The 72,089-nt window shown below is 35.8% G+C and overlaps 3 protein-coding genes and 3 long non-coding RNA genes across 6 annotated transcripts in view; 2 read left to right on the top strand and 4 right to left on the bottom strand.

The window, feature by feature from the left end:
- Positions 1–859, top strand: part of LOC144565053 (uncharacterized) — a 1,445-nt gene extending 586 nt beyond the window's left edge. Inside the window, exon 2 of the long non-coding RNA XR_013514827.1 lies at positions 727–859. This is a non-coding gene — a long non-coding RNA (uncharacterized LOC144565053). The remainder of the gene's footprint in view (positions 1–726) is intronic.
- The window catches only part of LOC144565054 (uncharacterized), a 1,632-nt gene extending 654 nt beyond the window's left edge, over positions 1–978 (bottom strand). Inside the window, exon 1 of the long non-coding RNA XR_013514828.1 lies at positions 744–978. This is a non-coding gene — a long non-coding RNA (uncharacterized LOC144565054). The remainder of the gene's footprint in view (positions 1–743) is intronic.
- A 13,832-nt stretch (positions 979–14,810) lies between these two features.
- LOC144565476 (uncharacterized) lies at positions 14,811–19,568 on the bottom strand. The gene is made up of 4 exons (XM_078315243.1): positions 19,437–19,568; positions 16,515–19,202; positions 15,932–16,070; positions 14,811–15,799 (listed from the first exon to the last, which is right to left on the bottom strand). Exons 1-4 carry the CDS (start codon positions 19,566–19,568, stop codon positions 14,811–14,813), a joined length of 3,948 nt encoding a protein of 1,315 aa, XP_078171369.1.
- A 17,903-nt stretch (positions 19,569–37,471) lies between these two features.
- LOC144565052 (uncharacterized) lies at positions 37,472–37,913 on the bottom strand. The gene is made up of 2 exons (XR_013514826.1): positions 37,786–37,913; positions 37,472–37,707 (listed from the first exon to the last, which is right to left on the bottom strand). It is a non-coding gene; the product is annotated as an uncharacterized LOC144565052 (long non-coding RNA).
- Positions 37,914–37,955: 42 nt separating this feature from the next.
- On the bottom strand, positions 37,956–53,316 carry LOC144565051 (ferredoxin-dependent glutamate synthase, chloroplastic). The gene is made up of 33 exons (XM_078314680.1): positions 52,688–53,316; positions 51,845–52,157; positions 51,009–51,451; positions 50,412–50,543; positions 49,855–49,953; positions 49,636–49,706; positions 49,228–49,324; positions 48,669–48,761; positions 48,075–48,220; positions 47,566–47,725; positions 47,081–47,191; positions 46,639–46,854; positions 46,017–46,174; positions 45,272–45,401; positions 45,104–45,162; positions 44,888–44,993; positions 44,642–44,738; positions 44,185–44,300; positions 43,853–44,050; positions 43,228–43,338; positions 42,598–42,837; positions 42,269–42,367; positions 42,029–42,124; positions 41,601–41,798; positions 41,434–41,508; positions 40,989–41,117; positions 40,786–40,884; positions 40,337–40,479; positions 39,852–39,945; positions 39,360–39,598; positions 39,058–39,136; positions 38,573–38,656; positions 37,956–38,485 (listed from the first exon to the last, which is right to left on the bottom strand). The coding sequence occupies exons 1-33, from the start codon at positions 52,940–52,942 to the stop codon at positions 38,330–38,332; spliced, it is 4,842 nt and encodes a 1,613-aa protein (XP_078170806.1). The 5' UTR covers positions 52,943–53,316; the 3' UTR covers positions 37,956–38,329.
- Positions 53,317–65,594: 12,278 nt separating this feature from the next.
- LOC144565665 (Phospholipase A2 family protein) lies at positions 65,595–67,496 on the top strand. Its single transcript, XM_078315480.1, has 2 exons — positions 65,595–66,253; positions 67,050–67,496. Exons 1-2 carry the CDS (start codon positions 65,641–65,643, stop codon positions 67,193–67,195), a joined length of 759 nt encoding a protein of 252 aa, XP_078171606.1. The 5' UTR covers positions 65,595–65,640; the 3' UTR covers positions 67,196–67,496.
- The last annotated feature ends 4,593 nt before the right edge of the window (positions 67,497–72,089 follow it).

Genomic DNA, 72,089 nt, shown 5'->3' with positions numbered 1-72,089 from the left:
GTTGCTACTCATAACAGAATTAGATAAAGTATCGGCTTAAAACAATAAACCAAAATCCACTCTATTCTTTGTCCTTTCATTCTCTCTCTGTATAATAAGCCATTCTAAGCAACTCGATCTTTTCTTAATTTCAACATAAATTTGGTACAAAGTTAGTAACAGTGCAAGTGATAATGCAACTGGTACAAAAATTTGAGAAACAAAGCAACTCAGACAACATCAATATTACATTTCTAAATCTGCTGCAGAGGCTAATTTAAAATTACCTCTGTGAAGTAAAAATTCATCTGCCGCAGAGGCTAAGCAATTCGCCTCAACCAACCAGTGCAGTAAAATTCATTTCCAGTTTGCATCCGTGAATATGTGAAAATAATTTCAGTATTAAAATTAATTGGTACAAAATTGTTGGTATGAAATTGCATATCCAATTTGTACCATTTTAATGTATTTGGTAAAGTTTGGAAAGAAACGAGAGAGGATTTTTGTTATGATTATTTCCAGTTACAAAAAAGTTTGGTGGGGTTCGTGGTGGGGGTACTACGAGTACGAGTCAACCTTATTTACTTGCACAGATTAGACTTCTTTTAAGTTGGGCCTATACATAGGCGGCAGATCAAATTTTTTCTTTTATACCATATACAACTAAAATTTTTTTGGGCCCTTTTGGATTTTGAGGCCTGGGGCCATCGCCCTGGCTACCCTGGGCCAGGGCCGGGCCTGCAAGAGGTTGGGACTAAACTCACATGCTTGAGATATATCAAATAGCTAGCTGGCGAACATGCAAGCCAACAAGATCAGCAGATCCCTCCCTTTCAGGCTTTAGATGTGTTATTTTCTATGACAGACTCTTCAAGCAAAGGCCCAATTGTGCAAAATTGAATTCGCTCGAATGGACTCAGGCATACTGTAGTTGCTTGCTCTTTACTCTCTCAAACTTGGCACAAGCCTCTGGTGTATCTTCTTCGCTTCGTGGCATGCCTCCCACTCTTGCAAGATTGCAGCACCCTTCTGATTTCCAGTTTTTCCTTCAAGAAGAAACAGATAAGAATTATATATATAACAGAATTGAGATATATAATCCATGAATGAATGAGGACCTATATTATGCTTACAACATAAGACTACAGTGAGTTGCCAAGTAAAACGCGCTGCTACTTCACACCGTATTTTTATTTTGAAAGTCCAAACGACCGATCCGAACCGTTAGATGTTTAATCCATATTAAAATGTGCTTGGAGACCAAATTTTATATTTTTTGGAATTTTTTTACTATTTATTAAGCATTTTTTAAACTTGCTGTGAACAGTAAAAACAGTAAAATTTTCTGGACCATCAGATCAGCGACTTTCAAAATTGCTTAATAAATAGTAAAAAAATTCCAAAAAATGTAAAATTTGGTCTCCAATCAAATTTCAATATGGAGAACAAGATGAACGGTTCGGATCGACGTTTTGAACTTTAAAATCGCAAAATATGAGCATGAAGTAAAATAGTCGCTTTACTTCGCAACTCACCGTAGCCCATCTCTCTCTCTCTCTCTCTCTCTCTCTCTATATATATATATATAGAGTTAGGCTGGGGTGCTATGGATAGCATAGTGGCCTCCCGTGCTACGGCTCAATATTCAAGTTTTCAAAATCCAAACGGTCAATCCGAACCGTTCATCTTATTCTCCATATTAATATCTGCTTGGAGACCAAATTTTATAATTTTCTGAATTTTTTTACTATTTATTAAGCCACTTTGAAAATCGCTAATCCAACGGTTTTACTGTTTTGTGCAGCCACCGTTGGATCAACAATTTTGTAAAATACTTAATAAATAGTAAAAAAATTCAGAAAAATATAAAATTTGGTCTCCAAGCAGATATTAATATGGAGAATAAGATGAACGGTTCGGATCGACCGTTTGGATTTTGAAAACTTGAATATTGAGCCGTAGCACGGGAGGTCACTATGCTATCCATAGCACCCCAGTCTAACTCTATATATATATATATATATATATATATATATATATATATATATATATACGTGAATTTTTATTTTAAAACCCGCATATGCGTTCGCATACTGCATATGTAGTATGCAGTGGCCTTCCACATGCATAAACAAAATCGCATTTTAAAACACTGTATTCAACATTGCACCTTGTTGTTTTTCTTTTTAACTCCATGACCATATATATTGCAAGATAGATACATAAAAAACAAGGCCAGTCCAAAATAATCCAAGGCACTCTACTTCACAAATCTATTTTTTTTAAAATTACTCATTCATTGTATGTATTCCAATAATATCATATATGTAAGCTGGCTCATTCAAGTCACAAGCAAGCTAACTTTAGATGTTCAAGTTGAAATTTCATCTTGAAATTGTTACGAGCTAGCTCCTTGGGTCCGGTTAGACCTTGTTATAAGAAGAAAATAAATTTTACAAAGTTTTTGGACTGAGCTGGACTAACCGAACTGGACAGTATAAAATGCACACAAATTCATAAATTGATGCCTAACTGAACTAGCTCTCGAACTGGCGAGCGAGCTAGACCCCAGCTTGAACTCGTTAATTCTGAACCAAGCTAGTGGCAAACGAGCTAGGCCCCAACTCGGTCTAGTAACGAGCAAATCAATTGCGAGTCACGATTGAACTACGAACCCTATTCAGAACTCACACAAAACACACAAAAAAAATACGAATTGATTTATAACTTAGTGGACTCTCTATATAGAATCAAAGTCGTAGCATTGAAATTCAGATGGTAATTATTTATTTAATATTATTAATATCAGGGTTCTAAATAGCTAGCTATAGCTACACAATAGTTTTGCACTATAGTTTTTTCGGACCTTAAAAGCTATAACGCTATTAATCGTTTTTCTTTTATAATGATTCTAAATAGCTAGTCATAATTGGACTATAGCTTTTTCAGACTTTAAAAACTATAGTGCTATAATCGCTATATAGAACCTTAATTAATATTAAATAGATACATATATCACCGACACAACAACAACACCAAAAAAAAAAACGGTACTATTAAATAAATACATATTCCAAAATAGCCTAAGCAAACCAAAAACGCATAAATGCATGCCCTCGTTAGATTCCAAGGCTGGCATCAAAACAGTACAAAAATGAGGTAATTCAAACTAAAATAAACAGAATTAAGATAACATCAGCAGACGTAGTTCTAATTTGTTAGTCATTAATCGTTACTACTTTTAGACTCGGTTTTGGTGAGAGAGTTGCACCAATTATGGATATACATGAAAAGTCGTAATAAAATAAAGCATGAGGACTTTGAGACTTTCCCTACCAGAACAAAAGATAGTATAATTTAATTAAAGAACTTCAAGTGGGATTCATAGGTGCAATGAATCTTAATTAGACAGACAGTCTCCATGGCGTGTTGCTGGATCTTTGATTCATTAAACTTATGGAAAAGGTTCGTCCCTCCCATCATGTGTACCCATTTTAATATACGCTCCAATGTCAGAATTATGTACATTATATGGTAGATTCAATTAGGGTGAAAACGGATTGGATATTATATGATCCGGATCCGTATTTAAAAATTAGATACAAATATCTGATATATGAATATTTGTGCAGATAGTGGTATGGATATTATTTTAAATTTTAATTATCTATATCCGAATAGTTATATATATCATATAGTTTAATATATATATATATATATTATAAAAATATTTATGTATATATCTACAGATATCCAATATATTATCCGTATCCATTTAATATCTAATCCGTATCCAATCCGTTTTCACCCCTAGTAACAATAACATGTTTTTTCATATATGATATTTCGCAATTAAAATTGTTTGCTTTTCGTTTGGATCATAATATAGCCTGTCGGACTAAATTTTGAGAAGTGCGATTGTGAAATATTTATTTTTAATTTAATTTGTCAAAAATCAAAATGCCGTCAATTTCATAATATTTGAGATTTATTGTTGATATATATCACATAGTCAAAATCAAGAAATATGTTTTTTTTTAAACTTATTGTCCGTCTCATTTTACTGAAATCAGATAATTATAAAAGTCAGTTCGCCAAAGTTATCACCTCTGGACTGAGCAGTTACTAGTACTGTTGTCATCATCAACAAAAAGATATTAGTGAGAACAAATTAAGAACTTAAGTTCTAGTCACATCTAAACTCCAAAAGTAATCTAAGTTTTTTAATACTAAGCTACATAACAAAGAATGAGGATTACTACAAAAAACAAAAACAAAAAAAGTTGCTTATGCTGATGTGTCAATTGTTTTTGTAATTGCTGGGTTGTATGGCTATTGCTTATTTAGCAATTGTTGGAAATAATTGCTTAATAAGAAATCATTTTCTAAAGATGAGTTGGCCAAATGTTTAATTCTTATTGGTCAAATGTTTAATTCTCAATTGTTTGATTGATTGCACCAATGTAAGAGTAGATTGCTTAATTTTTAAAAAATTTATAATTGCTGGATTGGAGATGCTCTAAGGTATCACAGGTGACTGGTACACCACCATCTCCTAATTAAGTGACAGGCATGTACTGTTTAAATGAAATTGCATCTTCTATAATTGAAAGCCACCCCTCAGCTGCAATCTTGGCCTTATTATTGCTCATGTTACCTGACCATTAGAGTATAAAATTTTGATTAGCATTACAAACTATTATAACTGTTTTAATTTATAGTACAATTATTAAAACATATTTCATTTCTATGTTTTCAGACAATCCAACAAATAGCATTGAAAACTCTCAAGAGCCCAGTTTGTTCATGATGTGGTAATTGTGTAGCATATGCGACTGTCTTCACATTATTTTTATAAGTGTATAATTTGTTTACTTTTTTCCAAGCTTCTAAATAGCGTTTATAGCGGTGTAGCGGGGAGACCAAAAAAAAAAACTTTAGCGAATAGCGGAGCTATAGCGAAAGCTATTATAAATAGCGTTTTTTTATTTCAAAAATTATATTTTATATTTCTACTAATAGTAAAAAGAGTGATGCTTCTATGGACATAAGGGCCTATTTGTAAAATGAATATATTTTTATTTTCAAAGTTCAAACAGCCGATCCGAACCGTTCATCTTGTTCTCCATATTAATATATCTTTGGAGACCAAATTTTACATTTTTCTGAATTTATTTACTATTTATTAAGATGGGTATAAAAATTATCAAATTCAGACCATTGAATTTTGTACCCATCTTAATAAATAGTAAAAAAAATCAGAAAAATGTAAAATTTGGTCTCCAAGCACATATTAATATGGAGAACAAGATGAACGGTTCGGATCGACTGTTTGAACTTTAAAAATAAAAATATGTTCATTTTACAAATAGGTCCTTATGTCCATAGAAGGCTTTGCCTAGTAAAAATGTCTCATCAAGAAAAAAAATATCAAATTAATTAAGAAGTTCTAATATTATTCATATTAAACCAATACAAAGTTCAAATTGTCATTCGAAATATCCATAATTCAAAAACTATCGATATATTTTATATTCAAAATATACCACTACCATATATTAATGCATGATACAAAATTTAATTGATATAGCGGTATAGCCCGCACATGTTCCATTGTATTGATATAGCTTACTAAAGTAAAAAAAAAAACCAATCTAGATATTAAGGCCCATTAAAATTGCAAAATCATAACCCATGTAGCATAGCGGACCGCTATTACCGCTATTGCCGCTACGCGCTATAGCGGACCGCTATTACCGCTATAGCGGTCGTAGCTTGATTAGCGCAGTTTTAGCCCGTAGCTTAGCTTTCTGGGTCCAAAACCGCTATAGCGGCGCTATAGCTAGCTATTTAGAACCTTGCTTTTTTCTAAATTAAACCAAATATGTTAGGTAAGTGAGTGTTTAAGAAAGAGGTGATAAATTGTTTCATGTTCAGTACAAAATGGACATGTTTGGTCTCGACCTCTAGCATAAAATCAAGAAATATAATTTAACCTAAAAATATAATCTTAATTTATACTTGTATTTAGAGACTATATTGGTGTCAAATTATTATTAATTTAACAAATAATGTAATTATAATAATATATTTGATCTTTATAATTTGAAAATCTAACTGTGTGTATCTATATTCAAACTAGCACCATGTCAATCACTGGGAATCTCCGGACGATTGTTAGCAACCCACATATTTTTTTTCAAGGATTTTCATTTTGTAATTTTTTTATCAGTAGATTAGTAAGTATCATTCACTTAACATACTTACCAACTTCAACCTATAAATATATTATCTTGCATAAATAACAAAATAAGATGATCAGATAAAAATAAACTTTATTCTCTTTTATTGTCACATCTATCAAATTAAAGATCAAGTTGGTACCGAGTTCAGGGATCAGAGATGTACTCTGATGATTGCAGCCAAGTTGGACCCGATTTTTTTATTAATATAAAAGAAATATATCAAATTTCAAAATCTACATCTTATTATGAGAAATTTGAAAATATGTCCAAACTGTAGTATATTTTTTTACAGAAATTCAGTCTAAAATTGCAAAATAATTTTAGGATTTGAAGTTTTGAAATTTCAAAACTGCTAAGGTTTTATATTATTTTTTGTAATTAAACAGAAATGTTATAATTTATTTATATTAGAAATATTGTATTTTTTTTCTAAATAGATGGAATACTATATGATTCGATTTATTAGAAAGACTGTAACAAATAATTTGGATCAACATTTTTCAGGCTGAATTTTTTGCATCTGTAAGAAAAATTAAAATATTTCTTTGTGTGTTATTAAAAAAAATGTTTTGAATCTAAGTTATTGATCCCGGTTCAAAAGTCATTTTTATGTAAATATAGAAAATATTGTGATCCTTCTATTTCCGAAAAACAAAAAGAAATTCTGACAATTCTATGATAAAAAAATCTCTTAAAAACTTTTTTTGACAATTTTTTTTTGTTTTTTCGAAATAGAATAATTCAAATATTTTATGTATTTACATATAAGTGATTTTTGAACCGGGATCAATAACTCAGATTTAAAACATTTTTATTTTTTTCAATAGCACACAAAGAAATATTTTAATTTTTCTTACATCCGCAAAAAATCCGACCTGAAAAATGTTGATTTAGGTTATTTATGGCAGTCTTTCTAATAAATCATATTATATAGTATTCCATCTATTTTCAAATAAATATATACAATATTTTTATTTTTTTAATACAAAAATAAATAAATTATAATATTTTCTATTTAATTAAAAAAAATCAAAAAAAAAAAATCGCAAATTAAATTTATGTTTTTAGCCTAAAACAACAAATTTAATTTGCGGCTTTATGAAACCATAGATTTAATTTGCGAAAAGTTGGCCCGAAACCGTGGATTTAATACAGGATTCAAATGCCTCTATTTTTTGTGCCTCTATCATGCCTCCATTTTTAAGAACTTCAATAACTCAAAATTTAAAACTTAAAACTTAAAATAAAACCGTTGAATATGATCTACATCATTTTATCTATACATGTGTTAAAAATAAAATCGTTGAATATGATCTACATCATTTTATCTATACGTGTTAAAAATTATGATAGTTCAATTTTGTTTTAGTTGTCATCAAGAGCTTGTAAAAACGTACTCAGATAGATAATATCTAGACATTGATTTTTCAACTTATTGATTCACATAAAATCAAAATGTAATATATTTTTTAGAAACACATATATAAAATTACATATATCACATCTAACGGTTTTATTTTAACTTTTATAATTTTAATTTTAATTTATTAATACTTTTAAAAATGAAGACAGAAAGAAAAAAACATAGAAAGAAAAAAAAATTAGAAATTTTTATTTTTTATATTAATAAAAGCCTCGGAAGTTGGAGAGTCCGTGCAGCACTTTTTTCCGAGGTGCATTGAATCTTCTTAATTAGACAGTCTCCCGTTAGCGGAAAGTTGGAGATGTACACTGAGGATTGCAGTCAAGTTGGACAGTACGTAAAGCACTTTTTGTCATTTGTTTCTTTGCCTTTGCAGAATCGGAACAATGCACGGGATGCGCTTTTGGAAAAATGCCAACTTTCTTTAAAGGGGGAATTTCATGTATATCCCTCAAAAGTTTCAATATTACGTATTTATCCCTCTAAAATCTATAATTACATATTTATCCTTAAAAATTATACAAACTCACATATTTGTCCAATCTAACTCTATTATATATCAAATATCTCCAAATATAATTAAATAATATTTTTTAATCATTAAAATCTATTTTACAATATTAATTAATATTGTAATGACCATTGTACCCTTCTTCCTCTCTCTCTTTAATCTGTTGAGTTTTGGCAGAGCCAAAACCTCCCGCCTCCTGTCCAAACACGCTATAATCTCCCGCCTGTTCTCTTGGATTTCTCTTCCCGAAGACATTGTAATGACTGGTACTGGTACGGTATGGTTCAGTACTGATACGAGGAAAGCACAAGAGAATCGGTACAACAAACTGGTACCAGAAACCAGTTGCTCTCAGAATGAAGGAGGGGTTTACAGGTGCGCACTGTGAAGATGAAGGAGAGTATAACATCCAATTTTTCCTTTTTCTATCAATTTAAATTTTCTTCCTTTGTATTTACTTTTCTTATTCACAACTCAACACCCATGAGCTGGTCTTAGAAGGGTAAAATGGGAATACATAGAAAATTAATGTTAAATATAATGGATTGGATAAATATGTTAGTTTGTATAATTTTTAAGGATAAATATGTAATTATATATTTTAGAGGGATAAATACGTAATATTGAAACTTTTGAGGGATATACATGAAATTCCCCCTTCTTTAAATTAAATCTTTACACTTTATTTCGGTCTATTGCACTCATCAGCGACCAGCGTACTGTACATTTAATATGATATACTTTTGGAGTTGTGCTCACCAAACTCTCTTGATGAGCACATCACACCCTAGCTTTACTCTATATATATATATATATATATATATATATATATATATATATATATATAAAGAGAGAGAGAGTAGAACTAAGGTGTTCTGAAGCTCACCAAAATGTTTGATGAGCTTAACTTCAAAACCTATCAAATCGGTTTCAAATGATGAATCTGAACCGTTGAAATCCGACTACCTTATGAGTGATGCGTCTACATGTGAAAATTTTAAACATTCGAATTAATTTAGTATAAAGTCAAGCGGTCAAAAAACGTTCAAAAAATGAATGCACTAAATTTAATTTATTAACCTTCTAATTTTGACCGATTGACTTTATGCTAAATTAATTCGAATGTTTAAAATTTTCACATGTAGATGCATCACTCGTAAGGTAGACGGGTTCCAACGATTCAGATTCATCATTTGAAACTAATTTGATGTATTTTGGAGTTAAGCTCACCAAACACTTTAGTGAGCTTAAGAACACCCTAGTTCTACTCATGTATATATATATATATATATATATATATATATAGGCTAATGTGCTTTCGGTAGCATATGGGCCGAAATACACACGGTTCAAATTTGAAATTTCAAAATTCAAAAAGTAGATCTGAACCGTTCATCTTATTCTCCATATTAATATGTGCTTGGAGACCAAATTTTACATTTTTTTTGAATTTTTTTACTATTTATTAAGCCTTTTTGAAAATCGCTAATCCAACAGTTTTACTGTTTTGTTAAGCCACCGTTGGATCAGCAATTTTCCAAGTTGCTTAATAAATAGTAAAAAATTCAGAAAAATGTAAAATTTGGTCTCCAAGTACATATTAATATGGAGAACTAGATGAACGGTTCATATCAACTTTTTGAATTTTGAAATTTCAAATTTGGACCGTGTGTATTTCGGCCCATATACTACCGAAAGCAAATTAGCCTATCTCTCTCTCTCTCTCTCTCTCTATATATATATATATATATATATATATATATATATATATATATATATATATAGGACTTGGCTACGGTGCTATGGGTAGTGTTCGCTTACAAAGGTATGCTACAAAGTCTCAGGTACAACAAGTTGTACCAGTTTAAACCTTGAATCTACTCTCGTCTAAGGTTGCAAGTGCACAACCCTATCCGTATAGCATAATAAGGTATCGATCCTCAGGGACGGTTTAATTCGATTCTAAATTTCTACAAATCCGAGTTAAGTACTAGAAGTGTGAAAGGTTTGGTTTGAATTTGTTTCAATTTCTCAATTCAATAACAAAAGATTGCAAAAAAAAGTAAATGTTTGTTTCAGTCAAGTTTAAAAGGATGCTTCCAGGGTTTCAGATTTCATCCTCAGCTTTGCCTCTCTGGACCTTCACTCGACTCGCATCATCTCTGATGCGACCCTAGTGATGCGACCCGCATGGTCTCCCATGCGACTCGCATGGCCATCGAGTGAATGCAGCATTTCACCTGTTTCTGAGTTATTCGATTGTGCAAGGTTCTACTGACCCTACCCACGATTCCTGAGCCTCAACTCTCGTTTATTAGCACCAGTAACCTAGTAGGGAATTGCAATTTCACCTTCTTAGATCTACAACTTTCAACTCTCGTTTATTTGTATTCAATCTAAGTCAATTGATCGGTTTGCTAAAGGTATCCACTATCTCTCAATAAATGGAAATCTCACCTTTCGGTTCAATTGATCTATCTTTTCAGATTTCTAATCTACCTTAAGTGCTTGATTAAATTGCAAGAAAGATCTAGATCAAGATATTAGAAGAGATGAAAGATTCATTCAACAATAGTCAACAAAATGCAATCACACAATCTCAATCAAGCTTTAAAAGAAATATACACAATCAATTGATCACAAGAACAACTCAAATTCAAGTGAAATACACACAATCAAAACTTTAGACTACATCAACCCTAGAAACAAAGAAGGATCTACTCAAACAACATCATAAAAGAAGAGAGAAGAGATAGGATCATGATAGAACCAATTGAAGCAATCTTGCAAGGATCTTCCCTCCTTTCTCTCTTTCTTGATCAACACTCCAATTCTTGAGGCTTTGAATCTTCAAATTTTGGAACTCCCTCTCTGGTGACCGAGGCGGGCTATTTATAGACTTTTCAAAACATTTGCTTCAATTCTGGGCCCTTATTGGGCCTTTGCTGTCTGCTCTGGAAGCTCGCGATGCGACCCGCATCACCACTGAAGCGACCCGCATCAGAGTGTGATGAATGCGCCTCGCATGCAGTGGTGCTGCGACCTGCTGGTGCGGCTCTGAGTGGTTGATGCGTCTCGCGTCAATCCTGATGAGGGTCGCATCAAGGTCTCTTAACTTCAGTAATTTGCTTGATTTCACCAATTTTCCTGCAAGATAAGAATGAAAGCACAGCAGTACCAATTCTACGCATAATCATTATAATAGATGTTATTTAATGGCTCAAGATTCATGTTTTGGTACCGAAATTGGTCAAAATAATAGGTCGGATATAGCAATATCAAATTCCCCCAAGCTGACCTTTTGCTTGTCCTCAAGCAAGGAGCATTCTTTGGTACCAGATTGGTTCTAAATGCAAGAATCGACATAAGTTGTTATTATCAGGAATTTCGTGAGTCATTTTGATAACAAGTTAGGCTTTCCTCGAACTACTTTGATTCACTCCACAAATCGTCCACTTAACTTCTTTTTCCAAGATGTTTTGTTAATTAGAAAGACTTAGAACTCAGATTTATCAATATTCATTCTTAAACTGAAGTTATACCCTAGTTTGTGGTGTACGGATCAAGTTCCCCCAAGCTTGGAGCAAGCTAGAGTCAGAAAGTTGCGGACGAAGTGTGTTGATATATGCAAAAGTATATTATTTCTATCGAGCTCAAAGGCATCCGAATGGATTGTGTCAGTACTCTTTTTTTTATGTTTAAATTGGGAGACGAGCTCAAAGGCGCCCCGAAGGACTTATTGCCAGTACTCTTATATTCTCCATCTTTTTTTCTTTTTTTTTTCTTTTTTTCTTTTTTTATATTGCATATACCATGAATACACACAAACACTGGTATTCATTCATACCAATGAGTATCCCAATCTTTCTTTATTATTTTTAAATCCCGTTTTCTTGTTTTAAAAGGCATAATTCAGATTTCAAACGTTTCTCGATAAAATTTAAGATCTCATCTTTTCAATTTCACAAAACTATCTCATTCAAGTCGGTTAAGTGGTCAACCATGGGGTTAGACATAAGCAATTCAAGATCAGACTAGTTATTACCACAATAGTTCACAAAATTCCCGAATCAAACAAGTCATGCAAGAAAAGTAAACATGATCTAAAAGGGTAAACATGGTCTAAAAACGAAAAAGATAAAGGTGTAGTGTACCCCCCCCCCCCCAAGCTTAGTCTGAGCATTGTCCTCAATGCTTCAAGACTGAAAGATAAAGTAAAGAGGGGAGTAAAGAAAGCGAACCTGATCAATGGTGAGGAGGAGGATGATCTGGCCAATATCCATGGTCCTCATAAAAACGCCAGTCCTCCATGTGAATCTCAAGCCTCTCGAGTCGTGTATCATGAGCTGATAAATTCATCTGGATGCTGCTAAGAGTGTCACCCTGGTCAATCAGAGTGGACTGGATCTCCTGCTGAGTGGTACGGATAGAGATCTGAGTAGCCTGCATGTCCATGATAATGCGATACAGGTCTCCGATGGTAGGGTCAGATGGGTGAGATGGAACAGCTGTAGAAGTAGAGGCGTGAGCCTGGTGAGAGGGGACAGCTGTAGGAGTAGAGGTGGGGGGCTGGTGAGACGAGCTGGGGACATCAGTCATGACAACATCCTCGGAGGGATAAGAAGAAGGAAATGAAGCTATAGGGGATGAAGAAGGATGAAATGGAGCAATAGGAGAAGAAGGATGAAATGGAGCAATAGGAGAAGAAGCTCGCTCGAGTGGAGATGATGTATGGAATGAGGTATGAGGAGGTGGAGATGGGACTCTCTCAGGCTGAGGTCCAGTGAAAAGCCAGGTACTCTCATCCTCAAAAGAGATCGGTGCTCGAAGAGGCAGCTGAAACTGAGCACCATGCTGCAGGCGCCAAAAGTAATGGTCACTGTGACCGGCTGGCCCGCGCACGATCTTGATAAAGGTCGCTGACTGGTAGGCTACGGCATCCATGTCAATCCGACCTCTAGACTGGGTAAAACCCGCGGTCGAGACACCTAACCTGTCAGCGATGAGAGTGACGTAGGCTCCAATGTGGATGGAACCTCCTACCTTCTTGTTCTGCTGGATATCGACCCAGTGTCGAACCATGAAGAGCATCAGATCGGGCCGCTCTAACTCCACATCGCGTCGTAGCATGTGGTCCAGCAACTGGAGATCCTCCTCATTGGCCCTAGCCACCGTCTCGCCTCGTGCGAAGATGGTGTTGGCTAGGGCACGCTGAATACAGCGAAGAACAGGGTGTGGGATGGCGAGTCCTCTGTACTGGTTGCTCGTGGCTGTCTGCATACCAGTAATCAGGCGCCAGAAGTGATCTTTGTCAAAGCCCACGCGAAAGTCGAGAGAGTCAGTGGTGGGGTTCGGGGCAAACCCAAACCACTCGCGGAGCCTGGAGACACGCACGCGCCGAACCTCACTGCGCATCTGAAATTTGATGTAGGGCTGGTCAGAGTTATCATACCTGAGCTTGAGCGAGGAGAGGAACTCAAGTGTAAGCTCGTCGAAGCATGGTCGCTCAATCTCCCAGAATGCCGGCAGGAACCCTACTCGCTCAGTAAGGCGGCGGAAATCGTCAGAAACTCCGAAAGCGCGGAGTGCGTCAAAATCGGGACGGCGCGTGTTCGCGAACTTGCGCTGCTGCAAGAGCTCGAACCGCTCAAACATACCCCGACCCGTGAAAGAGAAGGGAGGGTCAGGGTAGTGCTCAGCACGAGGAGTGGTCTGAGCAGAGATGGCATCAGAATCCTCGGAGACATAGTCAACAGGTGTCCCTGCTGCATAATGAGAAGAGGGAGAAGGGTGATAGGAAGAATGAGGAGAAGAAGAGTGAGAAGGGTTACCCGTATTACCAGACGAACCCGAGCCTTGCTGAGACCAGTCAACCGACTCCGAAGATTCAGAAGGAGAAGGAGTGGGGTCTGGTATCCCCTGCTGGAGTCGAAGGTCCCTCTGACGGCGGAGCTCTGCTTGATGCCGCTCGTGGTTTCGCTTGGATCGGAGCTCTCTGCACATAGCTTGTTCTGGATCATCCATGATGCGGGTCGCTTAAGGGTTGAAGCGGGTCGCGTTGGGTGGAAGCGGGTCGCGTTGGGTGGAAGCGGGTCGCTTCGACCTGGATGCGGGTCGCACTGGGGGAACTCGGGGCGCAGCAATGGCGGAAGGGCGAGCACCTCTTCTCTCTCTCTCGTTCTCTCTTTCTCTCCCGACCTCTCTCTCTGTCCCGATCTCTCTCTCGATCTCTTTCTCTCCCTCTCGCTGCTCTTTCTCTCGTTCTCTCTCTCGATCGCTCTCTCTTTCGCTCGGTCTCTTTCTCTTTCGCTCGGTCTCTTGCTCTCTCTCGGTACAGTGAAGGAAGAAAGAAGAGGGGGAAAGGTAAGAAGGAGAAGTCGCGATGGTTGGGGTACGACCCTCATTAATTCTGTCGGTGGTTCGATGCGAGTCGCATCATGAGTCATGCGGGTCGCAGCATGGTGGATGCGGGTCGCACTGACACCTATGCGGGTCGCAGGACTCATGAAAACTAAACAACATAAGCAGCCTAAATGCAGAATAACTAAAAACAAACATGCAAAAGAAATAAAAGTTATGAAAACAGTAAAAAGAATGTTTGGGCTGCCTCCCAAGAGCGCTTGTTTTAGGTCTCGAGCCTGACCGTCGTCCGCTAGGTTTCGGTTGAGATAGGATCAGAGAGATCATGAACAAATCGTCCCGGACGAGGGTGACTCGCAACGTAGTGCTTGAGACGTTGTCCATTGACTTTGAAGGTTCCACACGCGTCATTTCCGATCTCAACTGCACCAAATTGGTACACCTTTTTAACCTCAAACGGACCAGACCATCTAGACTTCAATTTCCCTGGAAAGAGTCGCAAACGAGAGTTAAAAAGAAGAACAAGATCGCCTTCCTGGAATTTGCGAGGAGTGATATGCTTGTCATGGAGAAGCTTCGTCTTTTCCTTATAGATCCTCGCATTCTCGTAAGAGTGTAAGCGTATCTCATCTAACTCATGTAAGTCAAGAATGCGCTTCTCTCCAGCCTCCAGCATGTCCATGTTGATGGCCTTTGTAGCCCAGAACGCTTTGTGTTCAATTTCCACAGGAAGATGACATGGCTTGCCGTACACCAACTTGAAAGGGCTCATCCCAATCGGTGTTTTGAAAGCAGTTCGGTATGCCCACAATGCATCGCTCAGCTTCAGAGACCAATCTTTCCGTGTCCTTGCTACGGTCTTCTCCAGAATAGACTTGATTTCCCTGTTGGAGATTTCAGCTTGACCGTTGGACTGGGGGTGATATGAGGTGGTGACCTTGTGTGTCACCCCGTGTCGACTCAGGAGTTTGTCGAATTGGCGGTTGACGAAATGCTTGCCACCATCACTGATCACAGCGCGTGGAACTCCAAAGCGTGGAAAAATGATGTCGGTGAACATGCGTTTCACTGCATTTGAGTCAGCATGTCGACATGGAATTGCTTCGATCCACTTGGACACGTAATCCACTGCAACCAAAATGTACTCATAACCGTGAGATGGTGGAAACGGTCCCATGAAATCAATCCCCCATACGTCGAAGAGCTCTACCTCTAGGATGGAATTGAGAGGCATCTCGTTGCGTTTGGAAATGTTCCCTGTCCTTTGGCACTTGTCACAAGCTGCAACTAAAGTCCGCGCGTCTCTGAAAAGAGTAGGCCAATAGAAACCAGATTGCAGGACCTTGGCAGCTGTCTTGGAGAATGAAGCATGACCTCCGTATGCTGACGAGTGGCAGTGCTCAAGGATAGAACGCGTCTCTTCATTTGGTACGCAACGCCTGAGTATACCATCAATTCCTACCTTAAAAAGAAAAGGCTCATCCCAAAAGTAGTGCCTTGAATCTGATTTGAGCTTCTTTCGTTGCTGGTACGTCATGGTGGCAGGGGTGATCTCAGAAGCTAAGAAGTTGGCAATGTCTGCATACCAAGGGTCTGATTGAAGGCTTGTGCGGGTCGCATGACCCTGGATGCTGGTCGCATTGATGGTGTTCAGTGCAGAGATGGACAAAAGTTGTTCGTCGGGGAAAGAATCGCTGATTGGTAGATGAGCAGAGCTTCCTCCATCCAAACGAAGTCTAGAGAGATGGTCTGCCACCGTGTTTTCGATGCCCTTCTTATCCCTGATTTCAAGATCAAATTCCTGCAGAAGAAGAATCCACCTGATCAAGCGCGGTTTAGCATCCTGTTTGCTCAACAAATACCTGAGTGCGGCATGATCTGTGTAGACGATGATTTTGGATCCCACCAAATACGACCGAAACTTGTCGAGAGCGAAGACAATCGCCAGGAGTTCTTTCTCGGTGGTCGTGTAATTCATCTGAGCTGGGTCTAGCACTTTGCTGGCATAGTAAATCGCACATGGCTTCTTGTCTTTCCTCTGCCCTAGAACTGCTCCGACAGCGTAATCACTAGCATCACACATGATCTCGAAGGGGAGAGACCAGTCAGGTGGTTGCAAAATGGGCGCAGAGATAAGGGCTTCTTTCAATCTGCTGAAAGATTTGACACAATCGTCCGTGAAAACAAAGTCAGAATCCTTAACGAGTAGATTGGTCAAAGGTTTCGCGATTTTGGAAAAGTCCTTGATGAAGCGACGGTAGAATCCTGCGTGCCCGAGAAAGCTCCGTATGCCCTTGACATTTGTTGGAATCTCCAGTTTCTCGATCACCTCTATCTTCGCCTTATCCACCTCGATTCCCCTGGAGGTCACTACATGTCCCAGAACAACTCCAGTTTGGACCATGAAGTGGCATTTCTCCCAGTTTAAAATCAAATGGACCTCCTCGCATCTCTGGAGAATCTTGCAAAGGTTCGTCAAACAAGACTCAAAACTTGAACCGTACACGGAGAAGTCGTCCATGAAAATCTCCACCTCGTGCTCAATGAAATCAGAAAAGATGGCCATCATTGCTCTCTGGAAGGTTGCAGGCGCATTGCACAGACCGAAAGGCATCCTACGGTACGCGTACGTACCATAGGGACAAGTGAAAGTGGTCTTTTCTTGGTCCTGTGGGTGAATGGGTATCTGGAAGAACCCGGAGTATCCGTCCAGATAACAAAAATATGAATGATTTGCAAGCCTTTCCAAGAGTTGATCAACAAATGGCAAAGGAAAGTGATCCTTGCGGGTGGCAGCATTGAGTTTTCTGTAATCAATACACATGCGATAACCGTTCACCACACGTGTTTGGATTAACTCATTCTTCTCGTTCCTCACCACTGTTGTACCACCTTTCTTCGGCACCACATGGACAGGACTCACCCATTGGCTGTCGGAAATTGGGTAAATGATACCTGCGTCGAGAAGCTTGAAAATCTCTTTCTTCACCACCTCTCGAAGGTTTGGGTTGAGCCGTCTCTGGTGTTCAATTGAGGGTTTGTGATCGTCTTCGAGGAAAATTCTGTGCGAGCAAATGGATGGACTGATTCCCTTCAGATCATTGATGGAATACCCGATTGCCCCTTTGTGAAGCTTCAGTTTCTCCAAGAGTTTGGAGGTCTGATCAGGGTTCAACTCTGCGTTCACAATGACTGGAAAGGATCGATCTGAGCCTAAGAATTCATATATGAGATTGGCTGGAAGAGGCTTAAGCTCAGGGACCTTTTCTTCTGTCTGCGTGTTGATGCGGGTCGCATCATCTCCCTGCGGCTCGCGTTGAGGTCCTTGCGGGTCGCATCCTGCTTCTTTCAGTTCAGCTGTTTTCACATCTGCTTCAAACATCTCTCCCAATCGAGCAGTTTCAACTTGTATCTCAGACAAGAAATCAGCGTGTGCTTGCATTCCCTCCTGAATTTGTTCAATGAAGTATCCTTCTGCCAAGTCCGTTAGACATTCTTCGGTCGCATCGATGCGGAAACAGGACTCGGCGGTGGACGGGTACTTCATTGCTCGGTCAATCTGGAATCGCACCTTCTCTCCTCCAAAGTTCAAGGTCAGTGTTCCTTGGAACACGTCAATGATTGCACCTGCGGTTCGAAGGAAAGGTCGTCCAAGAATGATCGGGACTTCCTTATCCTCTTCCATTTCCATGACTACAAAGTCAACAGGCACGTAGTACTTGCCGACCTGAACTGGCACATCTTCAATTATGCCAAGTGGAAGTCTTACTGAGGAGTCAGCCAGCTGAAGTGACATCCGAGTTGGTTTAAGCTCCCCCACTCCCAATTTCTCAAAGATCGTGCGAGGCATGAGGCTCACACTCGCTCCCAAATCACAAAGAGCTCTCTTGATTGTCGCTTTCCCTATAATGCAAGGAATAGAGAACTTACCTGGGTCATCCAGTTTGGGAGGAAGCTCGCTGTTCAAAATGGCACTGCACTGCTCCGTCAGTTTCACCGTTTCGGCCCCCCCCAAGCTTCGTTTGTTGGATAGAATATCCTTCAAAAACTTGGCGTAAGTGGGCATCTGGGTTAGGGCTTCGGTGAATGGAATTGTGATGTGCAATCCTTTGATAACCTCAACGAAGTTAGCGAACTGTGCATTCAATTTGGTCTCAGCCAATCTTCGAGGGAAGGGTACAGGTGGTCTGTACGGAGGTGGCTTCTCGGCTTTTCCTTTGTTCTGAGCCTCAGGCTTGTCTGATGCGGGTCGCGCGTCTGGGATGCGGGTCGCATCCAAAGTCTCTTCACTTGGCATTGCGGGTCGACTAGCTCCTTCATGAACAGGAGGGTCTTCAGAGCTGGATGCGGGTCGCACGACTGGGATGCGGGTCGCATCAGATGAAGTTTGCTCTGTTGGGTTGACTGGTTCCTTGTACTGGGTTCCACTTCGCAAAGTAATTGCCTTCGCCTCTCCTCTGGGGTTTGGTTCTGGTTGTGCAGGTAGCTTCCCAGGTTGGGGTTGGCTCAAGGCGACTATGTGACTCAACTGCTCAAGCAATTTGTTCTGAGTGGCTATTTGAGTCGACATGGACTGCATTTGTTCCCACATAATTTGGTTCATTTTTCCTTGCTCGTGTGTGAAGTTGGTCGCATAGGGAGGCACATAAGGTTTGGAAGGACCAGCTTGAGATGCTCGGCTGTTCTGATTGGGGAATGAAACGTTTTGGTAGAAGTTTCTGTTGTTGCTCCCTCCAGAAGAATTGTTCCAGTTGTTGCTAGATGAAGGGTTGTTGAAGGGTGGTCTGGGAGGATTGTGGAATGGTGCAGGATTGTTTTGATTCCTATTCCAATTTTGTTGTTCCATTGGATCCTTGGAATAGGATCGGTTGAAGGGAGGTTTTGGGAAGAAGGAAGGTTCGTTGTTGATGGAGTTGACCTGCTCGATCTCCTCACCAGCCTGCACCAATGGACATTGCTCGTAAGCGTGTCTCTCATCACCGCACATGACACATGCTTGCGGCTGCTGTTCGACTGCCTTCACGCTCAGCTTGTCCATCGCTCTCTGCATGGCGTCCATCTTGGCGGTGAGAGCCGTGATGTGATCCACCTCGTACTTGCCACCTCCTTGGCTACCACCTTGGCCTCCTCTTCGTCGTGAGTTGTCACGGCCGGACCACTGCTGGTTCTGCGCCATGCTGTCTATCAAGTTCATAGCCTCTAAAGGCTCCCTTGACATCAGCGCGCCTCCCGCAACAGCGTCGACGTAAGCACGAGTGCTCTCGTTCAAGCCATCATAAAACGTTTGGATCAAGAGCCAGTCCGGTATACCATGGTGTGGACAAGAGTACTGCAGTTCTCTAAACCTTTCCCATGCCTCATTCAGGGGTTCATCAAAAATTTGACTAAAGCTGGTCAGGTCATGTCTTACCTTGGCAGTTCGTTTATGAGGGAAAAATCTGGTCAGAAACAGTTTGGATAATTCCCTCCAAGTCAGAACTGAGTCCCTAGGTAAAGATCCTAACCATTTCTTTGCCTTGTCCCTGAGAGTGAAAGGAAATAGAGCAAGCTTGGTGTAATCAGCATTCTCACCGTTAGTTTTGATGGTCGTGATGCACTCGAGGAATGTTTGGAGATGGGAGTGCGGGTCTTCGTGGTCGAGTCCATGGAAGGTGTTCTGTTGCACCATGTTGACTACCCCCGGATTGAAGTTCGGTTGTTGACCGGGAATCCTTGGTAGTCTGATCGCGCCTCGGACATCTCCGGCTCTTGGTACGTTGAACTCACGCAAGGTCCTTGGCATGAAGACATCCATGTCGTCGTCAGACTGATCGGTCAGATCTTCTCTTTCTCTGTTTCTGGCTTCTGCATCCCTTTCCTCCCTGCTCGGATGTTCTGACATTGTTTCTGTGACGCGAGTCGCTTCAGAAGTGATGCGGGTCGCGTCGGATGTGACTCGGGTCGCGTCAACTTCGATGCTGGTCGCGTCAGCTGATAACTGAGCAGGAACAGTGTCGTCAGGAGGAGTGTCGTCAAAAAGCGGTCCTCTGCTCCTCAGTTGGTAAGTCAACTTGTATTTACCTGCAGGAGGGGGAATGAAAGCCAGTTTTTAGTGATAAGGAAGTAAAGAAAAAGAAAAGATACAAATTAAAATCTAGATTAACTAAGAAAAGCAAAAATCTAGAAAGGAATTGATAGCCGTCCCCGGCAACGGCGCCAAAAACTTGTTCGCTTACAAAGGTATGCTACAAAGTCTCAGGTACAACAAGTTGTACCAGTTTAAACCTTGAATCTACTCTCGTCTAAGGTTGCAAGTGCACAACCCTATCCGTATAGCATAATAAGGTATCGATCCTCAGGGACGGTTTAATTCGATTCTAAATTTCTACAAATCCGAGTTAAGTACTAGAAGTGTGAAAGGTTTGGTTTGAATTCGTTTCAATTTCTCAATTCAATAACAAAAGATTGCAAAAGAAAGTAAATGTTTGTTTCAGTCAAGTTTAAAAGGATGCTTCCAGGATTTCAGATTTCATCCTCAGCTTTGCCTCTCTGGACCTTCACTCGACTCGCATCATCTCTGATGCGACCCTAGTGATGCGACCCGCATGGTCTCCCATGCGACTTGCATGGCCATCGAGTGAATGCAGCATTTCACCTATTTCTGAGTTATTCGATTGTGCAAGGTTCTACTGACCCTACCCACGATTCCTGAGCCTCAACTCTCGTTTATTAGCACCAGTAACCTAGTAGGGAATTGCAATTTCACCTTCTTAGATCTACAACTTTCAACTCTCGTTTATTTGTATTCAATCTAAGTCAATTGATCGGTTTGCTAAAGGTATCCACTATCTCTCAATAAATGGAAATCTCACCTTTCGGTTCAATTGATCTATCTTTTCAGATTTCTAATCTACCTCAAGTGCTTGATTAAATTGCAAGAAAGATCTAGATCAAGATATTAGAAGAGATGAAAGATTCATTCAACAATAGTCAACAAAATGCAATCACACAATCTCAATCAAGCTTTAAAAGAAATATACACAATCAATTGATCACAAGAACAACTCAAATTCAAGTGAAATACACACAATCAAAACTTTAGACTACATCAACCCTAGAAACAAAGAAGGATCTACTCAAACAACATCATAAAAGAAGAGAGAAGAGATAGGATCATGATAGAACCAATTGAAGCAATCTTGCAAGGATCTTCCCTCCTTTCTCTCTTTCTTGATCAACACTCCAATTCTTGAGGCTTTGAATCTTCAAATTTCGGAACTCCCTCTCTGGTGACCGAGGCGGGCTATTTATAGACTTTTCAAAACATTTGCTTCAATTCTGGGCCCTTATTGGGCCTTTGCTGTCTGCTCTGGAAGCTCGCGATGCGACCCGCATCACCACTGAAGCGACCCGCATCAGAGTGTGATGAATGCGCCTCGCATGCAGTGGTGCTGCGACCTGCTGGTGCGGCTCTGAGTGGTTGATGCGCCTCGCGTCAATCCTGATGAGGGTCGCATCAAGGTCTCTTAACTTCAGTAATTTGCTTGATTTCACCAATTTTCCTGCAAGATAAGAATGAAAGCACAGCAGTACCAATTCTACGCATAATCATTATAATAGATGTTATTTAATGGCTCAAGATTCATGTTTTGGTACCGAAATTGGTCAAAACAATAGGTCGGATATAGCAATATCAGGTAGCTAAGAGGCCTCCCGTGCTACGGCTCAATATTCGACTTTTCGAAATCCTAACGGTCGATCCAAACCGTTCATCTTGTTCTCCATATCAATATGTGCTTGGAGACCAAATTTTATATTTTTTGGAAATTTTTTACTATTTTTTTAGATTTATTGAAAATCGCTATTTTTCAGACAAATCTGGACCATAAAAAACAGCGATATTCAATAAATCTAAAAAAATAGTAAAAAATTTCCAAAAAATGTAAAATTTAGTCTCCAAACACATATTAATACGGAGAACAAGATGAACGGTTCGGATCAACCGTTAAGATTTCGAAAAGTCAAATATTGAGCTGTAGCACGGGAGGCCTCTTAGCTACCCATAGCATATTAGCCAAATCCTATATATATATATATATATATATATATATATAGTGACTAATGTGCATTCAAATGTATATGGGCCGAAATACATACGGTCCAAATTCAATTTTTCAAAATCTAAACGGTCGATCCGAACCGTTCATCTTGTTCTCCATATTAATATGTGCTTGGAGACCAAATTTTACATTTTTTTTTGAATTTTTTTTACTATTTATTAAGTATTTTACAAAATTGTTGATCCAACAGTAGCTTAACAAAACAGTAAAATCAGCAGCCACTATTGGATCAACAATTTTGTAAAATACTTAATAAATAGTAAAAAAAATTCAGAAAAATGTAAAATTTGGTCTCCAAGCACATATTAATATGGAGAACAAGATGAATGGTTTGGATCGATCGTTTGGATTTTAAAAAGTCAAATTTGGACCGTATGTATTTCAACCTATATACATTCGGATGCACATTAGTCTATATATGCACATCTTAATATATAGATCGCATCTAACGGTTCGGATTGACTATTCGGACTTTGAAAATGAAGAAAAAAAATTTGAAAGATAGAGTGCATTTGGGTGCATATATATATATATATAGAGAGAGAGAGAGAGAGATGGGCTATGGTGCATTGCAATGCATGGAGGGGTTTGTGCATTGGATCATAAATCTAAAATTCAAAATCTAAATGGCCGATCCAAACCGTTCATCTTGTTCTCCATATTAATATGTGCTTGGAGACCAAATTTTACATTTTTCTGAATTTTTTTACTATTTATTAAGTATTTTACAAAATTGTTGATCCAACGGTGGCTGCTGATTTTACTGTTTTGTTAAGCCACCGTTGGATCAACAATTTTGTAAAATACTTAATAAATAGTAAAAAAAATTCAGAAAAATGAAAAATTTGGTCTCCAAGCACATATTAATATGGAGAACAAGATGAACGGTTTGGATCGGTCATTTGAATTTTAGATTTATGGTGTAATACACAAACCCCTCCATGCATTGCAATGCACCATAGCCCATCTCTCTCTCTCTCTCTCTATATATATATATATATATATATATACACTAGAAACCAATAAATTGTCTTATTAGTAAATGAGTTTGTGAAATGAATATTATACAATATGCGTGTCGACATAGAATTAGCAAAACAATGTTCAAATAGTACTAATATTATTTACTCGATGAGAGCAGATAACCTGTCCTCCGGGGTGCAGGAAAATCCTGCCTCCTCTATCTCTGTAATTGGGACCTATCACTCTTAAAGGGGGCCGATCACTGTTCATTTTTGAATTTGGGGTCCACTAACAGTGACTCTGGAAAAGGAATTTTCTGTTCCCAGAGGGACAGAGCATTCGATCTCTTACTCGATATCCATTCATAACAGCTCATCAAAATGTAGCTTAGCGGTATATATATGACGAAGTCAATTGTCAGTTCTGAATACAAATCTAGCAGGGTTGCACGTTAGTCAAGAACAAATACATTAAAATTAATAACAATGAAATTCAAAAGATATTTAAACCTCAGGTATAGGACAGTATCAAAAGTAGCCAACGATAGATTCGACGAATTTAAAAGACAATCCAATAGCCCCAATATTCTACTCTTCTCTTTCTTTGAAGATGCAATCATGCAAAGATATTTATATATGGTGGTGTTATTCTTTTTTTTTATTATTAAAAACCCGTAGGCAATGGTGGTGTTATTCAGCTCCTAGGTTGCTAGCATATTGTGTGATGCATAAAGTAGAGCAAAGTTAGAGTGTGTACTCATCAAGAGAGTTTGATAAATACAATATTAAATTAGCTTCAAACGATGAATTTAAACTGTTGAAATTCATGTATTTCATGAGTGATGCATGTACATGCAAAATTTTAAAAGTTTCGAATTCATTTGCTACGTATAAGATCAAGCGGTCAAAGAAACGATGAGAAAATGAATATATAAAATAACTTATAAAATATTAATTTATTTGACCGCTTGACCTTATAGTAAATGAATTCGAAACTTTCAAAATTTTGCATGTACATGCATCACTCATGAAGTACATGGATTTCAACATTTTAGATTCGTCGTTTGAAGTCGATTTAATATACTTTTGGAATTATGCTCACCAAACTCTCTTGGTGAGCACATCACACCCTAGATTTGCTCAAATTAATATGATCAAGACATATCAAATTGGAGGTGGTCTAAATATTTTGCTAGAATTCACAGTTTTCAATAAATATTAGTAAGCAAGTCCATGAGAAAAAGCTTGTTTTTTTCTTTGTTTATGTGCTGTGTATATATGTATATAGTTATTTTACTACAAGGTTAAGCGATCAAAGAAATTAATTTTTTATAAATTATTTTATATATTCATTTTTTCATCGTTTCTTTGACTGCTTGACTTTGTAGCAAATAAATTCGAAACTTTCAAAATTTTGCATGTACATGTATCACTCATGAAGTACATGGATTTCAACGGTTTGGATTCATCGTTTGAAGCCGATTTAATATACTTTTTGAGTTGTGCTCACCAAACTCTCTTGGTGAGCACATCGCACCCTAGCTTTGCTCTATTAATTCTTTTCTGAAATTATAGATTGAGAATCAAACCACTTAACATATTTTCAAACTCTTGTATATTACACAGAATTTTCCTACTTAGTGAGTTTCGAACTCATAACCTCCCACATGAAAGTTGTGTGTCTTTGTCACTAAATCAAAGATAAATTCTTCATCATGTTAAATTTAATTAGGACATTTTGTTTTCTCTTTTTCGATGTACCATTGCTCCGTGTATTCAAATCCGAATCACTAATTTTTATCACGTAATTTACACTTATTATGTTAGAATTCACACTAAATTAGACGATCCTAGTATAAGACCGTCTGATTTAATATAATACGTCCGCTCTAAATCAGACGGTACGTCCAAGTATATAACTATGAAAAAGTTTCAAACTATTATGGGTAAAAATATTAACAGAACTAATTTGATTTCACGCAACATAAAATCATATATAAACAATAATATTATGAACAACTATATGACTGAATAGGGGTGTTAACGGATACGATACATATCGGGTAGAGGCATTTTCATATTCATATTTGTTATGATAATGAAAAAAAATATTTATTCTTATATGTCTTTTTAAATACGGTAGATAAACGGAACTGAATGTCCTGCATCTCTAGGAGCAGGAAATTTCCAACTCTAGAGTCACTGCGGGTGGATCCGAGGTGGGTCCAAAATAAAATATTTAAATATTAAAAATGATTTCAGTTTCTGTCTTTAGAGTCACTGTAGGTGGGTCTGAAATAGACCCGAGATCAAATATTTAAATATTAAATGTGATCCAACTCCGCTCAGCAGTGGCTCTGAGAGCTGAAATTTTCATGCACGGGTGATCCGAGCGCTGGATAAACGGATAAAAAGATGCAACTGACACCGCTATGACTGATGCATGAAGTACAGAAGGCTCCGTCTTTGATTACCACGGCCCATTAATGCTCAGAAAAACCATGGAATACAAAAACAACGGCACCGGGGGCCTCTGGCTATGGCTACTTGGTCGACATCAAGCATACTAGACGCCACAACCCACTTGAGCACCTCAATGTCTCTAATACATTGCACCTTCTACCTACTCACCTCTGGTTTTCAGTAAAATATTTGACGAATATTCCAACCTGGACCCCTTTTTGCTTTATCCGGTCTAGGAAATCTAAAATTTCCTTCTTTGCTAAACAAGACCAAATGTTGTCCCCAATGATCCACAAACTAATTTTTTTTCTTTTTGAAATGAAAGATAAATATCTAGTCTATTCAGTTTTCTTCAAACTCTCTCTATATTACAGATGATTTTTTCACTTTTTGAATTTCTTTTTTTGCAAGTTAAAACACCCACAAGCTTTCTTTCATTCAAAACATCAAAATCTTTTTTGAATTTTGAACTCATGATCTCTCACATAGGAGTCATGTGTTTTTTCTACTATAGACCAAATGTTGGTTCTTGATCAACAAACTAATTTTATTTACACAATTTATATTTTTCTAGTTTGATCTACAAAACTAACTTTCAGATATTATATTTCATTTTTGCCAAATCATATTTATAATTTTGCTTCGACTGAGAAGATACAATTAAATTTGTTTATTATTACCGGTGTAGCCGGTTTACAATTAAATTTGCTTATAATTACTTTCAGGTATTATATTTTTTTCTTCTCATTGACCTCTCTTTTCTTATATACAACTGTGCGTACCACATTGTTTATAAAAATTATATTTAGTTTATGAAATATAATAGGTTTTTGCGTGTGTTTTAGAGAAGTTGATTATATATATAAAGTTTCTGAAATTTCATGCATGCTTTGGTCCTTGCCTAGCTATTGCCATTCAATTAAAAAAACAAAATGTCACTGTCTGCCCAGACGTATGTTACTGGACCAATTTTTTTATATATATCCAAAAAAAATATAAATTTAAAAAATTAACCAAACCTCTTGTCAATTTCAAAAATTACCCAAACCGGAAAAAAAATTTCCGGTAAATGGATATTAAAACCGGAATAATTTTTTCCGGTTTTAGAATTTTTTTTTTAAAAACCGGAATAATTTTTTCTGGTTTTAGGATTTTTTTTAGGAAATTTTTTTTTTCGGATTCTTTTTTTTTTCATTTTTCAGTTTTTATAATTTATTTATTTCTTGTATTGAAGTATTACAAATATTTAATATATTTTTTTTAAATAGATGGAATACTATATAATTTGATTTATTCGAAAGACTACTACAAAAAATCCGGATCAACATTTTTCATGCCGGATTTGAAAATAATTTGAAAATACCGATCGTTGAATGCCTACCGTTGAACGAAAACTTAAACTGAATTTTTGAGTTACTAAACGATTTTTTTTTAAATTCTGATGCCTCATTTTTTTCATACCTCATCATACCTCATATTTTATATTTTCGTTTTCAAAGTTCAAATTATCGATCCGAACCGTTCAACAAAATATTTATACTAAAATATGCATGGAGATGAAATTTTATATTTTTTAAAATTTTTTTGCTATTTTTTAAGATAGGTACAAAACCACTGTTTTTGAACCGTTCAAAAAACAGTGATTTTCTACCCATCTTAAAAAATAGTAAAAAAATTTCAAAAATTATAAAATTTCATCCCTAACCATATTTTAGTATGGATATCATGTTGAACGGTTCGGATCGACAATTTAGACTTTGAATATGAAGAAAATGAAGATATAAAATATGAGGTATGATGAGGTATAAAAAAAAATGAGGCATTGGAACCCTCGTTTAGTGCCTCAAAAATTCAGTTTAAGTTTTCGTTCAACGGTAGGCATTCAACGATCGGTATTTTTAAAGTTTTCAAAGTCCAAACAGTCGATCCAAACCGTTCAACATGATGGATATTTTAAAATGTGCTTGCAGATCAAATTTTACATTTTTCTAAATTTTTTACTATTTATTAAGATGGATACAAAAATTCAATGGTCTGAATATAGCGATTTTCTTAAATACTTAATAAATAAATAGTAAAATAATTCAAAAAAATATAAAATTTGATATGCAAGCACATTTTAACATATATATTATATTATATATACATATACATATATTATATTGTATTGTATTACATATACATATCTTATATTATATTAATTTTCTTACGACCGTAAAAAATCCGGCATAAAAAATGTTGATCCGGATTATTTGTAGCAGTTTTTCGAATAAATTAAATTATATAGTATTTCATCTATTTTTAAAAAAATATATTAAATATTTGTAATACTTCAATACAAAAAATAAATAAATTATAAAAACTGAAAAATGAAAAAAAAAATCCGAAAAAAAAAATTCCAGAAAATTTTTTTTCCTAAAACAAAAAAAAATCCTAAAATCGGAAAAAATTATTCCGGTTTAAAAAAAAATTCTAAAACCTGAAAAAATTATTCCGGTTTTAATATCCATTTGCCGGAAAAAAAAATTCGGAAATTGGTGTTGAAACCGGAAAAAAAATTTCTAGTTTGGGTAGTTTTCGAAATTGATGAGAGGTTTGATTAGTTTTTTAAATTTATATATATTTTTTTATATAAATAAAAAAATCGGTTACTGGATTTATGCCCACTTTTTGATACAAAATGAACCAAAATGGCATAAAATATAGAATGTCAAAAGATTATAGCAATATTTTGAAATGTAAGGACGCATATCAAAATGGTTCCGAAAGTATAAGTTACTATTGTTTTAACAGTCCGATGTTTCTCTCTTTCATTCCTTGAAAAATGAAAAGAGTTCCTCCCTTTTCAGCTTTTCTGGCTTTTCTATAACAACCGCTATTTGTCAACTTGTCAAACTTTTTTTTTTTTTTAGGAAAAGCCCTTAAGCAAACTGATATAACTTCTCCTGAGTCTCATCCGAAATTTTTATTAATAACATAAAAAAAAATTAACCAAAACACTATCGTTTGATTAGAATTTGAGAATTACCTCGGTTGCAGAGCCAATTCGCAGACTTATTTAATGGGGTCTGCACAGCCGATCCGCGGCTCCACACTTTTTTTTTGGTTTACAAAAACATTTATTATTAATAACACGGGCTCAAACTTTGAGATATACAACGCAAATTCTAAGTAAAAAAACTGGGGCCGCAGAATTGCAAACTTTGAGATATTTTGACACGAATTCCAAGTGAAAAAAGAGAAAAAGGTAAAACTGGGCTGTAGATTATCTGTGCGGACCCCATTAATTGAGGTCGCAAACTGGCTCTGTGATCTGGGTATTCGTGGAATTCTTCCAAATTCAGGGTGTTTCGGTTTTTTTTTTTTATGCTATTAATTAATAAAAACTTCGGGAGTCTCGTATCTTACATATACTGTAATTTGGATCAATATTTCAAAAAAGTATAACATATTACAAAACAAGGAGAATATCCTACATTAAATGTTTATAGAGAGTATGGCTAATATAACATCAGTGTCATTTCAGTCTATATAACACCAACTCCAAAACCTATCAAATTGAGTTCAAATGATGAATCCAAACTGTTCAAACCAATTTACTTTATGAGTGATACGTTTACATGCAAACTTTTTATATTTTCGAGTTATTTTAGTATCAAGTCAAGCGGCAAAAAAAATGAAAAATGAATGTATTAAAATTAACTGAAAAACTCACACATTTGACCGCTTGACTTGATACCAAATAAACTCAAAAACTTATAAATTTTACATGTAAACACACAACTAATGAAGTAGATCAGTTTGAACGGTTTGGATTCACCATTTGAACTCGATTTGATAGGTTTTGGAGGACGATATATGTATCATAAAGCATATATAAATTTGAGAAAAAAAATGCATATATTACAAATTTCAGTGGTTACAATAAAACCTTTGTAAGTTGTGTTTGTATAACCTTTGTAAATTGTATTCTAATTTATCACAAATTTACTAACTAGATATATATATAATTAAAATCTTTTAATAGAGTAATTAATGATTGATTAGTTCATTATAATTTAAAACAAAACTAATTTGCTTAATTACATATTTTAGAAATTTATGCATACATATTGTTACTTCTCAAGATACTTCAAATATTATAGTGCTAAAATCACATTTAACATAATTAGTCTCTAATTATTTATTAAAAAATTAACAATCCTATTTTTGAGATAAAAATTAAATTAATTACATACTTTAAAGTCATTGACTAATGATATGAAACCTCAAATCTCAACCTCCACACATAATGTTGTATTACTCACTACATAATATGCATCACAGAGGCGTGCCACAGAGGTACCAGATCCTCCTCCGTGTGCACGCCACGTGAGTACTGTATAAGTGACTTCCTATGTTAATACTAAATAAACTTGACAAATTAATATGAACTCTCTGAAACACCGGTTGCATTTGCATGGACCATCAATTGCCAGAGCTCTCTAAATGGGATCATACACAGCTTCATAAACAAAGAGAGGAGGAAGAAGGTAGCAACAACGAGCCATCGATCGATCCGTGCATGGCTTATCTCGGCCCCAGGGCTGTTCTAGCGCTTCTTGTGTTTGCAGCTCTTCTACTGATTCTCCCTTTGCTTTTGCCTCCTTTGCCACCACCTCCAGCGGTGCTGCTTCTGGTTCCGGTCGTGTTAATGCTCTTGCTCTTCTTCCTTGCCTTCACCCCTTCTAACGAATTCCCGGACAGCTTCAATAAAATTTGTTGATTCTTTTTCGTCCTTGAAAAAAAAAAAGGTGAGATAGATTGTCTGCATGTGTAGGAATTCAGGATGATGAAAGACTGAATGAAGTTAGTATCTGAGACTAAGATAGAGAAAATGAGTTCCCTTTAATTTTTTCCTTGTTCTTGTTTACCAGAAATTCAGAATATATATCATGGAAATTTTGTTATGTTTTAATTGTCCTCTATATATCGTTGTAGGAACTGTGTTGGAATTGTGATGCTCAACTACAATAGTATATAAGTACGTATGAGAGAACAAAACTAAGGAAAAGGGGAAAAAAAATGTGGAATAGGATGATGATACTCTCTAGGTTTCTGAATATATCATTTCTGGTAAATATTTGAAGAGGCATCAAAGGAGAACTCTAAGTTTCCTCGTATATTCTGAACAGATGCATGGAGCAGTCTAACAAGAGTCTAATTAATATAGTCTATAAGGTAATAAATAGATGGACAGGAGAGATTGCTCTGAACTTCCATTTGATTGCAAATTTGCAATTAGGAGCTGGCATTCTGATGCATTACTACTTTGCAGACTAATTAAGTTGGATTTTAATATAGGCGATAACATGACGATATTTGATATACATTTTATCTTCCTGTGTGATAGCATGCATGGTAGTTAGCAACCTGGAATAGTACGGCGAATGGAACCTACTCGTGCTCCTCGGCATACAAATTCATCCATAACGGAGGTGTATACTCAGCATACAACCCAACCATATGGAAAATGAGAATTCCAATGAAAATCAGAATATTCATGTGGCTCCTGTTTCAAAATAAAATCCTAACGCAAGAAGTGCTGACAAAAAGGGGATGTATAGTAGATGGTGGTGGTTGTTTTTGCAACAACAGTCAGATAGAAACCGGGGAACATCTATTTTGGGAATATAGTTATGCCAACCATTTTTGGACGGGTCTAAAGGCGGAATTGAACCTACACCGTTCTCAGGGATCACTCTGATCAACATATGGAATACGGAACGCAATAGCCTTACCAAGCAAGAGAGATTGAGCTGGGACACAGCATGGACGGCAGGCAAATGGGCTCTTTAGAAAGAGAGGAACAGACGGGTCTTCTCTCAGGAAAGAAAACCAGTGGGAATCACCATTAATGCGGCCGCGATGGATGTGCATATATAATTGGATGCTCATTTGCTGACTATGACAGCTGGAGGGCTTCAATTTTGCTTTGTACACAGCTGTACATCTCCTCAATCCCGCCTAAATCCAGTATATTAGTATACTCCTTTTTCTAGCTTTTGCTTTTGGCAAACTTAGGTTTTTTATACTTTTTGCAAAATTGATGAGGTGTATATAATCCTAGAACTTGTGATCAATTTTTTTATCAATACAAACGTTAACGGTAAAACCGTTAACCTTCAAAAAAATAATTTTGTTTTATCAATTCTTCATGCTTCCTGAAAGAAGATTCTAAAGATATAGATATATAGAGATGAGCTATGATACATTGCAATACATAGATATTTTTGTGCATTGAATCATAAATTACTGATTCAAAGTTCAAATGACCGATCCGAACTGTTTATCTTGTTCTCCATATTAATATGTGTTAGGAGATCAAATTTTACATTTTTTTTGAGTGTTTTTACTATTTATTAAGCAACTTTGAAAATCGCCGATTAGGTGGTCCAGAAATTTTTACTGTTTTTATTATTCACCCAGATTTTCAGATTTTCAAAGTGACTTAATAAATAGTAAAAAAATTCCAAAAAATGTAAAATTCGGTTTCCAAGCACATATTAATATGGAGAACAAGATGAACGGTTTGGATCAGTCATTTCGACTTTGAATCCGGTGATTTATGATTCAATGCACAAAAATGCCTATGCATTGCAATGTACTATAGCCTATCTCTAGATATATATATATAGAGAGAGAGAGAGAGATTGACTAATATGCTTTCGGTAGCATATGGGCCGAAGTGCTACCGGTCCAAATTTGAAATTTCAAAATACAAAAAGTCGATCTGAACCGTTCATCTTGTTCTCCATATTAATATGTGCTTGGAAACCAAATTTTATATTTTTCTGAATTTTTTTACTATTTATTAAGCCACTTTGAAAATCGCTGATCCAACGGTAGCACTTTTTGTTAAGCCACCGTTGGATCAGCAATTTCAAAGTGACTTAATATATAGTAAAAAAATTCAGAAAAATATAAAATTTGGTCTCCAAGCACATATTAATATGGAGAACAAGATGAACGGTTCATATCGACTTTTTGAATTTTGAAATTTCAAATTTGGACCGGTAGCACTTCGGCCGAAGTGCTACCGAAAGCATATTAGTCAATCTCTCTCTCTCTCTCTCTAAATATATATATATATATATATATATATATATATATATATAGAGTACGGCTAACACGCTTCCTCTAGCATATGGGCCGAAATGCTTCCGGTGGAAATTTGAAATTTCAAAATCCAAAAAGTCGATCTGAACCGTTCATCTTCTTCTCCATATTAATATCTGCTTGGAGACCAAATTTTACATTTTTCTGAAATTTTTTACTATTTATTAAGCCACTTTGAAAATCGCTGATCCAATGGTTTTACTGTTTTGTTAAGCCACCGTTGGATCAGCGATTTTCAAAGTGGCTTAATAAATAGTAAAAAAATTCAGAAAAATGTAAAATTTGGTCTCCAAGCAGATATTAATATGGAGAAGGAGATGAACGGTTCAGATCGACTTTTTGGATTTTGAAATTTCAAATTTCCACCGGAAGCATTTCGGCCCATATGCTAGAGGAAGCGCGTTAGCCGTACTCTATATATATATATATATATATATATATATATATATATAGTTGAGATGGGCTATGGTGCATTGCAATGCATAGGCCATGGTATGCATTGGACCATAAATCACCGATTCAAAGTCCAAATGATCGATCCAAACCGTTCATCTTGTTCTCCATATTAATATGTGCTTGGAGATCAAATTTTACATTTTTTGGAATTTTTTTACTATTTATTAAGCCACTTTGAAAATCGCTGATCCAACGGTGGCTTCTGATTTTACTGTTCCAAACAGTCACCGTTGGATCAGCGATTTTCAAAGTGGCTTAATAAATAGTAAAAAAATTCCAAAAAATGTAAAATTTGGTCTCCAAGCACATATTAATATGGAGAACAAGATGAACGGTTTGGATCGATCATTTGGACTTTGAATCGGTGATTTATGGTCCAATGCACACCATGGCCTATGCATTGCAATGCACCATAGCCCATCTCTATATAGTTAAGCCACCGTTGGATCAACAATTTTGTAAAATACTTAATAAATAGTAAACAAATTCAGAAAAATGTAAAATTTGGTCTCCAAGCACATATTAATATGGAGAACAAGATGAACGGTTCGGATCGACCATTTGGATTTTAAAAAGTCAAATTTGGACTGTATGTATTTCGGTCCATATACATTCGAATGCACATTAGTCACTCTATATATATATATATATAGATGGGCTGTGGTGCATTGCAATGCATGGGCACCCTTGTGCATTGGACTATAAATCACCGATTCAAAGTCCAAATGATCGATCCAAACTGTCAATCTTCTTCTCCATATTAATATGTGCTTGGAGACCAAATTTTACATTTTTTTTGGAATTTGTTTACTATTTATTAAGCCACTTTGAAAATCTGAAAATCTGGGTGAACAGTCAAAACAGTAAAATTTTCTGGACCACCGGATCGGCGATTTTCAAAGTGGCTTAATAAATAGTAAAAAAATTCCAAAAAATGTAAAATTTGGTCTCCAAGCACATCTTAATATATAGATCGCATCTAACGATTTGGATTGACTATTCGAACTTTAAAAATGGAGAAAAAATATTATGGTGCATTTGGGTGCACAAAAATTTGGGTGCATTTGAACCCCTCCTCTTTCTTTAAACAATCTCTCTCATCACATACTCATCTTTTACACTTTTTTTAAGGTGAATTTTTTTCTTTGTTCAATGTCACTCATATTTCCGACGATTTGTGAAAATTTTTGCGAATCTAAAATCACAATTGTTTTCTACGCAATTTTTTTTTTCAAATGAGATCCATGATGAAGTACTTTTGAGTTATCTGTTGTGCAAGTATTCATACCTCGTAATGCAAGTATTCATATGTCGTCGTGCAAGTATTAATAACTCATCACGATCCCAATCCAGACCGCATCACCTCCAACTTTCTATCCACTGGCTCCTACCGATCCGCCGACAACAAGGCTTTTCAGGTTGTCACGTGCGATTTATGAATACTTGCATGATGTGTTATGAATACTTGCTCGGTGTGAGATGAATACTTGCTCGACGAGGTATGAAACTTGAATGACGAGATATGAATAATTGCGTGACGGACAACTCGAAAGTATGTCATCATGGATCTCATTTGAAAGAGAAAATTACGTAAAAGACGTTCGTGGTTTTAGATTCACAAATTTTCTCACAGATCGTCAAAAATATTGGCGGAATTGAACAGAGAAAAAAATCCACCTTTAAAAACGTGTAAAAGATGGGTGTGTGATGTATCCATTTTTTTAAATACTTAATATCTAAGAAGGTATAAATATTTGATATATTATATATTAACACTTGCGTGCATATGTATTCATATTTGCGCGCGTTAGTTGTAAAATCTATCAAATATTAGGATGTCCCTTAAGTAGTTAGTGGTCCACCCAGTAAATGAGTGGTCCTCCACTTAATAACCGACAATGCCGTATTTTGTTTTGTCTTTTAGTGTTGAAAGTTGTGGTCTCTCTTAATTAGCGGTCAATAAAGATAGTTATTAACCAGAAAATAAATTGAGGAAATGAAGTGGGGGATAATTAGTCGATCCCTATAATTATATAGTGCAGTGAAAGAGTGTTCCACGTCATATTACAGGAAGAAAGAAAAGATAATAACTAAGGTTACAACAAATCTATATAAAAAAAAAATTATAAATTATATACAAAAAAAAACTGTCTTTTTTTTTAAAGAAGTCATGATGCAAAAAAACCAAAGGTTTAAATAGCGTTTATCGCGTCATAGTGGACCGATTAAAAAAACAGCGCTATGCCCAAATAGAGCCGCTATAGCGCAGAATAGCGCTGATAGCTTTTATAGTCTGAAAACGCTATAGTGTCGCTATAGCGCGCTATTTAGAACCTTGATAAAAACATTAAAAAAGAAAAGAAAAAAGACTAAGGAGCCTTCAGGTGTAAGCGTAACCAATCTGCCTCCATTAATTAAGCCTAAATCAAGAGTTAATTAAGGTCTCGCACTGGCTTTGTGAAATCCATCCTAGGTAGGAGTGCAAACGGGTTGGATATTATCTGGTCTTATCTGAAAATTAAATATGAATATTTGATATCCGATATTCGAATATCTGTGCAGATATAAATACAGATATGATTTTAAATTTTAATTATCAGTATTTAAATAGTAGATATATATCATATAGTTTAATATATATTATGAAAAAATTATATTTTTTTAGAGAAGTAGCATTGCTACCAATTTTCATTAAAATGAAAACCAAAATATTATATTATCGGTGCCACTAAGTTAATACCAGCTACACACGTACCACAAAATACCTAGGAACTACCATCCAACAATCACATAAAGACCAACAACATAAAAAAAAAACAACCTACAGCTAGCTAACAATCCAGAAAAACACAATAAATATTAGCAGCAGCTATAATAGTAAAAATTTATATAATTCATTATTATAAAAAAGGCTATCCGTATCCGATTCATATTTATATCAGTCTAATATCCAATCCATATCGTATCCGTATCCGAAAAATAGAAACGAATACGGATATTGTTTTACCACTATCCCGTTTGCACCCCTTTCTGGGCCTCACTTTATATAATTGCTAATTATTTTATATGTTTAAATTTTTACATAATATAACTCTTCCAACATGTACCTACAGAGATGGAGGCAAAAATTCCTTTTGTGAGGATTGCTGGTCTTCATATTAAACGTCACAATTACATTATTTATAAAAATACGAGGTTCAAATAGTAACAATTGTTTAATATTTTGTGGTCAATAATATTATATACACCTACTAATTTGTCTAAATAAAAATAAAGAAAACCACTAATTTTTTTTTTTGTGCATGTAGAAATTTGTCTTGAAAAATATGATCAATGGAAAATCAGACAGCGATGTTTTTATTGAGACAATAGCGAAAAGCCCTCTTGGGAGCAGGAGGTGTTCTTTAGTAAAATGGCAAAGGTGAAGATCTCTTCGATCTCGTTCGACTCTGATCCATTTCTCGCCATGGAAGAGTCTCTTTTGGTTTTCAAATTATTTTCTATAGAGCAATTCTGGGTTTCAAATGAGAAGCCTGAAGTCATGCTGGGTACAATACAATCGTACCAGCTGGTTTGGAATGAAAACATTTGGTGCTTGAACACATGCAATGCACGCATTCACCATTTTGATACACTGAAACGCACGAGGGAACCATCTAGGTTTCATATGTTGTTATCCCACGCGTCTAGTCGCATGCTTCTATCTGATTAAAGCTTACGAACATACCGGAAACAAGTGTAAAACTGTCAAATATTAAAAAATCCGGAATAGGCAAAAAGAGTTCGTTCTCACGCAATTAGCTAGAACAGTGCAATTACGAAAGAGCTCAACTGATTTATTTGATGGCACTTATCTTAAGGTTCTAATGCTCAAAATGAAAAAAAAAAACAACAAAACATTTGAACGTCAATACATGATTGAGCATAGTACAACTTCATTAGAATGGAGCCTAGAACCGTAAGCCATCCAGTACTATAATGAATTAAGAAGAAAACACACACCTAAAAAGTAATGCATACAACAGGTTAGCAAAGTCTTGAAATAGTGGATCTTAAATCTAAACTCAATAATGAACGATCAATTTAAGTTAACAGAATCAATTTAAATTGCTAGAAAAAAAAAATACACCCTGGAATTATGAAGTTACCATAGTGAACAAATTTATAAATAATATAAAAATGTACTACCCATAGGATAAATCTATGTCACCTCTCATCTTTTTCTGAAAAGGAGGGTTGTTATCTTTATGATTAGAACAGGAATTCCTAATAAGCAAGTTCTTGACAAGTACACAAGTCTTGCTAAATTTATCAGATTAAAATTTAACATAATTTTATACAACACATTTGATGTGAAAGAATTTTTCACGCAGTCCTCTTATAAATCAAGCTACTTTATTTATAGCTGAATAAAATAAGAATATTGAGATTTGCAGTTCATGCAGAAAAAGAGAGCTATACATGAAACCGTATTTACGGCAAGTATCAAGTGAAACAAATACACAAGAGGTTGGGACTAAACTCACTTGCTTGAGATATATCAGATAGCTGACGAACATGCAAGCCAACAAGATCAGCAGATCCCTCCCTTTCAGGCTTTAGATGTGTTATTTCCTATGACAGACTCTTCAAGCAAAGTCCAATTGTACAAAATTGAATTCACTCGAATGGACTCAGGCAGACTGTAGCTGCTTGCTCTTTACTCTCTCAAACTCAGAACAAGCCTCTGGTGTATCTTCTTCGCTTGGTGGCACTAACTGCCAGAATAGCGGGAGATATGCCTCCCACTCTTGCAAGATTGCAGCACCCTTCTGACTTCCAGTTTTTTCCTTCAAGAAGAAACAGATAAGAATTACATATATAATAGAATTGAGATATAGAATCCATGAATGAATGAGGAGCTATATTATGCTTACAACATAAGACTCTATCAAACCCTTTAGTTGCATCTGTCCAGCAGGAGCATTCACTCTCTGGATCTTCACTATCTCCTTGTTGACCTGCTTACAATAATTAGTTAGGACAAAAAAAATGATGCCTTCCACAAACATGCATCATTAGACCCCATGCAATCATGTAAAGTTGTACTTGTGACGGAAAGCAGTCCTTGCATATTTTAAGTTGGTCTGGGCATACTTGGGCATGTTCTTATCTGAGAAAATTTTTGTATTGCATAAAACCTAGTAGGAATTGCATGTACTCCTACTTTTTCTAGATTGTTAAATCCCAAGATTCCATTCTAACTCAGTATATGTATGATTTGCATTCCAATTACACAACCAAGAAAATAACCTCTGTCATGTTATTACGGGATCACTGGACCAAAAAGATTATAATTAACTTATTCCAGCCACATATTTAGCAAGACAATAGGAACAGCAAACAAATTCATAGTACATACCTTAGGAATGAGTGAGTCATCTTCATCAAGAATATAAGCTAGGCCACCTGTCATGCCGGCAGCAACATTTCTTCCAACCCTGTTTAAAAAAAATGTTATTTGATAATAGAAAAGTAAGTAGTTAGGTCCTAGAATGCAGGCTTCAATTTTTCTTAGACCAGGAGTGTACTTGTTCTATCTATAAATGTATGTCTTCCTAAAGTTAAATTTGTTTCGAAATTTCCAAAGAATTTCAAACATCCATCTATTACTACTACTGTTAACAGTGATAGACATTTAAATTCAGAAAGAAATAAACATACTTTCCAAGTACTACAACACAACCACCGGTCATATACTCACAGCAGTGGTCTCCAGTGCCCTCCACCACTGCATATGCAAGAGAGTTTCTCACAGCAAATCGCTCCCCTGCCTTCCCTCTTACAAACACTTGCCCCCCAGTAGCACCATACAAACATGTGTTACCGACAATTGTGGCATCCTCTGGGCAGAACCCAGTAGTCTCAACTGGGACCACCACTAACTCCCCACCAGCCATGCCCTACAAATGATAATATTTGTTAATATAAAAAAAGGGAGAAATAGGAGTTTGAATTATGAAGAAACTAAGTAGCTCAAACAGGCATGACTGCATGAAAATGATTTATTGGGAAGAAACTCAATTACAAAATGTAATCAATTTAATACAAACCAGTGAACAGAAAAATCAGAAACAAAGTAACAAAAACTTGAATTGTGGAAAGCATAGAACAATTAGTAAATAAAATCACAATAAGCAAGTTAACACAAGTCACCTTTCCAACATAGTCATTAGCCTCTCCAACCAGACGAATGTTCATTCCAGGAGTAAGGAAGCAAGCAAAGGACTGTCCCGCACTCCCAAGAAAGCTACATGTTACAGATAATATTACTAATATAAATAATCTTATTATACCACAGATGCACTGGAAGCAGGACATGCTACCAAATTTTGGGTTTTACATTACATTCTGTTTACCCCATTACTTAATTTGTTTTACATTTGTGTTCACTTTATTACATATTTGTTCATTTATTTTTCATGTGACCCTGGGGAGGAGGACAGGGTTGCCTAGACTATACATTTTAGTATCAATTAAACAACAAAGCAAGCATGGAAGAATATTAAAAGCTGAAGAAAAAGGAAAGAAAAAGGGAAAAATTAAAACCAGGCTTGAGTTACAAATATCACTGCTGACAGGTGCTGCTAATCCTTAGAGAAGAGTAAAATAGAAATGTTTAAAAGAACTCAAAAACATACGTCAGATTAAGCTGACCGGCAAAACCAGTATCTCCATACTTCTTTGCAATAACACCAGCAACTCGCCCACAAACAGCACGATCAACATTGTAAATTTCTATGGTCTTGGAAACCTCCTTTTCATGCTCAATGGCATCAACTATCTGCAAAGTGATGTGATTTCCAGAAAAAAAAAAAACTAATTAAAACTTTTCGACATAACTTGAGAATTGTATATAGCTCACAAGCTTTCTCAAGAGACATTTCGAGGGACAAATTTTGAAACTACAAGTTAAGGCAGTAAAGTTAATAAAGATTATTGAATATTTACAGCTACATGTCCCGAAGAACATATTACAGAAAGCAACCCCAAATTGACAACTTATATGCTGCAAATATATACTCGTACAAGATATGTAGACAAAATACTTAGGCAAAGCAAAATAGTAAACATTAATTTAAGATATTACCTCAGGGTCTGATAGGATGGTCTCATCCAAAACAGGACCATTGGTATGCACTTCTTGCTTCCTTATCTGAGTGCTGCTCAATGCTGGCAAGCCAACATTCTGGATCATTAAAAAGCAGCAAACTTTATCAGTGTTAAACAAATAAACTGATGCATGGACAAATTTGTTATTTGTTTTCAACAATTTAATGTAAAAAGCCATACCGACATAATGTAGCTAAGATCAACATGTAGAGTTTTCATCAAAGGGATGTGCTTTGCTTTCAACAGATCTGTGTGTCCAATAATGTCATCCAGTTTCTCATAACCCAACTGAGCCAAAGTTGCCCTCACCTAGAAAAATAATTTTACTATGGATGAATGACGGAGCAATTATCAAAGGATGCCAAAATTTACAGTGAAACACATCCAACCAAGGGTTGCCAACTTCACCATATCAGACAAAGGCCCAAACCAGTATTGTTTTAACGAGGATATACTTCTGGCTTTGTGTTTTATCTAAATGTATTAAAGCATAACTAAGCACATCTACTTTGTCCATTTCTTCAAATTTATTTTTTTTTAACTACCCCAACTTGTTTGGGACTAAAGGCTTGGTTGTTGGTATTCTGGGTTCTAAAAAATCTGACACTAAAGAATGACCCAGTACCTCTTCAGCAACATACAGAAAGTAATTAACCAGATCACCCGGAACACCAGGGAAGCGAGCACGGAGTTCTTCTCTCTGTATCATTAAAGTAACAATAAAGATCATATAAAATGGAAGAAAAGCATAAACAAATGAATCTAATAAAAAATAAAAAAATTTGTAACAACCTGACTCGCAACGCCAACTGGACAGTTGTTGGTATGGCATATACGGGCCATGACACAGCCTGTAGCTATCATGGCCACCGACCCAAACCCATACTCATCAGCACCCATAACTGCAGCCATCAGGACATCAAAGCCGCTCTTGAATCCACCATCAACTCTGAGGACCACCCGTTCCCTTAACCCGTTTTGAATGAGAGTCTGCACAAGGTATACAAATTATAAAAACATAAAATTCCAATTCTTGATATAGATTATAGAAGTTCTGTTAGGCACTTGGATAGATTGCCTTTGCAGTCTTTAGTTTTTGTTCTTTTCTCAATTCAGGATTAATTTCGCTTCCAATTAACTAAAGTTAGCAGCTAGGCTCACTCACAAAATAACAGAAAGTTGGAAATACAAAATCCAGCAGAAACTTGAATAGAATTTACCTGATGAGTTTCAGTTAAACCGAGCTCCCAGGGACCACCAGCATGCTTGATTGAGCTTATTGGGCTAGCACCGGTTCCTCCATCATGTCCAGATATCTGTAATACACAGAAACACCTTTAGAAGTTTAAACAGACCATTAGAAGTAAATTCATATTTTTAGTATTTAGGTTATCAAACATTCTTTTGGTGAAATGGCTAACGATTTAGCAACAAAAGAAATTGCAGGGGTAGATTCTTACCTGTATAACATCTGCATTTCCTTTGGCTACACCAGAGGCTACAGTTCCAATGCCAGCCTCAGCTACAAGCTTGACAGAAACTTTTGCTCGGGGATTGATCTGTTCATTTGTGAAGTAAAAGTATAAGGAAACAGAAGGATATTGAAAATTTAACCCCCTCGGACTTCCTTTTAATTTAAAAACTCTGATGCTTCATCTGCTTTTGAGGTCTTCACCCTATTCCCTCAGATGTATCGCTTTATTTTTCAGCTCGCTAAAAACATGCCTTTCTGTTCGAGGCATTTCACATATGTTATACAAATCTCAAATATAGATTTACTTCCAGTTACCTGATGAAGGTCATAAATTAACTGCGCAAGATCCTCAATGGAATAGATGTCATGGTGTGGGGGTGGAGAAATCAGAGGCACTCCGGGCTTGGAGTTCCTTAGCCGTGCAATATAAGCACTGACCTTCTTCCCTGGCAATTGGCCCCCTTCTCCTGGCTTGGCCCCTTGTGCAATTTTGATCTCCAGTTGTTCAGCATTCACTAAAAATGTTGGGGTCACTCCAAAACGCCCAGAAGCCACCTAAATTATTGTTTTACCCCTTATTTGTATTTGCTTAAGCATATTCAGAAGCCAAAATAAATGAAAGATCCAAATAGGGATGTTCTTGCACCAATACAACTGATAACAATTGTTGGTACTGATACATACTACAGCACAACAGATAACAGTCGGCAGTACTGATACTTACTAATACCAGCAAGTCATGCAAGATCTAAGCTTCCTTGAAGCAATATTAGTATAGTCGTAACAACAGTCAAATTAGGACGTAATTTATCAGAAAAATATCAAAGTTGAGATACCAACAAAAGCACTTCAGATTATCGAAACTACCCAACATCAAAATGCTGAAGCAAAATGCAAAATAAAATCTAAAAGAAGTCAAAGGGACAATATCTTTATTGCCTGTACCTGCTTGATAGCACTTGTAGCTGTGTCACCATTCTGAAGTCCCTTGAGATGAGGAAGTGTAGGTGAGTACCCATCTTCTACATCAGTTAGTGGACTCCAGCGAATTGGATCCTGGATAATAAATGGAGTTCCCATAAACATAATTTATACAATTGCTAAATATTTAAGACCAACTTCAGTAAAAAGCTTTTGGACTAGCAGAAAGGGAAAAAAAAAAATTATATTAAGAAATTTATTCATAATAAACTAAAAGTCGTACAGGACAAAATGAACGAGTACAGCAAAAAGTAGATTTTAATGATTATAAGGTAATGCTATCGCCTTTTTTCATTGTTCTGTATTATATGTGGTTATCAATGGACAATTAACATGCTATGTTTCCATGCCATTTGCTCAAATATTTGCCTTCCTTTTCTTGAGGGGTTTCAGGTGTTTCACCATAAGACAAACCTATTCAGATTCCATACTAGAGTACCAGTCTTAGTCCAGATATTTCAGGTAATCAAGTTCAATTAGTCTCCAAGTTATAGTTCATAACAGCTGCCTATCATCATAACTAACTGCTACATATAAGACAGTTGGTATAATAATCAGCTTTGCTATTTTTCTTTTCTTTTTTCCTCACCTCACCACCTTCTCCTGAGTTGGACTTTCCACCTATTCTGTTCATGGCAATAGCGATAGCTTCATGGGTTTCTCTTGATATAGCCCCAAGAGACATCCCACCGGTACAGAAACGCTCCACTATGGATGAAGCAGGCTCGACTTTGCCAATAGGGATAGGCACTCGGTCACTCTTAAATTCAAGAAGATCACGGAGAACCTTTGACAAGAGGGGAAAATAAGAAAAAGAAAAAAGTTAACAAGAAGAGAGAGAGAAATAGAGATGCTATTTATATATGCATGTTTGTGCTTTAAATGTTATAAAACTACAATAATGGGTGTGTAAATGCATACATTAACAGGCCGGTTTGCAAGATGTTGCTGGTAGATGGTGTATGCATTGTCACTCTTCTCCCTGATTGCTTTGTGAAGAAGCTTGGACATCTCCGGATTATTCCCATGATATTCACCTGAAAGAGGATGAGAAGTGCTATTATATAAAGCAAAGTGCATCAAATATTGTTTTGAACTGGATGCAAAATGACTCTAGAACGACTTGTTTGATTTAATGTAAGAAAAGATGATAAGAACAATTTTCTTGACATAAGCTTGGCTTTAGCTCTAGGTATCTATTTAATCTACAAAATGTAGGTTGTTTGGTGCACATTTGTTTACTATTGGGGACACTGGGGTCTTGGTGGTATGGAACTAATCTGCTATCAAGGAAATTAAAAAAAAAGGAAGAAAAAAAATGAAAAGGCAAAAAAGGCTCCAAGAAAAGAAATAAATAAGCGGTTGCTGCCAGACTTACCTCCAGGTCTAGATTGAATGAACCCGAAATTTTCTAGTCTCTTTGCAGTATCTTCTGAAAAAGCCTTAACCCAAAATGACAATGTTTCTCTTCCCAACTTCATGATGGACAAAACGAAAGTCAACATTGAGAATTTAAGAATGACCAAGAGGAAAAAATTGAAGAATCAAATTCCAAAGTTTTAATCTTATAGCATGCAAAGAATAGGAACTGCTCGGAAAAATTGTATTAAAACCCAAGGTTTACCTCATCAAGTGTAAGACCTCCAATTTTTGACACACTTCCACAGAAGGCAAGATCAACGACATCTTGTCCCAAGCCATAGATTTCAAAAATTTGAGCGCCACAGTAACTAAGTAAAAGAAGCCCATAGACGATATACAATCACTAACTGTAGATGAAATATAAATTAAATGAGACAACGAGACTCATGAATCCAACAAAATAGTTTCCATTACAAACCTTGAGAGTAATGAGATACCCATTTTTGAAAGAATCTTCATAAGACCTGATTTCACTGCCTGAAATTCACAGACCAATATTAAATTCAAAGCTAAATCTAACAGAATGAATTAATTAGAAAGGTCAAAAGGAGCAATAAAAAGTCAATGAAAGATAGAAGTCAAAAACCTTGCTGAAGTTTCTCTGTGCTTGTTCAATGGTAACTGTAGGCATCTTGCCATTTCGCATCAGATTCACAGTTTTGTTGCTTAATCTCCACTGACGGCATGCTTCTAGTGCAAGATATGGGCACACAGCGCTAAGGAGACAGCAATTATATTCACATAAGATATGGCTCAAAGCACTAAGAAGAAAGAAATTACATTGCAACTGAAAATCAGAAATCTTTTTCCAAGAATTGGATGGGAATAAGACTAAAATCAGATTTTAAGAAATACATATGACTCGAATTCAATCACCAGATTATTTTAGTTGCCCCGACTCCATCATGAAGTTTCACGAGAGAGAGAGAGAGAGAGTTTATAATACCTAAACCAACAGATACTCCAAATTTGTTTTGGTAACTACAGTACTCAGGTATGTACTTCACACCATACCATTAAACACAGCAGTACTATCATTACAGAATACAGGTAACAAAGATTAAATAGCATGTCATTGACCAGTAGTTCTTGAAAGTCATTTAATGCTCGGTTTAGAATTTAAAATCCACAAGTCCCAAAGAGGAGAAAGATCCAACCAATACCACTCCGTATGTGTCCCCTACAAACATTACACACCAACAACTCGACCTCTACAATACTGAAACCAGATGTTGAAATGATGGTATGTAGGTCCAGCAATACTTCTTAGAGAATATTTGTTAAGAAAATAAGGGTATATTATTGTTGTAACAAGAACTTTTAGATTTTACCTGGCACCATATCCAATCAAACAAGCAAAATGGTGCGTACTAAAGCATTGTGCAGTGTCGGCAACGATGGAAGCAGACATTCGCAATCCGTTCTGAATCAAATGCTGATGCACAACACCAACAGCTAGAAGTATTGGTATAGCTGGCTTTGTCGGTTCCTACAATTGATATACATCGAAAGGCATACGTCCACAGGTAAGGTCAGTTTGTTACTTGTTCATAAAAATGTATATTAGTGTGAGTTAGATATCAATATAAATTGCAGAATTTAAAACTACAGATCCTCATTAGTGTACACCGTTAGAAAGGTTTGAAATTAAGCCAGGTTAGGCTTTAGTTAACCCTGCCTTGCAGAATCAATCCTCAACTGTGCATCAGTTGTTTAATTATTTTTTCAAATCAATCCAATTTGCCTTGAATAAACACTGAATTTTGCAATGCTACCTCAGAGAAAGTTTATTTAAGACTCAACCAAACCTATCAAGCTTTGAGTTCAACATCAATTTTACGTCATCAGAAAAAAATTGTTTTGTCAATCCCATGGATAACTAGAAAGGTTTAAAGAACTAGACAGCTCAGTAAATGGTAGTACAGGGAGGAAAAAAAAAAAAAAGCAACTCACAAGTGCCTCGGAGCGGTCAGATAGCACAAGCAGTTGTGAGCCATTGCGGACAGCTGCATCAGCTTCCTCACAAAGCTGCTTTATCTTCCTATGAAGTGATCCATCAAGACCTTTTCGGATATCAAAATATGTTGCTAGCACTTTAGTTTTTAGAGCTGGATCCTTCATCAGAGACTCTAGTTCACCTTCATTCAGTACTGGGCTTGATAGCATGACCTGAAGACATTTTCAAGACACCAATTTGTAAATTAAATTCAGGTTACATATGGTTGCAAACTCACATCACTGGTAACCGTACTGAATAGCAGAGAATATTTTCTATAATAAAAATGTGCATAGGCTACACCAAGGGCAGACTGTTTAAAATAGATCAACGCACGTACATAGCTACTAGAACCTGAATAGCAGAGAACATTACTAGCTGGAGTAGAATAAAACTGACCTGGGAAGCATTCTCAGGTCCAGCGTCCAAGATGTTGCCGCGCTTGCCAATGTTAACCTCGAGAGACATCACTAAACCTTCTCTCAAGGGGTCGATTGGAGGGTTGGTAACCTGAAAGTTATTAATGTCAAGAAACAGATCAATGGATTGTGGTAAAATTAAATACCTGTTCAAATAGAATAACCTTACATAAATACCAACACATGCATCCAAATATGTAGTTTTTATGGGAAAAGGTTTCAAGACAGCTATTCCCAAAATGATTCAAGCTCAATGCTTTATTGTTGATATTGGGCTTATTGGACTTTAGAGCTATTATATAGGAACTCGAAGTACTTCAACAAATGAATAGCATATTCCAAAGGATGATCAACACAACACTTAGCAGAGCTTAACAGAAGCTGGACCAGTAGAACTGATAAACATGTTTTTTAACTCGTAAGTTAACATGGAAATTCAAAATTATCAACACCTAGTTGCCTAACCTGTGCAAACCGCTGCTTGAAATAGTCATACAACATGTGGGGCTTACTCGACAAAACAGCTAATGGAGTGTCATCCCCCATGCAGAAGGTTGGTTCTTTCCCTTGAGATGCCATTGTTTCTATCACCATTTGTACATCTTCACTTGAGTACCCAAATGCCCTAAGACCCAAATCCAGTTGATTTAGAGAGTATGCACTGAACTCAAGTAAATCAAGCAAACTTTAACAAGAAACTCAGCTTTAAGCATAAGTGGATTGTATTCCCTTGAGTGAATTATAGATCTTTGCCAGAACAAGACCAAATCATATTATGAAGAACAAAAAAATCAGAATATCAGAACTATCTACATTTAGTGGTAACCACAATCCAGCGGGAATTATTGTTAACAAAAACTTAAAAAAAAAATAATAAAAAAATAGAAAACACTAACCAATGGCAAACAATACAAGTACATGCATATAATTTGTATGGTTTTTATAATCAAGCAAGAAAACATTTTGCTACTTACTGCTGGTTTCTCAGAACAGTCTCTGTGTCCATGACAACAGATGATAAAAAGTTGACGGGCTTTATACTCCGCATATTTTCCTTTAACCAATTGCCATAGGGCTTTGCCGAAGCCACTCGTTTCTTCACTTCTGTATTCTCAAATACCTAACAAAAACAAACAACCGGATCTTCCTGAGAAAAGCAAGTAGAAAGTAAATGGAAACAGAAAACTTGTGCACACCAGAGTCCTGTATCTATAGACATGATCATGCTTTCAGCTTTACAGACTATTAAAAGAGAAGAGAGAACGAAAGAGCTAACAAATTTCATAGGATTTTCATACTTGGTATATAAATTTCAGATTGGATTTTTGAATAAATGATCCAGTAGACTTGTATAAAACCACATATTTAGCACATAAAAATGACATTCATCATAAATAACCATAGTTCGAGAAAAAACTTGTTCAACAGTCAATAACATAAACAATAATAGCTCACAGCTATAAATATGGCAACATGAAGATCCTCGATTTGGTAGATAAACTAGTGTCAAGGAAACATATATTACTTTGCAAATCTAATTTATTATTTAAACAAATCAGGCAACAAACCTGTCCACTTGGTAGGTCAACTGTAATCATCATTCCTGGGCCCAGTCGTCCTTTCATGATCACATTGGATTCATCCATTGGTAGGACACCAACCTGTCAATCATGATTAAGCAATTTTGTTATTGTGCCAATAACCAACAACAAACAAAACAACACAGAAACCAATTAGTGAGGACTATGGATCCTGTTATCTTACCATAACATTTTAGATGGGTTTTATTGGTTTTAATTGCACACAAACCAATAATCAATGAGAAAAACAAAACACCATAGTAACCAATAAGAGAGGACTACAGATTTCTGTATCTCACCATAACATAGTAGTAGGTGGTACAGCATCCACAATGTCAGGGTACTACTGTGAGCCAAGATTTTGAACTCATTTGATTTCATAGTTTCACCTTCTCTGTAATTGACGTTTTTATGAGGCTAATTATCAACTTCTGGGTAAAAACCCATTAATTACATTAGTATAACAGGTGTGACTATACCATACATTTGATCCAGTTAGTACATAATAACTGATGTAATAGCAAGTATAGAGTATATTGTGACATACCTCCGATGCAACATAAACAATGTCATCCTTCGTTCGCCAATATCTAGCTGGACGAAGTCCATTTCTATCTAGACAGGCTCCCACAGTTTTCCCATCACTATATTTAGAATTATATTAGTCACTATTTAGGATATTATCAATTAACTTTTTCCTTCATTTTCTTCTCTTTTGTCAATCTATAGATTGGTAAGTTACAGAAACGACTTGCTTCATGGCAGATGCACACTGATTAGTAAAATTATGAGCATAGACAACAAAAAAATAAAGACTACATTGAAAGAGATGCAATTAAGGCCTTTAGTTAGCTCAAATACAGTACACTAGATACTGAACTTCAATTAAGCAAAAAAAAAAAAAAAATCAAGACAAAAGGGTTTCCCAAATAAAATTCACTCTTTGAAAAATCACCTAAAGAGAAGCAATGCCGGTCCATCCCAAGCCTCCATTTGTCCTTTGTAATAGTCATAGAAATCAATAACCTAATGCACAAGGAACAAAACAAACAAGATACAATTTTCGATGAATATAATATATCAAATTTATTATGAAAGATATTTGCATGCGCAATGCATGCAAACAAGAACAAGAGCAGAACAAGAAGTGCTTCAAATCAGAACTAAATGTCACCTCAGGGTATTTTATTGACAGTGTTGGGTGATTCTTGTAACCCTCAGGAACAAGGATCATCAGAGCTTCATCAGGATTCCGTCCACTTCTTAGCAATATCTGTAATAAAAAAAATATATATGAAACCAACATTCTAAACTGTGAAGCATGCCAAGGAAAACTGTGAATTATATATCTATGATAAAGGATGCCAGTTCCAGATATCTACTGAACAAGGTGGAGCAGTGCCTGTTTGAGCAAACTTTTCTTTTTCTTTAAATTTTGTATCATCTTGGCTATCTCAGTGTCTAATTGAAGAGTTACCGATACAATCAGCCAAATTGAATTATACCTAACATCAAGCAACTACAAAAGGTGAAGAGAACTAGCACACTCACAAGCTTGATGGGTAAATGGGGTAAGGGCATCCTTAGACATTTGTGGCATCCAAAACCATACCGATTTTGTCAGGCCTGGTACTACTAGTTAGAAATTGGATAATATCTAAAATTAATAACAAAGCATATCACAAATAACATCCATAAAGGCATAAACTATGTAAAAAAAAGTATTCTTACTTCAGCAACACTATCAAGGTTTGCAGAATCAGATGCTTTTGGGTTGCCAACTGGGCACAGCTCATTCTCACGGCCACGCCAAACAGGAGATTGAAGTGTGGCTTCTCGTGACTGCATCCAGTTCAAGTTACCCTAAAGATAAAGGATAAAAGGCTGAATCTTTAGAGATAGGTAGCAAATGAAATAGGCACTATATACAGCATACAAATACTATCCTGTCCCCCTCTCCCCCACCACCACAGAGAATTTGTCTCAATTCTACAATGTCAATTGTTTCGTTTACCCCAGACCACAAATTACATAAGAATCATAGAAAAAATATGACAATTACCAATTCAAAAACACTAACAACTGCAAAAGGTAACATCAGAACAACAATGAAACAATACAAGGAAGCCAATTAGGCTGCATAAATACGCTGGTAGCAGGGGATCAACTGATCAAGTGCCAAGCTGGGCAAGCCGAGTAACATGCATTTATATTTTAGAAGTTAATAGTAAAATAAAGAGCCAATAGTTCAAATACGAAGGGGTTTTCTGTAACTAAACCAACGAATTACTCAAAATCCCTAGAGGAACAGGAAAGAAAGGTATAAACCTGAATTGTATTTATTTCTCCATTGTGTCCAAGCAATCGCATTGGCTGTGCAAGAGGCCATCTGGGGCTCGTATTCGTACTATATCTGCGGTGGTAAATTGCAAAAGGAGAAGTGTAGAGCTCGTCTTGCAGATCCAAGTAGAACTGTCCCAAAACCACAGATCGAAGCATTCCTTTGTACACCACCGTCCTGCTCGACAGAGAGCAAAAATATAGCTCGTCACCCCATGGTGCAGATTTTGATGCACGCTCGACTAATTTGCGAGAGATGTAGAGCTCTCTTTCTACATCATCACCATTGTCTTCATGTGGGACCCGAACAAACACTTGTTGTATGTTAGGCATGGCCTCCTTTGCATAGCGGCCTACTACTGATACATTTGTAGGTACGGGCCTCCACCCAAGAACCTCCAAGCCTTCATCTGAGAATACCTTCATTATCACTGTGAAAGAAACAATTGTTAAGAACTTCAAAATGTGCAGCTTTTATCAGCAAATAAATAAATAAAAAGGGCTGCTTAAAGAAACACACCAATTTGTGGGTAAATCACGAATGAAATTTAGCAAGCAACGTCAGTACAGTTGTTTCAGTGGAGATATTGTACATCATGTTACAGTCTCATCTACAGTTTTTGAAACTCCAAACATTGCTCTTAAACAAAGAGAAGCATTTAACCACCAGAATTAATTAGAAGCGGAAAATACCACCGACTTCTAAAACAATAAGCAATGTTTCCATTAAGGCCCAAACAATATGATACCAAAATATATCGTCCAATCCATGAATCAGCATATTCTCAAGACAGGTCTGAAAGAAGAATGCAACCATACATTACCTTCTTTTGCTTCAGTCATCGAGTTTTCATCTCTGGGCAGAAAAACCATGCCGACACCAGTTTTAGCAGTATCAAAAGGAGGAAGTCCTTGCTGCTTGGCCCAGCTGTTGTAAAGGTCCCACGGTATGGAGGTCATCACCCCGGACCCATCGCCAGAGTCATTGTCGGCCCCACATCCACCACGGTGCTCCATACATCCCAAAGCGATTAATGCATCATTCACTATTTTGTGTGAAGGCACATTCCTCAAGTTTGCTATGAAACCAACGCCGCAGGCTCCTCTTTCTGATATTATGTCACTCAGGTTTGCAACCTGACAACATTGGAATTAATATCATCAGAATTCAGCATTCCTCTAAGAAAGTACCTACAAAGGAACTAACACCTGATACGAATGCCAATTTTGAACTCGATGAAATGCAAATGTATGTTTTTCTTTAGGAACACTTTTCTAACAGCGTCTTGTATGAGCACTACGTGTCTGCATACAAGTTCATGATGATACTAAAGTTCAGATGACTGTCATTTCATGTTTTATTTGTTCAACAACTCCACTGAATGAGGAACTTGTGGATAACTATTTTCACTACACTAAAAAGCTTGCTAAAACCAACTTCGTGAGGATAATTACTTGAAAAGGAATGAAAGAAAACAATTGCTCTAAGTGATCCTACAAAGCCCAGTGTTTAGTCCTCTCAACAAAATAGGTAAGAAAAATCAACATATATCAAAACTTAGCGTCTTCAAGTCCCTTTTTCATAATCGCGCTTCTGAGGATCAGAAACTAAAACCACCACTTAAGTCAACTCCATCGAAAACACTTTGACCAAATAAAACTCCTACCTGGGGCTTTAGATCATCACTGTTCCTTGAACTACCATCAACGGCACGATTCGAGATGCCACCGAGTTGTAGAACTGCGCGAACAGCAGACCGTCCGCCAGTACGGCCTGGCCCACTGTACCTAAGGCGCCTTAATCGGTCATGGCGGCGGCTGGAAACGAAGAAGAGAGAAGTAGAGGGGTGAAAGAGAGTCTTCGTCGGGACGCATCGGTGTAGTGTGTAGGTAGGGTTAGACTGGGGAAGAAGGCTTGCCATTCTTCTTCCCTCCCCCTTGTGGTTTTCGAAGCTAAGCCACACAAGCGAAGAGGAGGGGGTGAGAATATTAGTGGAGAGAGAGCGCGAGAGAGGTGTTTGGCATAAACGAACAAAAGGTTGATCGTGTGGAGGGAAATTGGGAGGACGGGATGAGGATCAGAGGATAGATGTCGAGACTCTAGAGAACGACAAATAGTGCGACCAAGCTGAAAGGAAGTGAGAGGGAGATGGAAAAATGGAAACCAAACAGCTGCTTCCTCTCAGACTCAAATAGTCTCACCTCACGCTGACGTCTACCTGTAACTCCACCGAGGGGCGAGGGAGAAGGGAAATAATTTACAAGTAAAAACAATGTATACAAATCTAACCCTGCCACTTTGTGATATGTTATTGGCGAATATGCAAGTATTAGAGTGAGTCTATGCTATTATGCATGTCACGATTTGGTGTGTAATACGCAGTGTTTTAAAATGCGGTTTTGTTCATGCATGTGGAAGTCCACACTGCATACCGCATATGCGGATTTTAAAATAAAAATTCACGTATATATATATATATATAGAGTTAGGCTGGGTGCTATGGATAGCATAGTGGCCTCTATGCTACGGCTCAATATTCGAGTTTCCAAAATCCAAACGGTCGATCTGAACCGTTCATCTTATTCTCCATATTAATATCTGCTTGGAGACCAAATTTTATAATTTTCTGAATTTTTTTACTATTTATTAAGCCACTTTGAAAATCGCTAATCCAACGGTTTTACTGTTTTGTGCAGCCACCGTTGGATCAACAATTTTGTAAAATACTTAATAAATAGTAAAAAAAATTCAGAAAAATTTAAAATTTGGTCTCCAAACAGATATTAATATGGAGAATAAGATAAACGGTTCGGATCGACCGTTTGGATTTTGAAAACTCGAATATTGAGTCGTAGCATAGAGGCCACTATGCTATCCATAGCACCCCAGCCTAACTCTATATATATATAGAGAGAGAGAGAGAGAGAGTGGCTAAGCTCAAATCGTTTGTTCCTGGGCTCAGGAACAAACGATTGGGTTCTCCAATTTCCGAAGTTCAAACGGCCGATCCAAACCGTTAGATGTTTAATCTATATTAAAATGTGCTTGGATACAAAATTTTATATTTTTTGGAATTTTTTTACTATTTATTAAGAGGGTTTGAAAGTCGCTGTTTTTTTATGGTGCAGAATTTTAATAAAAACAGCAACTTTCAAACCCTCTTAATAAATAGTAAAAAAATTCCAAAAAATATGAAATTTTGTCTCCAAGCACATTTTAATATAGATTAAACATCTAACGGTTTGGATCGGCCGTTTGAACTTCGGAAATTGGAGAACCCAATCGTTTGTTCCTGAGCCCAGGAACAAACGATTTGAGCTTAGCCACTCTCTCTCTCTCTCTATATATATATATATATATATATATTCATATTCATATATTTGAATTTATTTTTACATAATAACATAACCAACAATAATTTTTTGATTTTTTTAATATAAATTTTAATTAAAATACAATCAAATTATCAAAACCGCATGGAAGACTGCATGGCCGCATATTTCAGTCCGCATGGCCGCATATTCAGACCACATGGCCGCATTTTTAATCCGCATGACCGCATATTCGGATCGCATATGCGGCCGCATGGAAAAACCGCATGGGCATTCTGAGCACGGCTGCCGACCGCATACGCATATGCGGCCCATGCGGCCGCATTTTAAAACACCGGTAATACGAATCAATAAATCTGTTTTCAAAATTCTAACTATTGATCTGAACCGTTCAAAATAATTTTTATATGAACATGTATTTCCGGACCAAATTTTATATTTTTAAAAAAAATTAGTATTTTTTTTAAGATAGATAGAAAATCATTGTTTTAGGATGGTCCAGAATTTTTAGATCAAGTGATTTTTTGTCTATCTTAAAAAATTCTAAAAAATATAAAATTCAGTTTACAAATACATATTCATTATGAGAATCATGTTGAACGATTCGGATCGACAATTAGAATTTTAGAAATAGAAATATTAATCTATATTATGGATCAATCTGTGATATGCATAGCAGCATAGTACCATAGACTCACTCTATGTATTATATTCAATCGTATTTTTATCATGCGAATATTTCTTATGAAAAGCTTGAAGCTGATTTGTTCATTCAAATTTGAAATATTTTTTTAAATATAGTGGACGAAATTATGTTTCTCTGATTTCCTTCTTAGATTGTGTTCCACAAAATTTATACAGAGAGGAATGAGAAGAAAGAGGAAGGAAGGATACAGTCGCAGTTCTCCTCGCTACAGTAATTTTTACATCTCAATTTGGGAGGTATAAATTTGAAAATTTTGTATAGGGCGTTACCCTCGCTACAATAACATCTTTCCTCTTTTCTCTCTCTGATTTCGTTCTTTTGAAGTGGATGAACATCATGAGCAGCCTACATTCCTCTCCTCTTCTCCTTCGTTCCTTTTTTTTTCTCTTTAATGAAGGAGTTTCTACCCCTCTCTGCAGCACAGCCTTAGACTTCACTCTCTCGTATCTCTTTAGCTGAAATTCAAATATAAGTGTGGGCTCGATCACAATTCTTCCATTGTACATAAAAGAAGTATTTCATATTTAATTGCATATTGTAAAAAGCAAGTCAACAACTTAAATGGTTAAGATATGTTGGTGGTTTCCCCCGATTTTTTTTAAAATATCAAAAAAAAATTATTTTATTAAAAATAATCAGGTTCTGAGTGGAATTTTAAAAATACTCCGGCCGCAGATTTTTTCTGCGCTCCGGAATTTTTATTCCAGGCCGCGAAAAAAATTTGCGCCTCAAATTTTTTTATTTTTTTTTTAGATTTTTTTATTCCGAGCGCAGATTTTTTTCTGCGGCCCGGATTTTTTTTTTTTTTTAGAGTTTGGAGAAACAAAATATCCATGGTTTGGTTTATTTTTTTATAATATATGTGTATGTATATATAATATATGTATATGTATCTATAAAAAAATACACCATCATGCAGAGCATTCAAAAATACACATAATTGACACAAATTTCAATTTATTTGGATTTTTCTGCAATTAGTTATGAATTTCCAAAATTCTACCGCAAGAAAAAACTTTAAACATCCATAACTTTGGTTAGGAAAATTGGATTTGCGCGTATGAGCACTTTTCGGAAAGGAGAGAACGAGACGGATCCAATTTTGCCCAAGTGGTACACCGAGCATCGTCACATCGGAAGCATCAGAATTTCAAAAAAACATCGTTTAGTGCCTCAAAAACTCAGTTTAAGTTTTTGTTTGACGGTAGACGTACAACAATCGGTATTTTGTTTAGTATAATTCAGGTTTTTGTAGTGTAATTATTAATTGTGAAATTTTTTTAAAAAAATAAACCAAACTATGGATATTTTTTTTCTCCAAACCCTAAAAAAAAAAAAATCTGGGCCGCAGAAAAAATATGCGCTCGGAATAAAAAAATCTAAAAAAAAAAAAATTCGGGGCGCAAATTTGTTCCGCGGCCCGGAGTAAAAATTCCGGAGCGCGGAAAAAATCTGCGGCCAAGGTATTTTTAAAATTCCACTCAGAACCTGGTTATTTTTAATAAAATAAATTTTTTTTTGGTATTTTTAAAAAAATCGGTGGTTTCCCTGACCTGCATTGGTATTTTGTCTTGAATTAGTGACTACTGAATTGGGTCAGTTGGTCAGTTGAGGTTCTCATTGGTTGGTTTCGATGGCAAGATTTGAAATAGCTTGGTATTATGTCAGGTTTTGTGGTTTGGACTTTGGACTTTGGACAGACCTGAACTGATTGCTGACCAATTCACATCCTCCCAGGTACCTGAAATGGGAATCTTTTACAATTAGGGCATGTTCGGCTGCTCTCTATAAAATAATGTTCACGTGAGAAAAATAAAATTTATTCGGACTGAATTTGTTTTTTCTACGTGAACAATAAATTTCAATTCAAAAATTTTATATTTCTATTCTTATTTCCATTTCCACTGTACAGCCGAACAGGCCCTGATCCGGACCTTTTTTTAATTCGGCACAAATCTCAAAGCCCAATAATACTGCTCTGCGTTAGTCCGAATCTTGAACCGGCTGCTCTGCGTTAGTCCGAATCCCGAACCGGCAGAGAGTAATCTCAATCCGTAAAGTAAAGAAAATCTTCTACGGTACCAGGAAGGATATTGATCCAGTGCTGACAGGATCTCAGTAACCGTATCTTAATACTTAAATATGAATCCGCACTAAAACCATTTTACTTTGAAGTAAGATCAAACTTGAATTAACCTCATCTTAATCTTAATGAATGTGTCCTTGAGTTAGGGTACAATCAGAAAAAAAAAAAAAAAAAAAAAAAAAACCAATTTGAATTTAGTTCCAGTCGGACACAACTATTCATGCTATGAACTCTAAACATGTATGTTACACAACTATTAATTTGAGTGAGATTATGGTAACATGTATATTACACAACTATTCATGCTATGAACTCTAAACAGTTAATCGGAACCATTAAACATGATATTCATATAAAAATGTATTTGTGGACGAAAATTTACATTTTTATATATTTTTTGCACTATTTGTTTAGATGGATAGAAAATCATTCGATTTGAAAATTATTGATAATAAAAAAAAAGATACCTAAAAAATAATAAACAAATTATTAGAAATATAAAATTTGATATGTTAATATTTTCATATATAAATTATTTTTTACGGTTTGATCAACTGTTTTTAAAATTAAAAAATAAATATATGAGTTTACAGCGTAAAATGTGTAATGTTATTACCATAGCCTCACGCCCTCACTCCAACTTTATTATTGACTAAGTAATAAGTTGATACCAACCTCAATATCAAATTATCAATAGAATTATTTTTAAATGTACCTTATAACTTTATTATTTTTAAAGGTACCTCAATATCAAATTATTGTTATTATTATTATTATCAATAGAATTATTATTGTTATTACCAGCTCTATTCAATTATTATATTTTAATGAATTAAAATAATCAATATCCCACAATTACTTTATTGTATCATTTTGATGTTTTCGTATTTCCTTTCCATGACATGCGCTAAAATCTCTTGAGTGTGTTTTCCTCTTTCCCATTCTTCCTTACTCTTTCTTGTTTTAAATTTTCTTTTCTGTGTAGCTTTTTTTAACCATCAATAAATTAACATAGAGGTGTTGACCTTCATTTTCATTCAAAAAAATCACTTAAAAAGTCTCGTCTCGCACTATTCAAAATTTCCTTATTCCATTCCTAATCAAACCCAACTAATTATTTAAAAATAAAAGTACAATGTCATGCTCATTACTCATCCCCTCGTACCTCTTTCCGTCTATATAAAATACAAGTTCTTTTCGTAATATTGTAATATAAGGAGGAGCCCTTTATATTGTTTTTTTGGTGACACCGAATTATATCTTACATTTTTAAAATCCAAACAGTCAATCCAAACTGTTTAAAATGATTGATATATTAAAATGTGCTTGCAGATCAAATTTTATATTTTTTTTAATTTTTTTTTTATTATTTATTAAGATGGGTACAAAAATTCAATGATTTGAAAACACGATTTTGTAAAATACTTAATAAATAGTAAAGAAAATTTAAAATTTAATATGCAAACAAATTTTAATATATCCATCATGTTGAATGGTTTGGATCAAGTGTGGGAAAAATGGCACGGCAGAGCCGACTCCGTCACGGAACAGCACGGTTACGGCATGGCTCGTGTTACTGTTCCATGCCGTGACCACCCTTGGCATTTTGGTCACGGCACGCAAAAGATCCGATCACGGTACGGCACGGCACGTAATCATGCGAGTCACGTGTAATTAGGACCGTTAGGTCTTAATCAAATGGTGAATCTTGAAGAAACTTACTTAAATTATAAAAAAATAGTTAAACGTGACCACCACTTAACATTTTGGTCACAGCACAGCACAAGACCAAAGCTACAGCACGGCACGTTTTTTTCACTTTATTTGAATCGACTGTTTGGACTTTAAAAATTTAAGATGTAATCGAGGGCTATAAAAACCGGTATAAGTAAATCCCTCCTCTCTTATAATATATATATTATAAAAATTGATCGGTGACAAACAAAGACAACTTACACATCCCAATTTATAACTATTTTGTTCTTTTAGATACATGATTTAAAAATACCTACTTACCTAATTAAGTTGTTTTAGTACTCGCTGGATCAAGACTTAGCAACGCTGGACATAGCGACAAATTATATTTATAATTAAGTGGTTGATTGCTTGTAGCAAGATATAATATTAAAAAGGATATTATAATTGCATTTCTCGGTCAGAGGTGAAGACCGAATGCTATCGACTTCCTTTTATATCGGACATGTCCTTTTCATCCATACTCAAATAGGTCACGCTTTGAATTTCTTCGGCCATTTTTATTAATATAAAAAAAAAAAGGTTAATTTTAAAAATAATTCCGCATTGAATTTTTTTTCATAAATGCCCCGACCGTTGGGTCCACGGACGACCCAAAAAAGCCACCAAACCGCCCCCGCAGAGGCGGGCCACACCTCTACCAGACCACTCCTGCAAAAAACCTCTAGCAAACTACCCGAACCAGGGGCGGTCCACTTTTTTTTTCTTTTTTTTTTTAGAGAATCTTATTAATTTTATGAAGAAAATGAATATTGCCCTTGAATGCAACTAGATTAGATGGATCAGAGTAAAAATTAAATAAGACTTGCCAGTATTAATTAAAAAAAATCTTAGAAATGGATTATTTAAATTTTCAATGGTAGATCTCTCTCGTTGTAATTATCGGGTTCGGCCAATCTTATTTTCAAATTAAGCTGATCTCATCTTTACAAATAGCACGAGTATAACATGCGATTTGTTTAACGAACATATGCATAATCTTGTGTTATTTGTTAATTTGAACCAAACATAAAACATATCAAGAAAGCTATCATTCTATAATAGAAAAAAGAGCTTGTTGCTTCTTGTAGTCTAACATTTGATTAAATGACTCCCAAAAATATTGTAAGGTACCTTACACTTTAATTTTGATCAAGTAATGAAAAAACCAATTTATTTAAAAAAAATTCTTTAGTACATGATTCACAAATAGTAATGTACTTCCAAAAACTTTTGAGAATAAAGATATTTTTTTTAGAAGAATAAATGATGATACTTTAAATCAGTGTTGTAAAAAGTGACTGTTTAGACTGATTAACCGGCTGATAATTAGTCGTTGGCGGCAATCAAACTATCACGGATTTTCCTGACTAATCGGCCGATTATTTATGATTATGACCGATTATTCCCGATTAATCGCTTGACAGTACCAATCCATCCAACAAGCGCATACCATTACTACAACTTAAACTTCAAATAACAAAAATGAGTTTATATATACATATATAGGGAAAATTTCCAGTGTGCCCATTCAAACTTTCAAAATAACCAATTTCCCCATTGAAACACCATAATAGCCAATTTCCCCATATAAACTTAAATTTCTCTCTTCTATACCCTTCTAGTTATTTAACTTTTTATTTAATTATTTTAATAAATGAATTGACAAATATACCCCTCCATTAACTAAATTGAATAAGAAATAACAGAAGAAGATGGAGCTTGGAGTCCAACCATGGCTAACGGGTCCGAATTTGATTATTGGATCCTATTTTATTTTGAATACCAAAAGAGTTTATCGAAATATATCAAACAATGCAACTTGCAACATAATCTGTCTTATTTATCTGACATTCTTTTGCCCTTCTCGCAATTTAATTCAAAGTTGGACTGCTCTAATTTCTTTCCTTTTGTCTGATCCAATAGTCTACTCAGTTTCTTAGCAGTAAACTCGTCCCTACTTTAAGAAAGGCCCTGGACCTAGAAAAGAAGACCTAGAATCTTTTTTTTATTGGGCAATCTTATTGACAGTAAGAAGAGCCTCTTTGATTGATTGAAATTTGCTTTGGTCATTTTATGGATTAATTCCAACCATGTTTTGATTAACCATCGATGACCGGATTTCAACCATCACAATGTTCGGAACTATCCAAAATCTCTATCTAAGGTGTTTCATTTCGATAAACTCTTTTGGTATTCAAAATAAAATAGGATCCAATAACCAAATTCGGACCCGTTAGCCATGGCTGGAGTCCAAGCTCCGTCTTCTTCTGTTATTTCTTATTCAATTTAGTTAATGGAGGGGTATATTTGTCAATTCATTTATTAAAATAATTAAATAAAAAGTTAAATAACTAGAAGGGTATAGAAGAAAGAAATTTAAGTTTATATGGGGAAATTGGCTATTATGGTGTTTCAATGGGGAAATTGGCTATTTTGAAAGTTTGAATGGGCACACTGAAAATTTTTCCACATATATATATACAGAGATGGGCTATGGTGCATTGCAATGCATGGAGGGGTTTGTGCATTGGACCATAAATCTAAAATTCAAAATCCAAATGGCTGATCCAAACCGTTCATCTTGTTCTCCATATTAATATGTGCTTGGAGACCAAATTTTACATTTTTCTGAATTTTTTTACTATTTATTAAGTATTTTACAAAATTGTTGATCCAACGGTGGCTGCTGATTTTACTGTTTTGTTAAGCCACCGTTGGATCAACAATTTTGTAAAATACTTAATAAATAGTAAAAAAATTCAGAAAAATGTAAAATTTGGTCTCCAAGCACATATTAATATGGAGAACAAGATGAACGGTTTGGATCGGTCATTTGGATTTTGAATTTTAGATTTATGGTCCAATGCACAAACCCCACCATGCATTGCAATGCACCATAGCCCATCTCTATATATACATGTATTATATATACCATTATTACAACTTAAACTTAAACTTCATTATATATACATATATTATAAAAAAATGAGTTGATAAAAAAAACCCAAACGACATTTATAAACAAAATACCGATCATTGTATACCTACCGAAAAATTAAACTGAATTTTTGAGGCACTAAATGACGTTTTTTTGAAATTATAATGCTTCCCATACTCGGGGATGATCCCAGGGTGATATTTGGATCCGTCTCGTCCCCCCCTTTCCGAAAAGTGGTCATATGCGCAAATCCGACTTTCCTAGCCAAAGTTATAGCTGTTTAAAGTTTTTTCAAAAGCCGAACTTTGGAAATTCATAACTAATTGTAGAAAAATCCAAATAAATTAAAATTTGTATCAATTCTGTGTATTTTTGAATGCTCTACATGCTAGTGTAATCATTTTTTCAGTTTGGTTCCTGTATCAGTCCAGACTTGCTGATTTACCAGAAGAGATCAAATTTGATGTTTTTAGTGCTTGGCTGCTGAGTTTGGACTTGATACCATACTAGATGTCAGTCTAGGGTGCATTGTGCATGGACAAAGATCTAATTTGAGATTTTAATATATTTTAGTAGCTCTAAACTACTATTTTAGTACAAAAAATAAACAGAAGAAGATCAACAAGCTGTCAGAGGTTGAAATTTTTTGAATTAATGTCAAGTCCTTAATTAGTATTATATTTAAATTTGTGATATCCAACTGACAAACCAAATCAAAGTTATAAAGAGTTATGATATTACTTCAAAATATTAAGATCTCTATAAAAAAAAAAAAGGACCGCCCCTGGCTTGGGCGGTCTGCTAGAGGTGTGGCCTGCCCCTGGAGGGGGCGGTCTGGTGGCTTTTTTGGGCCACCTGTGGACCCAACGGTCGGGGTATTTATGAAAAAAAACCCAATGTGGGGTTATTTTTAAAATTAACTTTTTTTTGGGTATTAATAAAAATGGCCGGAATTTCTTTAACAGATCTGAAAATAGTACCGAAATAGTGTTACTTTTTATTTAAATAATGATTTTCGTCAGCTTAGATAATTATTTCCTTTATGTCTCTTGTGAAAAAACATATTTATTTTTGTAGAGAAGCAGAACCCGTCATCATCGGTTTGGTTTGCGGTTTTTTAAATGGATTATTGAAATAGTAAAATGTGGAATAGTTAAAGATTGGAAAAATTGATTATTTGTCACTTCAAAATTTTCAAATTGTAAAAATGTCATCTCAAAATTTGAAATTGTAAAAATGTCACTCTAAACTTCATTAATTTGTAATTTTGCCACTCTAAATAATTAATGACTAAAATGCCCTCCCTTATTCTTCTCCTCTTTTGTCATATATTAACATAACTATCAGGTAATTTATTGTAAATTGAAAAATTGAAAGAGTAATCGTTAAAATTTAATGTTTCAAATAAATTATCGTTCAACTTGTAAATTCAGATAAGTAATTTGAATGTAAATAAACTAGCATATGATCAGCTCAGTAAAAACAAATTAACTTGCCGGCTTAGGAATGTGCCTAAACCAGTCTCCAGTTTCAGTTAAACGGAGACAACTGAAATGAAATTTTAAGCTCAGAGCAGTCGTTCAATCATCAGAAGCATATATTCCAGGAATCTCTTTCTCCTGTTATATATATGATAAAATAATGTAAAAATAAATAATAAATGTATAATATTTCTGTTTCTCGCACCTTCACCAGGTCGTATAACGCAACATTAACCTGATAGTTAAACAATTAATTTATGTTAATATATGACAAAAGATTACCAAGAAATTGGAGAGAGCTGTACCCCTATATAAGTTATAGAAACCGTCTATTTGTCTGTTTGTTATTTTCGCCATGGTAGGAGAAAAAGAGGAGGCAGGAGAAGAAGAAGGGAGGACATTTTAGTCATTAATTATTTGGAGCGGCAAAATTACAAATTAATGAAGTTTGGAGTGACATTTTTACAATTTCAAATTTCAAGATGATATTTTTATAATTTGAAAGTTTTGGAGTGGCAAATAACTAATTTTCCCTTAAAGATTTGATTTTTGGTTGAAAGTCTGTAAAAGATTGCATTGATTCAATGATTTACAAGCTAGCTATTATATATATTTTTTTTGCTTAAATTAAAAAAAGTATGAAAATCTATATATTGAGTTACTTGTAAAATCATATAATTTGATATGTTTTGAAATAACAGATATGTGAGATCAGAAAATGCGAATTGTTCTATGCGTGTCAAATTAGTAAGTAGGTGGGCCTTCTGATTTTTTTTCTCTAGTAATGTAGATACAACAATATTTTTTTTAATAAGTATTCGAACGGTGGAATCCATTTGCATCTCGCATGCGATTTACATATCTTAATCTCAGATTATACCAAATTTTTTTTTTTTAATAAGTATTCACTTTTTTTTTTTAGAATACTGAAAGATGAACCTAAAAAAATAAAGAATAAAAATACATTCCTATCAAATATAATCATTTAAAAAAAATAAAAAAAATAAAAAAATCTACAAGTAACAAAATTGTGTATCCTACAATATTATGATATATAAATCACATTAGCTACTTGGATTCGCAATTCTAATTATTAAAATTAAGTTTTGAAGCTAACGCTATTTGGAAATAAATCTGCTGTGATTATGTGAATATAGCAGAAACCTGTGATTCAAAATCTAACCATTCAATTTTTTATGCTCGAATCTAAAAGCAGATACTTTTTTATGCATGAATCTCAAAAAAATTGAACGGCTAGTATTTGAAATCACAACTTCCTGTTATTCCCACATAATCACAGCAGATTTATTTCCCACGATCCCATATTCCCATTATCCTCGGACAGGTATTGCGCGAATTCGCATCCTCTGAGATATCTCATATTTTGCATGACTTTACGAAAAATCTTAAACGTTTCAATACGTTCTGCGCAAATCTCAAAGCTCAAATAATAATGGCCCCTACGTCACCCCCGAATAGACACCGGACACGTCGGTCACGCAAAATATGAGATATCTCATAGGATACGCACTCGTATTGCGCTGGATCTGAAACCGGAACTTCGTATCGCTTTTCAAGAATTCGTATCGTCTGCATTAACTCAAAAAAGAATCTTCCAAGTCAATATATTCGGACCGTTTGATTTGCTTTACGATCCGTATGGACTAGATCCACACTAATATTAAAGAGCTTCTGATTTATAATCTGTGGTCAGATTGATTCCATTCAAAATCAGACGGCCGAGATGCGTTAACTCAAAAATACTCTTTTGAGTTAATGCAGACGATGCGGCTCGCTTGTCAATCGGTGGCGTGTATATCATAGATTCACAATGATGATGAGGTTACAATGACTGACGATCATAACATCATAATGGAAGTTTGTGGAGTGAGGGGGGTGTCCGATGGGCATCGGACCAAATAGGGTTCGATGAGGGGTTTAAACCGTCGGATCTGCTTTAAGATTCGCACTCGCAATTTCGCGTCTGCTTTAAAATCCGTACACACGAATCCTAAAGCAGATCCGACGGTTTAAACCCCTCATCGAACCCTATTTGTGTCCGATGCCCATCGGAAACCCCCCTCTCCCAAGTTTGTGACCTGGTATGTGTCGTATTTGTGTTAACCTTGTACAGTTCTTAGATAGTTAGATGTTCTAAATGGAGACAAACCAGGTGATCATCCTTATCCGAACTGTTATTGGTGCCGTGGGACAGTAAGAAACAACTCATATCTAGACTGGAAAGCGCCACATCATATCCTTCCTCTTCCCCCACTTTTCTCCCGACCAAATTCGCGGCTTTCCAGCCTCTTCCTCGTGGAACCTCCAGAAACTATCGGATGGGGAGGAGCAACCCTCCTCCCATGGCGCTGCCCCCTGCGCTAAATATCCACTTCTTTCGCCTCTCCCCTCCCCTTTCTCTCAAATCGGCTCCAACTCCACAATCGCTGCCACTACGCTCCGACCAATCCCAACTCCAACCTCAACCCCAACCCCAGCCATTCAATTTCGTTTCCAATCTAAAAGCTTCTCTTCAAAACATCCTCTCCTTCAATTCCTTCGCGCCATCAGTTCCTCCGGTCCCACCTGTCAGTGTCACCGATCCATCACCGCCGACCTGTTGCACCGTTCCCCTATTTCGCCCATACGTTGCCAAAGTGCCGTGGCACGGTGGGCCCCGCGCCTTGCTCTCGCGGTTGTTTCCCCGATACGGCCATTACTGTGGGCCCAATTGGTCGAGTGGGAAGGAAGCGGGGTCGATGCTCTGGGACAGGAGGCCGATAGATTGGTTGGATCACTGCTGTTATTGCCATGATATCGGGTATGATACTCATGATCAGGCCAAGCTTCTCAAGGCAGACCTTGCGTTTCTTGAGTGCCTCGAGAGACCCCGCATGGCGACCAAAGGCGGGGCCCACATGTCTATCATATACCGAGCCATGTGCATTGCTGGTTAGTAACTTAGTATTATTTATTTATTTATTTTTCTGTTGCTTGAGTTCTTTTTCCTGTTCTACTGTTACAAGTTTGTGGTAATGTGTCTTTTAAAATGAGAAGGAAATTATGAGATATAAAATGGCATTAAAATTAGAAACCAATTAAAGTTTTAACAGTTTTCAATTTGAAATAACCTAGGAGTCCCATGTTTGAACCTTGAAATGGTGAAACCAAATACCAAAATAACACATGCTTTGCTAAGTATGTTTATTGACATTATCCAGTCCAGGCTGTCAGAGCTTCTGTACCACAGTACCAGTATGTTTATTGACATTATCCAGTCCAGGCTGTCAGATTTATAAAGGACAATTCGTACTGGATTAAATTCCGTACATTATTATCCGAGGTTTTAGATGTGGACCAATTGACTTTAGTATGATGATTCAGGCTGAATAATTGTATAATCGTCACAAAACTGGCAGTGGGTATGACCATTGTATGGATCTTTGGGTACCTCCCAAGAAGTATTGATGCCACTTGGAGATAACCATTCTCCTTTTTATTTTCATTCTCTTGTGCATGTTTAATTTATTTTATGCTTAGTTGGGTTTCTTGGTCAATGGATCACTCTTACCCATGAGCTGAAATATAATTAAGCAAGCAATGGTAAACCTTGTTTACTTAAACAGTCGTGTAGTTCAAAGTATGACTAAATCCAGGGCAATTGATTTGTGAACACATGAAGTTTGGGTTGTCTGAGACTTCATTCTGGACAGGAAAATTGAACACAAGTAGTTGCTTATTTTTGTAGGTTTGAGGAGTTTTCTGATACCATACAGGATGCATTTGGTGCGACTTCAGTCTGGTCCATCGTTGTTTGATTATTTCGGCAATGTTTTTGCAAAGATTCCTTCAATGAGCAAGGTGACCGGAGAAAACCAGAAGGCCGGATTTTGAACTGAGGGAACTTCTACAAATTATAACAGAAATGAGATAAGAAAGCAAGGAAATCAATGACTTTTAAGATTTCTTGATCTAGCACTCGTTTTGCACTCTGTCTGGTTTGAGTTGCTTTGTATTGTTTTCCTTCTTGGTAAATGTAAATATCACATATATCTTTCAACAAAGTTTAGCTTAGGCTTGTTGTATGTATTACTTGAAGAGACACTTTGAGTGTTGTATATGGACTGTTCTGTGAAGTTGGAGCTTCGCTTAGCTTGAAAGAAAAAATGAAGATAGTATACCTGTTCATTGAAAAGACAGTATCTGCCAGCTAGCTATGTAAAGAAGAACGTTTGTGGTAAATTTTGGGGTTCATTGTAAGCTGAATATGCTGATAACATAGTGTAGTTAAAAACTATGCCCAATATAACAATTTTCTATGATATGAGAAGGGGTCACTTGATAATGGCTATTTTTACAATCTTGATCATAATTTTTTTTTTTTTTTTTATAATTCAAATATAATCGAGAAGAACTTCAGAGATGTGTTGTCCAACAAAATAGATAGTCTAACAATGAAATTTTATCAGGATTGTAAAAATAGAAAAAATGTTTTTCCTCTTGTGTGAACATGATTGAGGGGGTCCTCAAAATAAAATACAACAATCTATAGTTCTATACACATCCTCCCTTGACCAAGGAATAACAGTATACTATGATTTAGACAAGCATATAAAAAATAAACAAAGGAATATGTCCACCTTCACGAATAGACTTGCATGCTTTACACTTGTTGTCTGGTTGTTCTGAGCACGGCCTTAGCTGCAGAGTTGTGCACACCTTCCTCACGAACAGATCCGTACCTAAATCTCTAATACATCATTTTGTGGAAATTTTTCCGAGAAGGTGTTTTACTGATATGGAATAGGATACTGGCAATTTGATGATCTGGTGAAAAAAAGATGACATCCTGTTAGGGGTAAAAACGATATGGATAATATCCGATTCGCATTCGAAAACTTAGATGTGGATATCCAAATATCCGTATGAATAAGGATACTGATATAGTTTTACGTTTTAATTATCCATATTTGAGCAGTAGATATATACTATATATTTTAATATATATTGTGAAAAATTTATGTTATTCACTATTATAATTAGATAAATATTATGAACTTTAATATTTTTATATTATTTTAATAAATATCCGATTTTATCCGGATTCATATCTGTATCTGTCCGATATGTCTAATATCCACTCCGTATCCGTATCCGAAAAATGAAAAAAAGATATATGGATATAATTTTATCACTATCTCCTCCGTATCCGCTCCGTTTTCACCTCTACATCGTGTGAATATATGCTTTCTATGCAACCAGAAATGAAAAATGCGCAACAACTATTTCATCAATGCAATTTTGCAAATGCATGCGTTCTTCTCCTCAGTGGGAATAGGTTCTGTTTATCTATTAACAACGTGTTTGGCAGAAGCAACGTTACTTTAATCCAACATGATCATGCATCTTGATATGGCAATTTTAAAAAAAGATAAAGAAAGAAAGATGCAATAGAATATTTGGAAGAGTTCAAAAGAAAATCATCACTTTGAAAAGCGGCAATTCATTGATCGAATATATTCATGTACTTATTTCATTTCTCCTTTTCAGTTTATATATAGACCTTTGTAGAAGCCTCATTCTCTCGAATCTAATTTTATTTTATTTTTTCATTTGTGCTTCTATTTTTTGACTTCTTGTAATTACTTGCAATAATAAAACGAGAAAGGCTTTGTCCTTCTTTTTTTTCTCAAAACTATTAATTCATCTTTTGATAATTGTTAGTGGCAAAAACAACTTGGTTTTCTTTTGAGTTGTGGTTGGTTGGGTTGAGAATAGAGTTAATTTTGGATTAGCTTTGCTATTTTCAAAATATAGTAATCCAAACACAAATTAGAAAATTAGATTAACTAAAAAATAACTCCATTCTACTAACCTATAAATATGGTGGAATAGCAAAAATAGAGCTAGTGAGATTAGTGATATTAATACAAAAAAAATAGTTTTCATTCCTCCCAATTAGAGTAAGTTTAAATATTTAATTAATATTAAATAATATACTCGATTAGTATTAGATAAAATATTAGAATAAATATTAAATGTAATATAATATTAATTTAAATAATAGATTAGTATTAAATAAATATTGAAATTAAATTGATAATTCGATCATTTTTGTTCTTCTAGATAAGAGTATGTTGAAATTTTGATAATGATCAAATTGAATTGCCTCTCAATTATGTGGAATATTAAAATTAGAGGGTTGAGTCAATAATAATGATGTTCACTAGGAGACACAATTTTAAAATAAAATATAGAAGTTAATATTAAATCCTAGGATACATCATGAAATTGAAAAGATAGCAAGAAAAAAATGTTAAGCTAAATAGATTTAAACTCTCCTAAATTCTAATAAACTAGTTCTCCTTAGGTTTAGATTCGAGTTCAATTTCCTCTGGTTCAATTTCTATTTCCTTATTCGGCTTCTTAGCCTTCTCCTTGTTGATCTCCTCGTTTGGCTCTCTCTTCCTTTTGTTGCTCATCTCACGGATGTACTTGCAATCGACACACACAAACGAGCGGTACCTTAGATCGATAGGATTGGTAGGCTTGATGAGAACACAACGAGGATGGAATGCTATGTTGCAGTCATTGCATGTAAACATCCTTCAAGACGTGCCGTCTCTCTTGCATTAGAGGCAAATGAAGTATTCCACAGGGGAATCGGCATCGGACTCAAGGTTAGGGAGATACGAGTCGAATGAGTACTCATTTTGGGAGTCTTGGACCAATTAGAAGACATTATTATAGAAATTAGTGAAAATGAGGAGAAGAGAGATAAGATAAAATTCTGCTATGATTTGGATTTCAAGTGTTGTACCTTAAATAAGGAGTGGAAGAGATGTGATTAAGATTTCACATCTTTGAATGTAAGGCAACTAATATTGAATTTGAAAATGATATTGAATTTGAAATAATATGGAAAGCCAACAATTTGGAAGTACTCCAGGATTTTGGACAGAATATTCAAAAATCGTAATCTGGGAAGTTTTGGAAGAAGAAATAATGAAAAATGGGTAAAAATCCAACAAATTATGTTATGACGCTGGGGACCGTTAGAGTCACTACTCGAGTGCTCCAAATACCTTCAATTGGATTGTTTTATTAGGGTTGCATATTGCCTATTATCTTGCCATATGGAGACACTACTAGAGTGCTCCAAACACCTTTAATTGGAGTGTTGTATTAGGGTTGTAAATATCTAATTATCTTACTATATAGAGTAACTCCTAGAGTGCTCCAAACACCTTCAATACGAGTGTTGTATTAGGGTTGTAAATACCCTATCATATTCTTATATAGATTAACTACTAGAGTGCTCCAAACACCTTCAATTGAAGTGTATTATTGGGATTGTAAATGTCCTACTATCTTGCCATGTTGAGACATTATACTCCAGTGCTCCAAACACCTTAAATTGGAGTGCTGTATTAGGGTTGTAAATGCCCTATTATTTTCCATATAGAGACACTACTAGAGTGCTCCAAGCATCTTCGATTGAAGTGTTGTATTACGGTTGTAAATGCCCTCTTCTCTTGCCATCTGAAGACACAACTATAGTGCTCCAAACACCATAAATTGGTATCTTGTATTAGGATTGTAAATGCCCTATTATCTTGCTATATAGAGTCACTACTATAGTGCTCCAAGCACCTTAAATTGGAGTGTCGTATACGCATTGTAAATGCCTTATTATCTTGCTATATAGAGTGCTCCAAACACCTTCAATTAGAGTGTTCTATTAGGGATGTAAATGCCTTATTATCCTGCCATATAGAGTCCACTACTAGAGTACTCCAACCACCATCAATTGGAGTGTAGTATTAGGGATATAAATGCCCTATTATCCTACCATATAAAGACACTATAAGAGTGCTCCAGACACCTTAAATTGGAGTGTTGTATTAGGGTTGTAAATGCCCTATTATCTTGCCATCTGGCGACACTACTAATGTGCTCCAAATACCATCAATTGAATTATTTTATTAGGGTTGTAAATGCATTATTATCTTGCTATATAGAGGCACTGGTCGAGTGCTCCAAACACCTTCAATTGGAGCGTTGTATTAGGGTAGTAAATGACCTACTATATTGCTATATAAAGTCACTACTAGAGTACTCCAAACACCTTTAATTGGAGTGTTGTATTTGGGTTGTAAATGCCTTGTTTTCTTTCTATATAGAGTCACTCCTAGAGTGCTCCAAATTCCATCAATTGGAATATTGTATTAGTATTGAAAATGCCCTATTATCTTGCTATATAGAGTCAGTACTCGAGTGCTCCAAACACCTTCAATTGGAGTGTTGTATTAGGGTTTGTAAATGCCTTATTATCTTGCTATATAGATTCACTACTATAGTGCTCCAAACAACTTCAATTGGAGTGTTGTTTTAGGGGTGTAAATTGATAAGCCACAATGATATATGTTGAAACATAGGGTTTGTTGTGTAAATTAAACCGAGTTTTGTTGAAATTAGAATTTAATTAGGTTATAAATGTTTAAAAGTTCAAGTTACTACCCTAGTTGTGTTTATTTTGTAGGCAATCAAGTGCTTGGAGCTTAACGAAGGAAGACAAGCTATCTGGAGCAAGAAAGCACAAATCTGGCGAATTTTCACTTTTATTGCGGGCCGCAATTATTTTATTGCGGGCCGCAACCAACTAGTCAGAGCCGATTTGCAGAACAGAAAAATTTGTATTATTATTGCGGCCCGCAATGGAAGTTATTGCGGCCCGCAATAAACAGTTCCAGAAGCGATTTTTGCTATAATTAGTTGTTTTTAATTC

This window comes from Carex rostrata, chromosome 14, assembly GCF_964058835.1.
Source record: "Carex rostrata chromosome 14, lpCarRost1.2, whole genome shotgun sequence".
Classification (NCBI taxonomy): Eukaryota; Viridiplantae; Streptophyta; class Magnoliopsida; order Poales; family Cyperaceae; genus Carex; species Carex rostrata.
Note: the sequence above shows the minus strand (reverse complement) of the source record. Positions and strands in the feature narration are given on the sequence as shown.

Excerpts from the sequence above, each read along its gene's own strand:
- LOC144565476 (XM_078315243.1), bottom strand. The coding sequence starts at position 19,568 with ATGCAGAGAGCGATGGACAAGCTGAGCGTGAAGGCAGTCGAACAGCAG. Across the intron at positions 19,203-19,436 it reads CTGGTGAGGAGATCGAGCAG|AACAGCCGAGCATCTCAAGC; the intron begins GTCAACTCCATC and ends TTCCCCAATCAG. Across the intron at positions 16,071-16,514 it reads CGATTTACTATGCCAGCAAA|ATCACCCCTGCCACCATGAC; the intron begins GTGCTAGACCCA and ends TTAGCTTCTGAG.
- LOC144565665 (XM_078315480.1), top strand. The coding sequence starts at position 65,641 with ATGGGGAGGAGCAACCCTCCTCCCATGGCGCTGCCCCCTGCGCTAAAT. Across the intron at positions 66,254-67,049 it reads CCGAGCCATGTGCATTGCTG|GTTTGAGGAGTTTTCTGATA; the intron begins GTTAGTAACTTA and ends TTATTTTTGTAG.
- LOC144565051 (XM_078314680.1), bottom strand. The coding sequence starts at position 52,942 with ATGGCAAGCCTTCTTCCCCAGTCTAACCCTACCTACACACTACACCGA. Across the intron at positions 52,158-52,687 it reads GTGATGATCTAAAGCCCCAG|GTTGCAAACCTGAGTGACAT; the intron begins GTAGGAGTTTTA and ends CAATGTTGTCAG. Across the intron at positions 39,137-39,359 it reads TGTGTTGTAGTACTTGGAAA|GGTTGGAAGAAATGTTGCTG; the intron begins GTATGTTTATTT and ends TTTTTTAAACAG.